This window comes from Alnus glutinosa, chromosome 7, assembly GCF_958979055.1.
Source record: "Alnus glutinosa chromosome 7, dhAlnGlut1.1, whole genome shotgun sequence".
Classification (NCBI taxonomy): domain Eukaryota; kingdom Viridiplantae; phylum Streptophyta; class Magnoliopsida; order Fagales; family Betulaceae; genus Alnus; species Alnus glutinosa.
The window spans coordinates 29068430-29139357 of record NC_084892.1 but is presented as its reverse complement, the minus strand read 5'-3'; the positions used below and the strand labels follow the sequence as shown (position 1 = coordinate 29139357).

At 34.0% G+C, this 70928-nt stretch overlaps 8 protein-coding genes and 1 long non-coding RNA gene across 9 annotated transcripts; 2 read left to right on the top strand and 7 right to left on the bottom strand.

The window, feature by feature from the left end:
• Positions 1 to 4803: 4803 nt before the first annotated feature.
• LOC133873721 (protein LURP-one-related 15-like) lies at positions 4804 to 8641 on the bottom strand. The gene is made up of 3 exons (XM_062311466.1): positions 8252 to 8641; positions 6624 to 6842; positions 4804 to 5151 (listed from the first exon to the last, which is right to left on the bottom strand). Exons 1-3 carry the CDS (start codon positions 8516 to 8518, stop codon positions 5023 to 5025), a joined length of 615 nt encoding a protein of 204 aa, XP_062167450.1. The 5' UTR covers positions 8519 to 8641; the 3' UTR covers positions 4804 to 5022.
• A 4405-nt stretch (positions 8642 to 13046) lies between these two features.
• On the bottom strand, positions 13047 to 15731 carry LOC133873154 (protein LURP-one-related 15-like). Its single transcript, XM_062310885.1, has 3 exons — positions 15431 to 15731; positions 14599 to 14826; positions 13047 to 13371 (listed from the first exon to the last, which is right to left on the bottom strand). The coding sequence occupies exons 1-3, from the start codon at positions 15692 to 15694 to the stop codon at positions 13231 to 13233; spliced, it is 633 nt and encodes a 210-aa protein (XP_062166869.1). The 5' UTR covers positions 15695 to 15731; the 3' UTR covers positions 13047 to 13230.
• Positions 15732 to 26113: 10382 nt separating this feature from the next.
• LOC133873745 (protein LURP-one-related 15-like) lies at positions 26114 to 28726 on the bottom strand. The gene is made up of 3 exons (XM_062311495.1): positions 28408 to 28726; positions 27634 to 27861; positions 26114 to 26419 (listed from the first exon to the last, which is right to left on the bottom strand). Exons 1-3 carry the CDS (start codon positions 28669 to 28671, stop codon positions 26279 to 26281), a joined length of 633 nt encoding a protein of 210 aa, XP_062167479.1. The 5' UTR covers positions 28672 to 28726; the 3' UTR covers positions 26114 to 26278.
• Positions 28727 to 32345: 3619 nt separating this feature from the next.
• On the top strand, positions 32346 to 34442 carry LOC133873445 (ethylene-responsive transcription factor 5-like). Its single transcript, XM_062311146.1, has 2 exons — positions 32346 to 32427; positions 33985 to 34442. Exons 1-2 carry the CDS (start codon positions 32346 to 32348, stop codon positions 34440 to 34442), a joined length of 540 nt encoding a protein of 179 aa, XP_062167130.1.
• A 2685-nt stretch (positions 34443 to 37127) lies between these two features.
• On the bottom strand, positions 37128 to 40071 carry LOC133873153 (protein LURP-one-related 15-like). Its single transcript, XM_062310884.1, has 3 exons — positions 39593 to 40071; positions 38734 to 38961; positions 37128 to 37495 (listed from the first exon to the last, which is right to left on the bottom strand). Exons 1-3 carry the CDS (start codon positions 39854 to 39856, stop codon positions 37355 to 37357), a joined length of 633 nt encoding a protein of 210 aa, XP_062166868.1. The 5' UTR covers positions 39857 to 40071; the 3' UTR covers positions 37128 to 37354.
• A 4088-nt stretch (positions 40072 to 44159) lies between these two features.
• Positions 44160 to 45841, bottom strand: LOC133874117 (protein LURP-one-related 15-like). Its single transcript, XM_062311953.1, has 3 exons — positions 45420 to 45841; positions 44868 to 45095; positions 44160 to 44602 (listed from the first exon to the last, which is right to left on the bottom strand). The coding sequence occupies exons 1-3, from the start codon at positions 45669 to 45671 to the stop codon at positions 44465 to 44467; spliced, it is 618 nt and encodes a 205-aa protein (XP_062167937.1). The 5' UTR covers positions 45672 to 45841; the 3' UTR covers positions 44160 to 44464.
• Positions 45842 to 50137: 4296 nt separating this feature from the next.
• LOC133874118 (protein LURP-one-related 15-like) lies at positions 50138 to 51884 on the bottom strand. Its single transcript, XM_062311954.1, has 3 exons — positions 51425 to 51884; positions 50881 to 51108; positions 50138 to 50569 (listed from the first exon to the last, which is right to left on the bottom strand). Exons 1-3 carry the CDS (start codon positions 51671 to 51673, stop codon positions 50435 to 50437), a joined length of 612 nt encoding a protein of 203 aa, XP_062167938.1. The 5' UTR covers positions 51674 to 51884; the 3' UTR covers positions 50138 to 50434.
• A 3567-nt stretch (positions 51885 to 55451) lies between these two features.
• On the top strand, positions 55452 to 57644 carry LOC133873938 (pentatricopeptide repeat-containing protein At2g38420, mitochondrial). The gene has a single exon (XM_062311742.1). It carries the CDS (start codon positions 55487 to 55489, stop codon positions 57014 to 57016), a length of 1530 nt encoding a protein of 509 aa, XP_062167726.1. The 5' UTR covers positions 55452 to 55486; the 3' UTR covers positions 57017 to 57644.
• Positions 57645 to 60634: 2990 nt separating this feature from the next.
• Positions 60635 to 63340, bottom strand: LOC133873976 (uncharacterized). Its single transcript, XR_009901189.1, has 3 exons — positions 62763 to 63340; positions 61009 to 61180; positions 60635 to 60878 (listed from the first exon to the last, which is right to left on the bottom strand). It is a non-coding gene; the product is annotated as an uncharacterized LOC133873976 (long non-coding RNA).
• Positions 63341 to 70928: the final 7588 nt, after the last annotated feature.

Below are 70928 nucleotides of genomic sequence, written 5' to 3'. Positions count from 1 at the left end.
CAAATGATAAACAGTAACACCAAGAGAAAGTTTTCGGATACAAGCCTTTAAGCTTTTACCCCGCATCTCTACAACACTCCACAATACAATCTCATCCCAATCAGTAGGCGGGCTATGTACTGAGCAATCCTGCATAATAGTTTTCCAAGTCCATCGACTAAAGTTGCAGGAAAAAAAGAGATGGACTTGGCTTTCTTGACAAGCACGACAAAAAAGACACAAGCTATCACCTATGTAGCCTCAACCGCACATCTTATCTCTTGTAATCAAAGTCCCAAGGAAAGCAAGCCAAAGCACAAAAGAGTGTTTAGGGAGGGCAACAGGAAATCAGACAAGCCTATGCCAAGCAACAGTCGGGTGTCAATTCCTAAGCCTTTCTCATGTCTCAAAACTAGTGAATGTGCCTCCTTTTGAGTCCATACCACTTGATCAATCTCCTCCAATTTAGTCTCAGGTAAACGGCTTTGGATCTCCACTAGAGCTTCTGATCTAGCACTAGGCCAGTACCAATCCCCTCTAATTATTGAGGACAGTTTAGGCCCTATAGCAGAACTTGCATCATACACCGTTCTATATTCATAAACATCAATAAGACACCCAGCTGGATGCCAATTGTCATACCAGAGGAAGATATTTTGTCCATCCCCTACTCTGTGTTTTAAGAACAGTTTAGTAATACTTCTATGTTTTAGAATCTTCTTCCAACTCCAAGAAGCATTTTGAGGGATGAAAACTTGCCAAAAACTTTCCCCTTTGAGCCAATTTGTCTGAACTCAGGCCACCCACAATGAACCTGATATGGAGAAGAGATTTCAGATATGATTCATCATGGTAACCATATTCCAATTAGCCAATCTCTTGATCCCCAGCTGTCCTTCATACATAGGAGCACACACCCGGTCCCAAGCAATCTTAGCCTTGGCCATTTCAGGTAAATCAGTAACTTTTGAACCTTAGGGAGCGATTTGATAAATGTCTATATGATGTGGGGAAAAAGAAAAAGAAAATACCAAGAATATTTGGAAATAAACCCATTTTTTTAGGCATAATTTCTTTTCAAAGAAGTTCTCGTAAATGCATCTCCAAACATTTAGTTTCTTGAACACTTTAGGAACATGAAACTATTAATATTCTTTGCCATTACAATATCATGTTGTAAACTAATTATAATCTCATACAATTAGGGCATATTTTGAGACCCAAAAATTTAGGGTGTGTCGCCCATCTGTCTGGAATACTTAGGCCCCGCTACTCATCTCTTTATGGACACTGCTTGAAATGCACTGCAATCCAATCGGAAGACAACCCCAATTGTAGGGATCTATATCGGTTTTAAACAATTATAACTCATATGGTTTCTTATTCTTTGGCCAATATCTTTGTAACTGTCGATCTGTTTCTAATGGCAATGTTAATCCAATTTCCATAGTGATGCAAACAGAGTACTCTTGGACAAATAATGACAACAAAAAATAAAGATAAATCCAATATTGATCAATAATGGAGGTTTTAGACCTTTTGGTAGAGTCTCGTCACCAATGAGAAGAGAAATTACACTACAAAAAGAGAAATAATCACTTCTCATTAGCTTAAAGCTTCAAAAACACTTTATTCATTCATTAAAATCGTAACATTACACCACCTTATATAAGGTACCAACTTATTCCAAACAGACTAGACATAGATAAAGCACAAGTAATGTTAGGGACTATATTTTTATCTTCGTAAAATTATTTAATAGTAATTCATTTCAAATTCAATGATAACATCTTCTATATATCTTATTTTCAAATCCATTATTGGATTTATGAGATTCACATTAGATCCTACAAATTTAATGGTAGATTTGAAATTTAGTTGTATGGAGATGTGTAAGAGATATATGTGTATCATTTCTTAATTTGAAAAGCTATATCAACTTTGAGAAATACTAGAGATTTTTTTAGTATATTTTTTGGGTCCTTTTATGCTGACATGACACTATATTTTTAATAAAAAAAAAAACTATAACTTAATTTTTTTATTCTGTTTTTATTTAAAAATAATAAGGTGTCATATTAACATAAAAAAAACTAAAAAAAAAAACACTAAAATAAGTTTTAACATTTCCCATCAACTTTAACAAGATAAAAAAATAGCCCACGACATTGCTCGCTAAGAGCATCTCCAGCAGATGCTTTACTTTAACCAAAAAGTCAAATTTAACTATTTTTTTGCCTTTTTTCTTCTCCAGCAGATTAGTTACTTTAACTATTTTTCCTTAACAGTAAACAGTAAATAGCCAACAATGGCTATTCACTGTTCAACACTACAAACATTTTTTATTAATATTTTATCACTCTCCCACTCTCCCTCTTCGTCCCTCCTGGTACTGATGCCCTCCTTTCCTTCGCCCCTCTCGGTCACCACTGTTGCCCTTCTTTCCTCCGTCCCAGGCAACGTCGTCGTTCTCACCCAAGACCTCGCCGATGAGCTCGTCCTTGTCGACACCAAGCCCGACAAGCTTCGCGGCGAGATGCTCGACCTCTAGGACACCGTTGCCTTCCTCCCCCAACCAAAATCCTCGCCTCCATCGACTACGCCGTTACTGTCGGATCCGATCTCTGCATCATCACTGCCGGGGCCCGCTAGATCCTCGACTCGTCCAGGTTTTGGTTCTTTGTCACCGATCATCTCGACGCTCACTGATCCTCATCGCAGATCCTTAACTTCGTCGACTACGCCGATCACTCGGCTTCGACTCTGTTGGGATTCCTTCCATTTTGCTAGGTCCGAATACTCAAAGAAATGAGACGGGTTGGGGTTGGGGAGATGGGTTGGGGTTGGGGTTGGGGGAGACCGGAGAGTGAGAGAGAGAAGTGAAAAAAAAGATAAAAAGTAACTACTAAAGGGGTGAGACTTTCTTTTATAGTACTCTGAGAGTCCGTTAGTGAAGCTTAATTTATTTATTTATTTAATTTTATTATTTTTAAGCAGAACGCAATTTGAGTGGTTACTTTATCGATCTGAATGTGATGAGTGATCGTAGTAGCAAGGAACATACATGTAATAGCTCATTTCAAATCTAAAAAAAAAAATCACAAAAAAACAGTCTACATCAATTTCTTTATATTTTTTCTAAACCACTGGGTAGCTACCAACGGGGTGAGACTTTCATTTAAATGCTCGATCTTTAAGTAGAGTGGTTACTTAAAGATCGAGCACAAGGAACATAAACTTAATAGCTCATTTCAAAATTATTTGTCTTACTATTATTATTTTTTTTTTCGTTTAAGTTGATTATATTTTTTTTGTAGAGGTTGATTTTATTCTGTAATATTTTACTTTAATTCTCTAATTGTATTTTCTATTTTAATTGGCCTTATTCAACTATAAATAGGTTCTTTTTGTAAAAAAAAATACAGAATTCTATTAATGTTTTTCATTACTTAATTAGTTTAGAATAATATTTCCTGCACAACAATTGTACCACAAAGCTGATGTGTAAATGATTTTCACTTTTTCTTTTTTTGTGAAAGTGAAAAAAAAAAATGTGTACAACTGTTGTGCAGAAAATATTACTCTTTAGTTTATATTGGAAAACCATAAACATAAGAATATAAAGTTCTATGGTGTGTGCCTCTCTTTGAGAACTCACAAAGCAGTTATCTTTTGTAAGCGTTCTACACTGTAATGTGATGCCTCCACTCACTTTCATATATATTTGTAAGAAATCAACTCAATGGTGGTGTTTTATTACAAGAACAAAACACATGCTCACAACCTAAATGTTATTTGAGAGAGAGACAAGAGAGATCATATTGTTTAACTTCCATCCAATGGACCAAGAGTCACAACTCTTGGTTATGGAAGTTACATATCCAAGAGATACAACGTACTCTTGGAAACAAGCATATGGATGAACTTCTCTGTGGGTATATTAAGGTCCATTTACTAACATCTCCAACTTACACACAATAGGCTTCTCATATCAATACATCTCTCTTTATCAAATCTTTGACATCATTCATACTAGCAAATAGGTTGTGTGACCATTGAGCACACTAACAGAAAGACCAGGACCACTACACTAAGTCTTGTTAGAGACTGACACAACATCCCTAAAAGCAAAACAAGGTCTCGTTATGCCCCAAACTCATTCTGTCACATTGGGTTAAACATCTCAGATCCCTCCACAAATTAATCTTTTAGGGCAATTAATTATATGTATTCGCGATTAAGTTGCAACAATCAAGAAGCAACATAACTTGTTGACTGTAAATACAAAATGTGAATATGTTATTAAATAGTCTTCCCTCGCCCTCATGTTAATTAGCTTAGGTCCAATCGCTTTTCCTAGTCATGTTTCTTTAGACTGCATCATTAATGGCCATAGACAACATGAAATGTTTCAGAAGAAAATATTTTCCTGAAAATTATTTTTCTAATTTAATGTCGAAACAAACGGAGCATTAATCCCCTATGTAAATGTTAATCAAAATTTCTACCGCAAACAACCAGCTTATTTCACAAAAGAAGGACAACGTACATATTATGATATTCAACTAAGTACCAACCACATTATTCAAGTAAAAATAGGTTAAGTACATTCTTTACAACTACAGCACATTATGTACGTAACAAAAAATTAGAAAATGAGAAACTTAAAAATGAAGCATTTTTTTTTTAAAAAAAAAAAAAAAAAAAAAATCTTTTAGACATTTTTTGCTGATAAAAATTTCATTTCTCAACGCATGCGCAATCTCAAACAGACAAGATTAATCAAAATTTCTTAAAATTTCCAGGGTAACACAAACAGCCTGCTTATTTCACCAAAGAAAGATAACATATATATTATGATATTCAACCAAGTACAAACCACATGATCGAAATTAAAAAAAAAAAAGTACAAACCACATTATTTAAGTAAAAATAGATTTAGTGCAATCGTGGTGAACATAGCAGAGTGGACCAAGCCAAACACATGCATCAAAACCTCCTTCTGCTTGCAATTTGAAATCATCTCATTCAACGTCGTCGTTGTTAATCCCATGCACAAAGAATCATTACAAGCGCAACTATGAACGCATGATCAACGTTAGGAGAAATCGTCACGCTGAAGTTGTCCGTTATTGCGGTCTTTTCACTTTCGACAGTTTCCTTCTTATGCATCTGCAATATAGCATTACTTTTTCCACATTAATCAACAGAATTAGTCTAAGATTCTCCCTATTTAAGACAGCTAATTAAAAAATCACTTATGGACAAGGCTACTCACATTTTCAACATTTCATGATGATGAGGGTTTAATTTTATTCTATCTTACGGTGTAAATGATGACACATTATTTAAAAATTTTAAATGACATGTCAACATATTTATTACATAACATCATTTACACCACTAGCTATAACAACATTAAATCTTAACCATGAAATAACCCATCTCCATTAAAGGACATAAAGTTTCTACAAACTAGGGTGTAGAAAAATTCTTCCAAACCAACCTCTAAAAGTGTCATGTGTCTCTTAGCATGTGAGTGTTTTTTTAATAGCACTTGCTTCTCAAGTGCTTTTTCTATAGCTTTGATAAAAAAAAAAAAAATGATTCTTACATACTTAAGGGACACATGACACTTTTAAGGATTGTGTTGAAAGAATTGGGGAGGATCCTATTCCATAAATTATCACATATTTCAAAAGGTTAAGTTAATAGGAGATGATGAATATAATCATTCAATTGATATTTTAAAACTTCCTCCTTAATAAGTGAAGCTCAACACATGTAATATTTAATTGAAATTAGAGATGAATTGCGGACAAAAAATCTGAATTCATGACCTTTGTTTTAATACTATATTAAATAATCAATTATTTCAAAAGCTCAATGACGCAGCAAGAAATTAAAACTGATAGGAAAATTAAAAATAAATCTTTTGCTAACATGAAGTTTCACCAAATTAACAATAGAGAATAACAAACCAACTTCTCACTGGCTTTGGCAACGTCTCACCACCAGAGAATAGAGGAGTCACACCTCATAAAAACAAACATAATTTTCATTCATCATAATTTGTCTATTACAATAAAACATTATGTTTAAATAGACTCAAGAACTAAACCCTAACTCTAACCCTAATGTGATTAAGGGTTAAGCCCATTATTAAATTACACATAAATTAAACTAAAATGACTGACTTTGGAAAAAGCCCATAATGAAATTCAAATAAAACTAACAATCTAATTAAAACTAAATAACTAATTTATTCTTTTCTCAATCCGCATCACTCAAGCTAATAATAAAATAATAAATTAATATTTAACAAGAGAAAGCTCAGTCATTTCAATAGAAGCAAAAACGTGCACACGTCTTGATCGATAACATTGTGGGGGTAATTGTGATGTCACATCCTAACCAGCCCTTGAACTTTTTAACAAAGACTGATCAAAGAATTAGTTAAAATTATCAAATCAACATTATAAAATAGTTGTGAGATTAAAAAAAAAAAAAAAAAAAGAAAAAGAAAAAAAGAAAAGAGATCTCTATCTTCCGTAATGTCAATTTGTACTCACATTTTACACTCATGTCCAACTAATTGAACAAAAATAAATATATAAATAAGATCGAAAGATATATAGCTTTACCTGGGCAATTATTGAGGAAGATTCTCCAGCATAAACGACACAAGATCTTTCAGACCAACTTCCTTCGACTTTGAAGTCACAAACATCTTCCTTTGTGTTATTTGCCAAGAACACGTGTAACTTGGTCCTTCCTTGGATGATTGAAGTTTGCTTAACGCTAAAAATTAGATCACTTTTCTCTCGGCTCTCACCCCTAAAAGCTTGCCATCTATCATTGCACTACACAAACCAAACAATGGTTCTGGTACATAAGCATTCTTATGGACGTGGAAACATATAACAACATTATCTTTTGCAATTAACTAATAATATTGTTAATTCACCATTTGTCTTGAAAGTTTGAACTCATGATTTCTGTTTTGATGGATTGGATCTTCAGTAATTTGGGCAACAAATTGTTAACAATTTGGACTGTAATTATGATGAAGTCCATATGAGATGCACTATCTAAATAAGTTTTGGGCTGTCCAACCATCAAGGTAGATCTCATATGAGCTATCTTTCAATTATCACCACCTGCCCAAATAAATTTTAGGATATTCACCACCTACTCGGCAGGTAGATCACATCTAGGATGTCCCATAATTATTATTGTCTAAATTTTGAGCAGTAAATTGTTGAAGAACTTAATTATGTTCTAAAGTGCCCTAGTGCAGGGACTTCATTTTCAGAAGTTTTGGAGCTTATGTTTGATCGTTACACGACTAAGGAGGTCGAACTCAATGCTGAGATTGCTCGTCGGATTTAGTTCAGAAGAAATACGGTTGTCCAAGGAGGGGAGTTCATACACCCCAACATTCTGATCCATGCAGCATCTGCCTCCATATCTGCCTACCGAACTTCAATGGCCAAGGATGCTGTGGTGGGCGCATTTGGTGCTGCACAGGCCCCACATGGGGAAGTTCCTTGGAAACCACCACGATGCGAGAGTTACAAAGTCAACTAGGACGCTGCCCTTGATGCTCAGAATGGAAAAATGGGCTTTGGCTACATTGTGAGGGATTCTACTGGCATGGTGGATGCTGCTGCTTGTCACTCTGTGGAGTCTTTGGCCGAGCTAGTCATTGCCGAATCACTAGCGGCTTTGAGAGCTGTTGAGTGGGGGTTGTGTGGGAGTTGGGTGGAGGTTGTGAGTGTATCATCTCCCTTTGTAGGAACAGGGGCTTCCACAAATTATTTTGGAAGGTGATTCCTTAATCGTGGTGAATGCTCTCAACAACAGGGGTTTGAACTGGAGCAGGTATATATGGGCAAATATTGGCTGATATACATGAGGTCCTTCCTTGTTTTCGAAGTTGGCCGGAGTATCTGTCATACGAAAAGGGGGGCCAACACCGCAGCACATAGGCTGCCAAAGGCGGGAGTTCAACAATTCACGGATCGCATTTGGTTTAATTATATTCCGGAGATTATTCAAGATGTTGTATCCATAGAGATCCCGTCTCTGGTTTCTTTAGGGCCGTTGAGGTCCTAGTTTGTATGTATGGTTTATGAAATGCAATCAGTGATATTTTCTCAAAATAAAAAATAAAAAAAATGAATAATGTAAGAGAGATAAAACAATCAAGACGTAAAAAAAAAAAAAAAAATTGGACATAGAATCATATTTATGGCAAAATTATCCAAACCTCCTGTCGAGGAGTGACAACGGGATTTCCGGCAACATCAAGTAGGACTTGACGTTGAGTCACGTGAACAATTTGTCCTCTGAATTTGAATTTGACGGTGCCGTTGACATCTGTGACAACGTACTTGCCGAAGTTGGACACGTGGACGAACTCTTGGACAAATGCAAGATCTACCGGGTAACGAGCACAATACTGAGGGCCGATGATCGGAACAGGAGAGGCAAACCGTGTGCCACTTGGGGTTGGAGTGGGAGCCGGTAGAGCCATGATTACGAGGCAGAAAATTAAAGGAATAACACACACCTATATCTTAGCTTATTGTCTTGTTGAGTCTTTGGTTAAGATCGAGGGGCTATTTATGTGTGAGGCTTTCTATTATAATGCTTTGAGAGCCCCCGTATTTGCAGTTCGAATTGATGGGCACCAATATATGTTTTGGATGGATGCATCATGCATGCTAGTTTCAAGAAGAATCCAAGTGAAAGCAACAGAGCAAGGTCTCGGATATCAGGATATGTGTGCCATGAGGCATGCGATGCCGTTGCCCAAAAAAAAGAAAGAAAGTAAAAGGTATCTCAAATACCCACAATCACGTGGCCTTGTTGTGCCACAAACTCTTGCTTTAATTTGTTGATACTTTGGACCAGTAGAATGGAATATGATTTAATGTTTTTAAATTTATTGGTGTAAATGATGTTACAAGATAAATACGGTGGGATGTTGTTAAAAAAATTTAAATAATGTAGAATTATTTACACCGTTAGATGCAACAATATCAAATATTGATCACCGCTTGAAATGAAGAGGATCATTGTCCTTATGAAATTTGCACCACATGATGCTTTATCAGGATTGTGAAATGCAGAGCTGTATAAATAAAAATTTTGTTTTGTTCTATTTAATTGTGTTATTGGTGTCATGTCATTTCAATATATTGTTACACTATTTAAAATTTTAAATGATAGGAGAATATATATATAGAAAATATTTAAATATCAACCAAATATGAAATATACGAAAATTATTATATATTTTACAAATATTCTAACACATTAATTAATTATCCTAAAAAATTAATTAAACAAAAAGAAAAGTAATCAAAGTTCTAACTCAAGAACTTTTGATATATTCTAACAAATATAACAAAATAACAAAATAACAAAATCTACAAGAAAGATAAAACAATCAACACATAAAAATCTGTTAGAGTTTCATGGGACATGTGGGCGGATTGATTGAAAGAGGGATGCTATAAGTAAGATTTTTGCCCCCTTTTATCCTCAAAATGTGATTTAGTTTTTTAAAATTACAATTTAATTTAATTAGCATGAATCACTATTACAATTTGATTCAATGATGATTTTATGTTTAAAAAAAATAATGATTTTAAGAGCCAAATTATATTAAGAAAAAAAAAATGGGGACAAAAGTCCTACTTAAATAGTATTACTGGCCTGTCTGAAATCTGTTCGAATAGATAAACTTTAGCTTTTTTCCCTTCCAATTCTTTTCACAATCTCATCCCAACCAAGGGCAGCATTGTCCCCCCAAAATAATTTTTTTATCCCATGTCAAAAAAAAATTCTTTATATTTTGATCTCTTTTTCGTTTTGAAAGACAAAAAATTTTGTTTATATTTTGACCCCTCTTTTCTCGGCTTGTTTCTATTTCAATCTGAGGGTTAAGAATTAAGAATTAGGTTAAAAAAGAGGGTAGAAGATCGAAGGAAAAAGGGAAGAAGATGACTGTTTTATTTTGTAAAAAACGCACCGTTTAACTAAATATCAAAACGCGTTGTTTTTAAAATTTGAATCAACATAACTGTCTCTTGAAAACCAATGACAAAAATGGCTTAGACAGTCGAGAAGATTACACGCTCTTCAAGTCGGTTGAGCTATAATTTGACCAAACTTTACCAATAATACTAGCAACACCCAAAATAGCCAATAAAATGAAATAATCCCAAACACTTCCTATTCCTATTGAAGGATTCAATCCTATGACCTTTTCCTATCAAGTAACCCGAATGCCAATAGACCACATGGTTGATGGTGCGGTTCAAATCGAGGTGGCACCGATATGTTTTGGATCGATGTATGCTCGCTCCAAGAAGATTATATTCCAAGGGAAAGCAACAAATTAAAGCAAGAACTCGTATATGGCATATGGGTACGATGAGATGCCATTGCAAATTCGAAAAAGAAAAAGAAGCAAAGTAAATGCTATCTTGATTCTCAACTACCCAGAGCCAGAGGGCCTTGGGCCACATGCACTTGCTTTAATTTTGTTAGAGTATATTCAGATTCGTTTTTGTTTTGGGGTGAATATATTCAGATTCTATTATGATATTAACTTTATTTGTCTCACTGTTTTTTTTTTTTTTTTTTTTTTTTTTTTTTTTTTTTTTTTTTTTTTCGTTTAAGTTGATTATAATTTGTTTGTAGACATTGATTTTATTCTGTAATATTTTCCTTTTGTTAGTGACAATTTTCGAACGATGACGTGTTAAACTTCAAGTGAATCCTCAGCTGCGGGAATGTAGTAATATTCAAAACAATAAAGACTTGTCGAAAGTCAGCTGACGATGCCTCCTTTAACGGCTAAGTCAATGAAGGTTTTTCTAAGGAAAGAGAATGTAATATAGAAAGAAATTAATTACCTCATCTGTGTGGAGATTATGGCCCCGTTTGAAAACTACTTTTTCCTCCTCTTCCCTTCCCTTCCCTTCACTTTTCTTAAAAACATATCAACTTTAAAACATTCTTAACTTTCTTAATTTTTTATATCACATCAACACATTTTTATTACTTTTTAAATAAAAAATTCACTATAATAATTTTTTTTTTTACTTTTCTATATAAATTATTTCAATTTTATATCACATCAATTTTATTTTTCAATCATTAAAAAAAAAAAAAATTTCAAGGGAAGGAAAGGGTAAGAAATTTTCAAACAGGCCTATTCCTTATATATTCTATGTACCTTCTTTGGACTTACTATTCAGCCTCAAAGATTCCCTCTATTAAGGACCTGTTTGGTAAGTTGTGGAAAATGGGATGTTTTATTTGAATAGTAGTAATAAATGATTGATGTGATATAGAATTTGAGAATGTTTTATAGAAAAGTGAAAAAGTTTTGTTTTGTAGTGAGTTTTTTTATTTGAATAGTAATAAAAAATTATTGATGTGATGTAAAAAGTGTAAAAAAGTTGAAATGTTTTTAATTTGATTTTTTTGGGAGAAGTGAAATAGAAATTGAAATGGTTTGGATCGGTTACCAAACAGCTCCTAAATAACTGAGAAATGCATGTGTGGCTTACCCATGGAAGGTGATCGGACGTTGCCGGGTCTACAAGGAACATTTATTTGATGGTGAAAACTTGTTAGATCAAAGAATCGGATTTGACCCTCGAATCTAGTACACAATTCATTAAATGCTCAAATACTAATAAATGAGAGGAATATTGTGTAATGAATGCTCCTTTATTACCCCTGCCACTTTCATAGAAATTTCCCTAATATGTCCTCGTCTCCACTAGGTTCCGAGGTTCACTTGAGTCTTCAACTTAAAGACCCCTTGTCCTTGGGAGGTTCTGAGGTCTTCCAGAGTTTTAGGGAAGCCTTGTTTATCTTTGAGGCCCACATACTCATGAAGTTGAGTCATCTCCGCGGGGGGGGGGGGGGGGGGGGGGTGTTCCGAATTCCTGTCTACTGTTAGGCGGGCCCAATTGATGAGTCAACAATATGACGTGACTTGGTCAGAGTAGCGGGCACTTTCATCCATCCGTACTAGTGAGGGATATTTCTCCAACACCTTTAATTCTCTAATTGTATTTTCTATTTTATTCTACTATAAATAGGTTCTTTTTGTACAAAAATACAGAACTCTATTCAAGTTTTACATTATTTACTTTTTGTCGGAAAAACATAATTAAACATAAGAACATAGAGTTCTATGGTATGTACCTTTCTTTGAGAATTAACAAAGCAGTATCTTTTATAAGCGTTCTACACTGTAATGTGATGCCTCTCACTTTCATATTTGTAAGAACTCAACTCAACGGTGGTGTTTTATTACAAGAACAAAACACATATGCTCACAACCTAAATGTTATTTGAGAGAGGAAGACAAGAGAGAATTGAGAGAGATAGACCAAGAGTCACAACTCTTGGTAAATTATGGAAGTTACATCCAAGAGATACAGCTCTTAGAAATATATGGATCAACTCCATTGTGGGTTTATTAAGGTCCATTTACTAACTTCTCCCACTTACACACAATAGGCTTCTCATATCAATACATCTCCCTTATCAATCTCAAACATCATTCATACTAGCAAATAAGTTGTGCGAGCATGGAGCACACCTTTAGAAAGATCAGGACCACTACAATAAGTCTTGTTAGAGACTAGCATAACAACATCCCTAAAAACAAAGCAAGGTCTCGTTATGCCCCGAACTCATTCGGTCACATCGGGTTAGACATCTCAAATCCCTCCATAAATTAATCTTTTAGGGCAATTATATGTATTCACGATTATGTCACAACAATCAAGAAGCGACATAACTTGTCGACTGTAAATACAAAATGTAAATGTGTTATTCAACAGTCTTCACTCGCCCTCATGTTAATTAATTAGCTTAAGTCCAATCGCTTTCCTAGTCATGTTTTTTTAGACCCCATCATTCATGGCAATAAACAACATGACATGTTTCGGCAGAAAATATTTTTTTGAAAATTACTTTTTTAATTTAATGTCGACACAAACAGAGCATCCGATGTAAATGTTAATCAAAATTTCTACTGCAAACAACTTGCTTATTTCACAAAAGAAGGATAACATATTATGATATTCAACCAAGTACAAACCACATTATTTAAGTAAAAATAGGTGGTTTGCAATCGTGGTGAACATAGCAGAGTAGACCAAGCCAAACACATGCATCAAAACCTCCTGCTACTCGCAATTTGAAATCATCTCATTCAACGTCGTCGTTGTTAATCCCATCAAGGATCACCACAAGGGCAACTATGAATGCATAATCAACGTTGGGATAAATAGTCACGCTGAAGTTGTCCTTTCCGATCAAAATACTTTTGACAGTTTCCTTCTTATGCATCTGCAATTTTCACGTGTGGTGACCGTAATACTATATGCAAGACTCTTATTTTTTTTTTTATCATTCAAATGTGATGTGATTTTTAAAAGTACTATTAAATTTGGAATAAATCATTATTAGATTTTGATTCAATAATAATTTCAAAAGTCACATCACTTTTTGGAATAAAAGGGTATAAAAATCTTGCATATAGCATTACTCGTTCCACATTAATCAACGGAATTAGTCTAAAATTCTCCCTATTTAAGACAGCTAATTAAAAAATCACTTATGGACAAGGCTACTTACCTTTTCAACAATTTATAATCAGGATTTAATGTTATTATATCTAACAATGTAAATGATGTCACATCATTTCAAAAATTTAAATGGCATGCCAACATATTAATCACATGGCATCATCTATACCGTTAGATATAACAATATTAAATCTTGACCATGAATAACCCATCCCATCTCCATTTCATGACAGGACATAAATTTTCTACAAACTGAGGTTTCGGAAAAATCTTCCAATCCAACCTCTAAAAATGTCATATGTCCCTTAGCATGTAAGAAACACATGTTTTTTTAATAACACGTGCTTATCAAGTGCTTTTTTAATAGCTTTAATAGAAAAGTATATGTGATTCTCACATACTCAAGGGACGCGTGACACTTTTAAGGATTGGGTTGAAAGGATTGGGGAGGATCCTATTCCATAAATTATTACATATTTCAAAAGCTTAAGTTAATAGGAGATGGTCATGAATATAATCATTCAATTGATATTTTAAAACTCCACCCTTAATAAGTGAAGCCCAACGCATATAATATTTAATTAAAATGAAAGATGAATTGCGCGCGGACAAAAAATTTGAACTCATGATCTTTGCTTTGATACTATATTAAATAATTACTTATTTCAAAAGTTCAAACTAATAAGAAAATAATAAATTCATATTTAACAAGAGAAAGCTCAATCATTTCATTGGAAGCAAAAACATGCACACGTCTTGATAAGATTGTGGGGGTAATTGTGATGTCGCATTCTAACATGCCCTTGAATTTTTTAACAAAGACTGGTCAAAGAATTAGTTAAAACTATCAAATCAACATTATAAAATAACTGTGAGATAAAAAATATATTTTCTATCTTCTATAATGTCAATTTGTATTAGCATGTTACACTCATGTCCAATTAATTGAACCAAAAATAAATAAATAAAAAAGAAAGATAGCTTTTGCCTGGGCAATTATTGAGGAAGATTCTCCAGCATAAATGACGCAAGATCTTTCAGACCAACTTCCTTCAACCTTGAAGTCACAAACATCTTCCTTTGTGTTATTTGCCAAGAACACATGTAACTTGGCCTTCAGTTGGAGGATTGAACTTCGCTTAACGCTAAAAATTAGATCACTTTCCTCCACGCTCTCACCCCTAAAAGCTTGCCATCTATCATGGGCACTCATGATCTACACAAACCAAACAATGGTTCTGGTATATAAGCATTCTTATGGACGTGGAAACAATATATAACAACATTATCTTTTCCAATTAACTAATAATAGTGTTAATTTACCACTTATCTTGAAAATTTGAACTCATGATCATTTCTGTTTTGATGGATTGAATCTTCAGCACGCAATTTGGGTAGCAAATTGATTTGGACAGTAATTATGATAAAGTCCGTATGAGACACATTTGTTTAAATAAGTTTTGGACTGTCCAGCAATCAAGGTAGAGCCCATATGAATTATCTTTCAATTATTACTACTTGCTCAAATAAATTTTGGGGTGCCCGGCCACTGCTTACTCGGTAGGTATATCACATACAAGATATCCCATAATTGTTGTCTAAATTTTGAGCAATAAATTGTTGAAGAACTTAATTAAGTTTTAATAATATATCAAATAATTATTTACAAATTTAGATAAATAAAAAGTAATAAATTTAATTATTTAATTAATATCTTAATAAAATAATGTAAAAAAAAAAAAAAAAAAAGTTTCACGACGATATAATTTCTGCCAACAAAATAGGACTTAGAATAATATTTATGGCGAAATTATACAAACCTTCTCTCGAAGAGTGACAACGGGATTTCCGGCACCATCAAGTAGGACTCGACGGTCATGAAGGGTTAGAATTTTTCCTTTGACTTTAAAAATGACAGTGCCGTTGACGTCTGTGACAACGAAGTTGCCGTCGGAAATGGTGAGGACCTTTCGGACAATTGAAAGATCTACCGGGTAAGGAGCACAATACTGAGGGCCGATGATCGGAACAGGAGAGGCAAATTGTGTGCCACTTGGGGCTGGAGTGGGAGCCGGTAGAGCCATGATTACGAGGCAGAAGAGGAATAACACACACCTATCTTAGCTTGTTGTCTTGTTGAGTCTTTGGTTAGGATCGAGGGGCTATTTATGTGTGAGGCTTTCTATTATAATGCTTTGAGGGGCCCCGTATTTGCAGTTCGAATTGATGGGCACCAATATATGTTTCGGATGGATGCATCATGCATGCTAGCTAGTTTCTAGAAGATTCCAAGTGAAAGCTGTCTCAAGTACCCACAATCGCATGCCTGGTTGTGCCACAAACTCTTGCTTTAATTTGTTGATATTTTGGACATGCAGAAGGGAGTATTTCCTATTTTACTGACAGGATTTAATATGGTTAAATTTATCGGTGTACGTAGTATTCTTTACACTGTTAGATACAACAATATCAAATATTGACCACTTGAAATGAAGAGGAATACGACGCTTTATCAGGATAGGCTTCATTTAAAGTGAAATGGAGAGCTGTATAAAACAAAAATTTTGTTTGTTCTATTTAGTTGAGTTATTGGTGTCATATTATTTAAATATATTGTCATATTATTTAAAATTTTAAATGATTGGATAACACACACACACACACACACACATATATATATATATATATATATATATATATATATATATATATATATATATATATATATATATATATATATATATATATATATATATAAATTACTTGCGTGGGCTTAAGTAATTATTTTGATTAGCGCTTGTTTTCGATTAATTGAATTATTTTGTGAAATTTTGTTCAAAAAATTCATCCATTGAATGCAAACCTTTTAAACATGAAAATTCAAAACACCTACTTCTCTTTTATAGGGATAAATACGTTTTTGTTCCAAGTGGTTTAACATCTTTATTTTTTTGCTCCCTGTGATTCATTTCGTATGGTAGATAATACCTCGTTTATGATTAAGACGGAGATGGTACTTCCGTCCACACTTCTGTCCAAAAATTGACGAAAGTCCACGTCAACACCTCTAAGATGTTAACACGTGTCCTATTTATTAAAAAAGTTCAAAAAAAAAACTGAAAATAAAAGGCTTTAAAAAAAGAAAAAAGAAAAAAGGAAAAAAAGGTGGCTCACGAGCCAAACCCCTAACCCCCCCCCCCCCCCCCCCCCCCCCCCCCCCCGCGTTTTTTTTTTTTTTTTTTTTTTTGGCTCTTTGGCCTTGTGGGGGTGATTTGACCAAAGCCCCTAAACAATTTTTATTAGTTTTTAAAGCTTTTATTTTTTTTAAGTTTTCATTATTTTCAACTTTTTATTTTCAGTTTTTTAATTTTTTTTAATGCATAAGACACATGTCAACACCTTAGAAGTGTTAACGTGAACTTTTGTCAATTTTTGTACGGAACTTCGACGGAAGTATCATCTCTGTCTTTAGCTATAAACGAGGTATTATCTATGATAGGAAATAAACTGCAAGAGGCAAAATATAAAGGCGTTAAACCATATGGGGGTGGAACGTATTTAACCGGCCTATTTTTTAAGCATTCCGATTGTTTGTTTCATGTTTTCTGTTTTTAAAATAAAAAATATTAACAACTTAAAATAAAATAAAAAACTTTCAAATGTATCTGTTTTTTTTAAGTCATAGATAAATATTTTTTTAAGCTAAAAATAAAAATATTTCTCAAAATATATTAATAAACAGATACATTTGTTTCCTTTCCCAAGACAATACTACATACAATTCAAAACAATTTTAATAAAGAAAAAAGATTTTTGTACAACATTTTGTACATAACATTTACACATTAAAACACGTTAATAGGGCTCATGCACGTGAATTTTACATACATAACCAATATGTCTTTATGTAAATATTGTGTACTAAATTGTTATGTATTAATCACATCACCATTTTTATAAAAATATGTTGAAAAGACATCGTAGAGCTTTTACAGAAGTAAAAGCTAATTTACTATGTTAGAATATATATATATATTGTGCACTAAAATGTTGTGTACCAATCGCTTCACCATTTTTATAAAAATATGTTGAATTTGAGTTTACTATGTCAGTATATATATATATTTGGGGTGATTACTTTTATATATATATATATATATATATATTTGGGGTGATTGTGTAGTGTGTCGCCACGAATTAAAATCTCCTCAAATTCTTTGTCCGAATTTGATAGAATTCGAGCAGGTAGTTGTGAGTGAGCACTTATGAGACCCACCTGACCAAATAAAAGTTGGGTTGCCCAACTGCTTATCCGATCAGGTGAATCTCATAAATGCTTTCTCACAACAACCTGCCGAATTATTGATTTTTTTTTTATCCTTTTTAAATGTTAAATTTTTGGAAACAAAAATCCCAAGTTTCAATCCTTTGTCCGAGATTTCACAATCTCGAAAGTAAAAGGAAATATCTATATCTATATAAAAAAAGAAAGTAAAAGGAATCAGCCCGTACATACAGTGGCTATATAATGATTGCTCATGGTCCACTAATTTTGCCCAACGTGGTCCACGAGGAAAAGAGAAATGATTCAAAGACACAATTATTGTCTATCGACACGATTATTAATTGTTTTTTTTTTAAAAAAAAAAAATACAAAATACAAAATTAGACTTTAAACAATTTATATGATTTTATGATTTTTTTTGTTTAATTAAAATAAAAATCAATAACTATGTCATGGAGGGGAAACATATGATATCTGGAAAAACCAATTGGAAACTTGGAAGAACCAATGGGAGGAAAGGCCAACCTTCATCCGAAACAGAGGAGCTTCTTAAAGTGACCTTGACCAAACAGAGGCTGCCACTACTTGGGATATTTTGCTGCATTTGCGCTTTAATGCTCTTGACCAAATTTAGCCATATAATACGTTTATAATTTTTTTTAAATCAAACTATTAGATATATATAAAGTGTACACATAAGAAAATAGATTCAATAATTAATTTTTTTTTAAAAAAAAAAAATTTGTAAAATTGTATAAAAATCATGTCAAGAATTATGCAACAATTATTTCGCATGTCAAAATATCCTCGATTTTGTAAGACCCAAGTGATTAATTTATTAGAGTCAAACTTATACTTCATCCTCAATAAGATACAAATGGGTTTAATATTTAGATTAAAAAACTTTTTAATAAAAAGTCGATGGAAGAGACAAATAGTATTTATTCTAATTCAGCTAGTAAGGTTTCCGCTTGTCTTATCCAGAGTAATATATAGAGTTTTTCTTGTATCATTTTAAATGTTATGTGACTTTTAAATCACCATTAAATTTAAAATGATCATTTTAATCTTTCTTACAAAATTATTAATAATTTTCATGTGTGTTATTACAAAATATATAACTACTTATATGACATTTCGAAGAAATGCTATCAAACATCGTTTTGGTGTTTATCTTATTACCTGTGTTTTCATATAATAACTACCTCTTTTTGAAAAACTTAACACAGCTGGGTTGGGAATGGTCCCTAAACTGTTAAGGATTGTGTCATAAACTTCACTTGACCTGCATGATATTTTGTGTAGCAATAAAAGTTGTTTGTTCGGTACTAATATATTTAGAGAACATGAGATATATGTGATTGTTCGTATGTGTCCTATTGATTACTTATTTTTTTTAATTCCTAAGTGGTCAAAGTATTGGAAATTATTTGGACTTAGAAATTACATCTCTATGCATAAATAATTAAAAAAACTTAGGGGACCCAAGCTTTGAACAAAAGGAGATTGGGAGGCCTGATCAGCCTCAAGACTCATGTCCCATAAAGCCCCCAGTGGCCGTGTATTACCAAGGGGAGTAGTCTCCGGCCCCTTGTTCAAACTCCAAGAGACTTGGAGTTACTTACTTTAACTAATCCTAGTTCTAAAGGTAATTGGGTTAATTCTCATACCTTTCCAAGCAACCCAAAGCCTATAAATAGGGGTCATTAGTTGAAGCAAAAATTTTAATGCCTAGACATCAAAAATTCAGCCAAGAGAGAATTTTTCTCTCTAGCTTTTGCTTTTAGCTTTCTCTGGTTCCTTAGAATGATTAAGAGCCCACACTCTCAAGGCCATATTTAGTTAAGAAAATGATACGATTTCATTTTCTTCTAATTTTTATCCATCTCATTTTTTAAATTCATCATTTAAGCTGTGGAACTCAAAACTTTATCATCTAAAAATGAGTAAAAGATAATTAAGAGATGAATATCTAACATATCACAATTAGTTATAAGAATGACTATTTCTTTTTGTGTTCTCCAAAATGTCATGTAGCTTTTTAAATTATCATCGAATTTAAGATGATCAGTATTAGATTTTAATATAATGGTGATTTTAAAGTCACATGACATTTGAGAGGACTCTATAGAATTACTCTTTGAGTTGTATAAGTACTTTTGCTTATATTTGCCAATGTGCCACTTGTAGCACTTATGTTTAATTAATTCACTAGTGTGTATTTATCATATAAAAGCCCAATGTTTATGTTTATTTAATTGAGGTTTGTACATTAGTTTTGATGTGATATTCAACTAAGCACAAACCACATTATTTAAGAAAAAATAGATTATTAGGAAAATAAAAAATAAAAATAAAAGGAAAGAAATAAAAAAAAAATAAGTAAAAAAGAAAGAAGAAAGAAGAAGTAAAAATAGATTAAGTGCAATCTTGGTGAAAAAAGCAGATTAGACAAAGCCAAATGTTGTTGAATTTTAATGTACTCGTAAGTGCACGAACCGTACCGAAGTATAGTTTAGTAAGCGCGAGGTCGAACCCACATGGACTTGTATAATCGTAGGAGAACTAATCAAATCTAAACTAAATAAATCCTAATCTAGTTCAAGAAAAATATAGTTGCTCAAAAATAAAAATAAATACAAACATGCAATTAATCAAAACAAAATAAATAATAAAAACAGTAAACTTTCAAAATAAAAAGAACTAAGGTTGTGGAATCTACCTCATTAATTCATGACAACATATATTCTTGATCATTGATTTTACCCATACTCTACATGATAATCTAGAAATCAATCTTGTTACCATGGAAAATATCATCATTAAAATCCTTAAACAAAATCTAAAGCATGTTCTTCTTCGCTTTTAAAAGAAATTAAAATCAAATCATCTATTGTATCCATCAAAAACAAATCACAACAGATATCCAATTCTAAAATCACAATATAAACCAAGCAGTCAATTAATAAAAATAATTCTAGATCATGAGAAAAATCTGATTAAACTCATATCCAAAATTTATCATCTATTAATTGATACGAAGCAAGAACAATTTTAATCATTCACTTAAACATCATTCTGGGCAAAATCAAATCTCAAAAATAATGACTAAAATTCATTAATGAGGTTTCATCCTCAACCTTAGTTGAGAATTTAACCTCTCATAATATTAAAATACATGGCAAAATATAAATAAAAATACATGAATAAGAGCAAACTTGAAATCAGAGACAAAACTCAAGCATAAAAAGCTCCTTCCTCTGCTGCTCGTCGTCACTGTGCAAGAGATTCTGGAGAAATTTCCCTCCTTTGTGCGTCCAGTCGAGAGAGAAAAGAAAGAGTCTTAAAACTAAAAAATCTGAAGCTAAAAATAAAATATATCTTGCCAAATGGAACGTGAACTCCTTTTATAGAGGAAGAGGTTTTCTTCTTTTGAAGAAAAGATTTTGCCAATTAAATGCACCGCCCACTCTACATGACCTGCAAGAGGAGCAGTTCGGCGCTGTGCTTCTTTCTGTCTTGTCTTATCTTCTGCAGATTGTTAACAAAATCTTCATATATCATTTAATGTGTCAGACTTCTCTTCTTTTTCTTATCTTTTCTGTTCCCACAGATGCTGCAGTTCGGCGCCTCTTTTCTTCTTTCTGTTCTTTTTTTTTCTTCTCTCATGTAGGTTTGTAATAAAAGTCTCCATGTATATAATAAAAGTCTTCATCATAATTCAATGCAATATCTTCCCAGACTTCTCTTCTTTCTTCAATATCTTGTAGGTCCCACGTAGTTGGTAGACAAAGGCCTTCTTTCTTTTATGTTGCTGCACCTTTTCCATTTTGTTCTTCTTTGTAGGTTGTAGCTACGAATTGGTCCCACCTTCAGGATCTCTTCTCTTCACATGGTCTTCTTGCATTTGTAACTTTACTTCTTTGTAGGTCCCACACATAGCAAGAGTCAAATTAAAGTCTTTTGTCTTTTCTTCATTTTTGATTTGCCTTTTCTCTTCTTTGGTCCACGTTCTAGCATATTTGTTCCCTTTTTCTTCATTTTCATTTCTTCTTCTTTTAACCACATGAAAATATTAAAACATTAAAAACAAGGTAAAATATTAAATTACAATGACATTAAGGATTTAATAATAACAAATTAAAGGGTTTGAATATGTAATATTCAAGACTTATCACCAAACACATCAAAACCTTATTCGACTAGCAATTTCAAATAATCTCATTCAGAGAGCGTCGTCCCATCAAGAATCACAAGCAGCGCGACTATGAATGCATAACCAACATTAGAGCAGTCCCAATGGCTTTTCTATTTTCTCAATCTAAAATAGTTAATCAAAACTCACTTTATCTAGTTTAGCTAATGAGTTTTAAAATGCATTATATATCCGATTATCTATTTTTAACTCTATATTTTTTTTATTATTATTTTTTATTGCTTTTTATTGACAAGTTCGCGCCATCCATTTTCACCAACTGTTCTATAAAGATCCAACAACTCTCCATACTACATGAAAAACTCACTATTCGGCCAATCCAAAAAACTCACCCACCGAAAATTTCCAACAATCAATCCCGCGCTGAAGATCTCGCTCCCAAGCAAAATCAAAACAGAGTGGATCCAATTCAGGAACCCAAATGCCCAACCTCAACCTTCCTTGTCCGTTTCGGAAAACCCAAGTGTGGAAGTCAAAAAGCACTACAGAGGGGGGCCGTGGGGCAAGTATGCGGTAGGAATCCGAGATCCCAACCGTCGCGGCTTGTGCGTGTGGCTTGGGACCTTCAACACGACTATAGAAGCCTCCAAGGCCTACGATTGAGCCGCGTTCAAGCTCCACAGCTTGAAAGCCATACTCAACTTCCCACTCGAAGCTAGGAAGTCGGGAACAGGAGCCACATTCGGCGAGAGAAAACGGCGTCGCGAGGAGCCATCCTCAACCCAAATCGAAAAGCCCTAACTCATAAACCTCAACCAAAAAAAGAAGAAGAAGAAGATCCTTGAGATCGACACAAAGAGGGGGGAGGGAGAACGATCATGGCGCAGATGGGTCCATCGAAGACGACGGCGAAGGCTTGGCGAACAATCTAGCAGGAGCCATTCGACGATCTGGTGAAGGAAAACATGGGCGATCTTAAGATGGACCCCACCAAGGCTCTCCAGGACGCCATCCAAACCCTAGCTAACTCTCAAGGGCGTCGATCTCTCCACTCCAATCTCTCAAAATCATGCTACCCTTCGTTTGACCGATCCGGCAGAAGAAGCTTCAATGAAGATGATGGAGAGGTAGAGGCCTGCATCGGTAGGGAAAGGAACAGGAAAAAAAAACAAGGAGAAGAGTATGAGAGAGAGAGAGAGAGAGAGATTTGATGAGACTTTTAAGCATAAAAAATGATACATTTATGAACGGTACAACGCCTCATGTGGCGTTGCACGATTGACAGATGCAAGCCATATGTATTTTAGGTTTGGAGTAGAGAATTCGATAGAGGATGGTTTTAGGAGTTTTGTTATCTACTCTAACTAAAAGTGGGTTTTATATAACCTACTGTGAATGTTCTTAGGATAAATCATCACGCTGAAGTTATCTTTTCCTATCAAAACACTTTCGACTATTTCCTTCGTACACATCTTCGCATGATCAGCAAAATTAGTCTAAGATTCTCCGTATTTAAGATAGCTAATTACTAAATCACTTTAAAGGTGCTAAATTATGGATGAGGCTACTCTCTATCTCACGATTTCATGATCAGAGCTTAAAGTACATTCAATGGTGCAAATGATGTCAAATTATTTAAATTTTTTAATAACATGAATACAAATTTATCAGATAGCATCATTTACACCGTTAGATACAATAATATTAAATCATGACCATGGAATGATGAAATGACTTATTTCTATTTCACGAAAGGACAAAAATTTCATATAAAATAGATTGTAGGAAAATTTCTCAAACTCAGTTTCTAAAAGTATCATGTGTCCCTAGCATGTGAGAAGCTCATTTTTTTTTTTTAATAGCATATACTTCTCACATACTTTTTTAATAGCATTAATAAAAAAATAAAAATAAAAAAGTGTTCCCACATGCTTAAGGGACACATGACACTTTTAAGAATTGGGTTGAAAAAACTTCTACAAATCAGTTTATAAGAAATTTATATCATTCATGAAATTGATAGAATCTTAATTATTCCATAAATTATCACATATTTCAAAAGCTTAAATTAATAGTAGATAATGAATATAGTCATTTAATTAATATTTTAACACTTCTCCTTAATAAATGAAGCTCAACAAATAAAATGTTCAATTGAAATGATAGGTGAGTTACAGACAAAAAGTTTGAATACAAGACCTTTACTTTGATATTATGTTAGATCGTCATACTAAGAAAATAATAAATTAATATTTTAACAAGAGAAAGCTCAATCATTCAGGAAGAAAAACGCGCACTCGTCTTGATAACATTGTGAGATAATTGTGATATCGGAGTCCCAATCAAACTTGGTTTTTTATTTTATTTTTTAATAATGATTAATTCAAGGGTTGGTTGTAATTGACACATCAAACATTATGGGATAAAAATGTTGTTTCTAATTTTTTTTTTTGAAATAAAAACTAATTCAACGGTTAATTGGGACTATCACATCAGCATTGTGTAATAAAAAAAAGGGTTAAACACCTTTTTAGTCCCTGAGTTTTGACAACTTTATTTTTTAGTCCCTGAGTTTCAATTCGCATCACAGATGATACATCAATTTTGGGAAATGATCAAATTAGTACCTCGGTTAACTTCTCCGTCCAAAAACTAACGATCCGTCACGTGTCAACCTCAGAAGTTAACACGTTGCACTATATAAAAAAATAAAAAATAAAAAATCTTTAAAAATCAATTAAAAAATTAAAAAAAAAATTGAAAAAACTAAAAAAAAAAGAGAGCCACCCCCATTTTGGCCAGGGAGGTGGCCGGCTTGTCTGGGGTGGCCGAACCACCCCAATGCGGTGGTTCGGCCACCCCCTGGACAGAAAGAAAAAGAAAAAAAAAATTCGGGTTTTCCGTTTTGCCCTTGGGGGGCACGGGGGTGGTTCGGCCACCTCAAGGGCAAAACGGAAAAATTCTTTTTAGGGTTTTTTTTTTTTTTTTTTTGCCCTTGGGGGTGGCCGAACCACCTCCATGCCCCTTGGGGGTGGTTCGGCCACCCCAGACAAGCCGGCCACCTCCCTAGCCAAAATGGGGGTGGGCAGCCACCCCCATGGTGGCCAAGGGGGTGGCTGAGAGCCAACCCTTTTTTTTTTTTTAGTTTTTTCAATTATTTTTTAATTTTTTAATTGACTTTTAAAGATTTTTTATTTTTTATTTTTAATTTTTTTATATAGTGCCATGTTTCAACTTCTGAGGTTGACATGTGGCGGACCGTTAGTTTTTGGACGGAGAAGTTAACCGAGGTACTAATTTGGTCATTTCCCAAAATTGATGTATCATCTGTGATGCGAATTGAAACTCAGGGACTAAAAAATAAAGTTGTCAAAACTCAGGGACTAAAAAAGTGTTTAATCCTAAAAAAAAATATAATTTTTAGCATTACTCTTACTCTTTTGTAATTGAATAATGTTAGAAATAACATTTTTATGTCATAATTATCATACAATGCATATGTGGTATAAATAGTCTCAATCAATTATTGATTTTTTTTTTTTTTTTTTTAACAACGATTGATCCAATAGTTAGTTAAGACTATCACATCAACATTGTTTTTGCACGTTCATGTCCAATTAATTAAAAAAACAAAAAGGAAAAAAAAAGAAAAGAAAAAAAAGAAAAGGAAGATAGCGTTTACCTAGGTAATTATTGAGGAAGATTCTCCAGCATAAACGACACAAGACCTTTCTAACCAACTTCCTTCAACCTTGAAGTCACAAACATCTTCATTTGTGTTATTTGCCACGAACACATGTAACTTGGTCCTTAGTTGGAGGATTGAACTTCGCTTAACGCTAAAAATGTGAATGTGTTATTGAATAGTCTTCCCTCGCCCTCATGTTAATTAGTTTAGGTTCAATCGCTTTCCTAGTCATGTTTCTTTAGACCGCATTATTCATGATCATAAACGTCGGCATAAATTTTTCTAAAAATTATTTTTTAATTTAACGTCAAAACAAACGAAACATTAGTCTCAATAGTAAATGTTAATCAAAATTTCTACAGCAAGCAACCTGCTTATTTCACAAAAGAAGGATAACATATTATGATATTCAACTAATCGAGTACCAACCACATTATTTATGTAAAAATAGGTTAAGTGCAACCGTGGTGAACATAGCAGAGTAGACCAAGCCAAACACATGCATCACAATCTCCTGCTACTTGCAATTTCAAATCACCTCATTCAACGTCGTCGTTGTTAATCCCATCAAGAATCACCACAAGGGCAACTATGAATGCATAATCAACGTTGGGATAAATCGTCACGCTGAAGTTGTCCTTTCCGATCAAAACACTTTTGGCAGTTTCCTTCTTATGCATCTGCAATTTCCACGTGGCAACCGTAATGCTATAGCAAGACTTTTATCTTTTTTTATCATTTAAATGTGATGTGATTTTTAAAATTATTATTAAATTTACGATGAATTATTATTGAATTTTGATTCAATAGTAAATTCAAAAGCTACATCACTTTTTGGGATAAAAGAGTATAAGAGTCTTGTATATAGCATTACTCATTCCACATTAATCAACGAAATTAGTCTAAAATTTTCCCTCTTTAAGACAGCCTATTGAAAAATAACTTATGGACACGGCTACTCACCTTTTCAACATTTTATGATCAGGATTTAATGTTATTATATCTAACGGTATAAATGATGACACGTCATTTAAAAATTTTAAATAGCATGTCAACATATTTATTACATGGCATCATCTATACCATTAGATATAACAATATTAAATCTTGACCATGAATAATCCATCTCCATTTCATGACAGGACATAAATTTTCTACAAATTAGGGTTTAAGAAAAATCTTCCAATCCAACCTCTAAAAATGTCATATATCCCTTAACATATGAGAAACGCATGTTTTTTTTTAATAGATGTGCTTCTTAAGTGTTTTTTTTAATAGCTTTAATAGAAAAGTATATGTGATTCTTACATACGCAAGGGACACATGACATTTTTAAAAATTGGGTTGAAAGGATTGAGAATGATCCTATTCCATAAATTATCACATATTTCAAAAGCTTAATTTAATAGGAGATGATCATGAATATAATCATTCAATTGATATTTTAAAACCCTCCTTAATAAGTGAAGTCCAACACATATAATATTTAATTAAAATGAGAGATGAATTGCAGACAAAAAATTTGAACTCATGACCTTTGCTTTGATACTATATTAAATAATCACTTATTTCAAAAGCTTAAACTAACAAGAATATAATAAATTAATATTTAACAAGAGAAAGCTCAATCATTTCACTGTTAGCAAAAACGTGCACACGTCTTGATTAGATTGTGGGGGTAATTGCAATGTTGCATCCTAACCAGGCCTTGAATTTTTTAACAAGGACTGAGCAAAGAATTAGTTAAAACTATCAAATCAATATTATAAAATAATTGTGAGATAAAATATATAATTTCTATCTTCTATAATGTCAATTTGTATTAGCATGTTACACTTTATGTCCAATTAATTGAACCAAAAATAAATAAATAAAAAAGAAAGATAGCTTTTACCTGGGCAATTATTGAGGAAGATTCTCCAGCATAAACCACACAAGATCTTTCAGACCAACTTCCTTCAACCTTGAAGTCACAAACATCTTCCTTTGTGTTATTTGCCAAGAACACATGTAACTTGGCCTTCAGTTGGAGGATTGAACTTCGCTTAACGCTAAAAATTAGATTACTTTCCTCCACGCTCTCACCCCTAAAAACTTGCCATCTATCATGGGCACTCATGATCTACACAAACCAAACAATGGTTCTGGTATATAAGCATTCTTATGGACGTGGAAACAATATATAACAACATTATCTTTTGCAATTAACTAATAATAGTGTTAATTTACCATTTATCTTGAAAATTTGAACTCATGATCATTTCTGTTTTGATGGATTGAATCTTCATTGCGGTAACAAATTGTTAACAATTTGGAGAGTAATTATGATAAAGTCCACATGAGATCCATCTGTCTAAATAACTTTTGGGCTGCCTAGCCATCAAGGTAGATCCCATATGAACTATTTTTCAATTATCACTACCTGCTTAAATAAATTTGGGGGTGCTCGGCCAAATAATTAAGTTTTAATAATTCAAATAATTATTTACCTAACAAATTTAGATAAATAAAAAGTAATAAATTTAATTATTGAATTAATATCCTAATAAAATAATGTAAGAGAGATAAAACAAAAAAGACAAAAATAAAAAATAAAAAATTCACATCGATAGAATTTCTGCCGACAAAATAGGACATAGAATAATATTTATGGCGAAATTATACAAACCTTCTCTCGAAGAGTGACAACGGGATTTCCGGCACCATCAAGTAAGACTCGACGGTCATGAAGGGTTAGAATTTTTCCTTTGACTTTGAAAATGACGGTGCCGTTGACGTCTGTGACAACGAAGTTGCCGTCGGAAATGGTGAGAACCTTTCGGACAATTGAAAGATCTACCGGGTAAGGAGCACAATACTGAGGGCCGATGATCGGAACAGGAGAGGCAAACTGTGTGCCACTTGGGGCTGGAGTGGGAGCCGGTAGAGCCATGATTACGAGGGGGAAGAGGAATAACACACCTATCTGGTTGAGTCTTTGGTCAAGATCGAGGGGCTATTTATGTGTGAGGCTTTCTATTATTATGCTTTGAGGGGCCCCGTATTTGCAGTTCGAATTGATCGGGCACCAATATATGTTTTAGATGGATGCATCATGCATCATGCATGCTAGTTTCAAGAAGATTCCAAGTGAAAGCTGTCTCAAGTACCCACAGTCGCATGGCCTTCTTGTGCCACAAACTCTTGCTTTAATTTGTTGATATTTTGGACATGCAGAATGGAATATTTTCTATTTTACTGCCAGGATTTAATATTAGTGGATTTATAGGCGTAGATAATATCACAGGATAAATATAGTGGCACGTTGTTGAAAAAATTTAAATAATGTAGATACAACAATATCAAATATTGACCACTTGAAATGAAGAGGATCATCATGCTTTATTAGGATAGGCTTCATTTAAAGTGAAATGAAGAGCTGTATAAATAAAAATTTTGCTTTTTTCTATTTAATTGAGTCATTGGTGTCATATTATTTAAAATTTTAAATGATAGGATAACATATATATATATATATATATATATATATATATATATATATATATATATATATATATATATATATATGATTTTTTGTTACCCCAAGACATAATTTTTTATTACCTTGCCTATGTGGCAAAGTAGTACCTTAGCTAGTTTTTGGGTTTTTTTTTTTTTTTTTTTTTATTTCTTAAATAAAAAATAGAAAAAAGAAAAAGAAAGTAAAAGTTAAAGTTGTTACGTAAGCAAAAGTAGTCAAAAATTGTATATTGGAGTGACAATGTGTGCATATATATATATATATATATATATATATATATTTGGCTTAAAATGAGAATGATCCTCATCAGTTCTTCAGAGTATCGAGCCCAAAATTTATACCAAATAATTACTTGCGTGGGCTAAAGTAATTATTTTGATTAACGCGCGCTTGTTTTTGATTAATTGAATTATTTTTTTGAAATTCATCCATTGAATGCAAGCCTTTTAAACATGAAAATTCAAAACACCGACTTGTATTTTATAGGGATAAATACGTTTTTTGCTCCACGTGATTTAACGTTTTAATTTTTTTTTGGCTCCGTGTGATTCATTTTGTATGATAGATCATGATACTTCGTTTATGACTAAAGACGAAAATGGTACTTCCGTCCAAAAATTGCCGGAAGTTTACGTCAACACTTCTAAGGTGTTAACACGTCTTATTTATTAAAAAAGTTAAAAAAAAAAAACAAAAGAAAAAGGAAAAAAGAAAAAAGATAGCTCAAGAGCCAAACCCCTAACCCCGCGCGCCACCCACCCCCCCCACCTTTTTTTTTGGGGGGGCGGGGGTCTTTGGCCTTGTCGGGGTGGTTCGACCAAAGCCCCTAAACATTTTTTTATTATTTTTCAAAGCTTTTATTTTTTATTTTGTTTAGCTTTTTATTTTTTATTTTTTTATTTTTTCATTTTTAAAGCTTTTTATTTTCAGTTTTTTAATTTTTTTAATGTATAGGACACGTGTCAACACCTTTAAGGTGTTGACGTAGACTTTCGTCAATTTTGGACGGAAGTTCGACGGAAATACCATCTCCGTCTTTAGTTATAAACGAAATACTATTTACGATATGAAATGAACTACAAAAAGTAAAATATAAAGGCGTTAAACCATAAGGGGGTGGAATGTATTTAACCCTATTTTATATGCACTCTAATTGTTTGTTTCTTGTTTTCTGTTTAAAATAAAAAATATTAACAAACAACTTAAAATAAAAATAAAAAAATGTATCTTTATTTTTATTTTTATGTCCCATAAATATTTTTTTAAAACTAAAACTAAAATATTTCTCAAAATATATTAATAAACAAAGACATTTGTTTCCATTCCCAAGACAATACTACAAACAACTCAAAACATTTTTTATAAAGGAAAAAGATTTTTGCACAATATTTGACTCGTGTATATAAATTTTACATGTATAAATCTCACTAATATGTTTTGGTGTATAAATTTTGTACACTATAATATTGTGTACCAATAACTTTTCCATTGTTATAAAAATATTTGGAAAGGACATCGTTTAGCCTTTACAGAAGTAAAAGCTAATTTACTATGTTAAAAAATATATATATATATATATATATATATATGGGGTGACTGTGTAGTGTGTGGCCGCCGGAGAAGGATGGTTGCTGGGTTTTTTTTTTTTTTTTTCCTTTTTAAATGTTAAATTTTTAGAAACAAAAATCCCAAAGTTTGAATACACCTTTGTCCGAGATTTCACAATCTCGAAAGTAAAAGGAAAGAGCCCATACATACAGTGGCTATATAATGATTGCTCATGGTCCACTAATTTTGCCCAACGTGGTCCACGAGGAAAAGAGAAATGATTCGAAGACACAATTATTGTCTATCGACACAATTATTAATTTTTTTTAAAAAAATAAAAATACAAAATTAGACTTTAAATATGATTTTATGATTTTGTTTGTTTAATTAAATAAAAATCAATAACTATGTCATGAAGTGGAAAGATATGATATCTGGAAAAACCAATTGTTTGGAAATTTTGAAGAACCAATGGGAGGAAAGGCCACTACTTGGGATATTTTGCTGCAATTGCACTTTAATGCTCTTGACCAAATTTAGTCATATGATTCATGCATGATGTCGATCAAGGGATATAATATGTTTATAATTTTCGTATAACACTTTTGTAACTCTAATAATTTTTTTTTTTAAAAAAAATAAATTAACCATTGAATATGTAGGGTACATATAAAAAAACGAATTTAATGGTTAGCTTGAAAAAAATTGTTAGAGTTTCACAAAAATTATGTCAAGAATTATGCAACAATTATTTTGCATGTCGAAAAACCCTCGATTTTGTGAGACCCAAGTGATTAATTTATTAGTCAAACTTATACTGTATCCTCAATAAGATCCAAATGGGTTTAATATTTAAATTAATAAAAAGTTGATGAAAGAGACAAATCGTCTTTATTCTAGTTCAGCTAATAAGGTTTCCATTCTTCTTATCCAGAGCAATATATAGAGTTTTTTTTGTATCCTTCCAAATGTCATATGGTTTTTAAATCACCATTAAATTTGAGATGATCATTCTAATCTTTCTTATAGAATTATTAGTAATTTTCATGTGTATAATTAAAATGATACATAACTATTTATATGATATTTCGAAGAAATGCTATCAAACATCGTTTCAATATTTATCTTGTTACCTGTATTTTCATATGATAACTACCTCTTTTTGAAAAACTTAACACAGCTGTGTTGGGAATGGTCTCTAAACTGTTAAGGATATATTGTGCCATAAACTTCAATTGACCTGCATGATATTTTGTGTAGCAATAAAAGTTGTTTGTTCACTAATATATTTAGAGAACATGAGATATATATGATTGTTCATATGTGTCCTATTGATTACTTATTACTTATTTTTTATCATATACATGTGAATGTCCTTAAGCTACTTATTTTTTAATTCCTAAGTGGTCAAAGTATTGGAAATTATTTGGACTTAGAAATTATATCTCTGTGCATAAATAATTAAATAAACTTTGGGAACCCAAGCTTTGAACAAAAGGAGATTGGGAGGCCTGAGCCTCAAGACTCATGTCCCATAAATGGCCGTGTATTACCAAGGGGAGAAGGTCAAACTCGAAGAGACTTGGGAGTTGATTACTTTAACTAATCCTAGCTCTAAAGGTACTTGGGTTAATTCTCATACCTTTCCAAGCAACCCAAAGCCTATAAATGGGGGTCATTAGTAGAAGCAAAAAGTTTAATGCCTAGACACCAAAAATTCAGCCAAGAGAGAGATAATTTTTCTCTCTAGCTTTTGCTTTTAGCTTTCTCTGGTTCCTGAGAATGATTAAGAGCCCACACTCTCAAGGCCATATTTAGTTAAGAAAATGATACAAATTTATTTTCTTCTAATTTTTATCCATCACATTTTTTAAATTCATCATTTAATCTGTAGAACTTAAAACTTTATTTTATGAAAATGAGTAAAAGATGATTAGGAGATGAATATCTAACATGTCCCAATCAGTTATTGTTCTCTTTTGTGCAATTAATTAATTAATTTTTTTTTTTTTTCGTGTATGATCTAGTCTATTTCTTTGAAGCCCAATGATCAACAGAACCTTATTCCACTGCGCAATAGTTGCATACAATGATCCAAACAGGCCGTTACAATAAATATGTGAAGAATACTTTTTATCAACTCAATAATTCTTATATTTATTGGGACTATGAACTCACTTATCCGCATTTGTAAATGTGGAAATCCCATAATTACATAGATATTGGGAAGTGTTGAGAAAGAGGATAAGGCCAGGACTCATATTTCTCTATAGGTCATTTCGGTTCAGGCTAACGTGTGCCCCCTTTCTCTTATAGACTACCATGTTTAATTAGATTATGAGTAATGCTATAAGGACTCTTTCTCTTTGTGTTCTCCAAAATGTCGTGTGACTTTTTAAATCATCATCGAATTTGAGATGATCAATACTAGATCTTGATACAATAGTGATTTTAAAAGTCACATGACATTTGGGAGGACTATAAAATTACTCTTTGAGTTGTATAAGTACTTTTGCTTATAGTTGCTAATGTGCCGCTTATAGCACTTATGTTTAATTAATTCACTAGCTAGTGTATTTTTCATATAAAAGCACAATGTTTATATTTATTTAATTGAAGTTTGTACATCACTTTTGATGTGTTATGCGAGTGATAACTTTTAAAAGACAAAAAATATAATGTTGCAAGATTTATTATGTCTGATGTAATGGCGTCATGTGTGAAATAAGATATTTGCACTTACACCTTGTTATTTAACTGCGGGGCATTACCCTTAGTGTCCAATGGCAATGTTATTCAAAAATTTTATGAGTAATTCTGTTCATCACTCCCATTACTCAAAGTTTATATTGCTTTGGTCCCCTGGCACAAAAGTGCAATCGTGGTGAAAAGAGCATAGTAGACCAAGCCAAACACATCAAAACCTTGTTCGACTTGCAATTTCAAATAATCTCATTCAAAGGGCGCCGTCCCATCAAGAATCATGACAAGAGTCACTACTAATGCATAATCAATGTTAGAGCAGTCTCAATGGCTTCTCTATTTTTCAATTTAAAATAGCTAACCAAAACTCATTTTATTTAATTTAACTAATGAATTTTAAAAGGCATCATACATTCGATTATCTATTTTTAACTTTATATTCTTTCGCGCCATTCATTTAACCAACTGTTCCAGAAAGATCCAACAACTCTCTATACTACAAGAAAAACACTGAAATTTCCAGAAAACTCACCATTCGGCCAATCCAAAAAACTCACCCATTGGAAATTTCCAACAATCAGCCCCGCATTGAAGATCTAGCTCCCGAGCAAAAGCAAAACAGAGTAGATCCAATTCGGGAACCCAAATGCACAACCTCAACCTTCCCTGTCCGTTCCAGAAAACCCAAGTGTAGAAGTGAAAAACACTACAGAGGGGTCCGACAACGGTCGGGGGGCAAGTACGAGGCGGAGATCCAAGATCCCATTCATCGCAGCTTATGCATGTGGCTGGGGACCTTCGACATGGCTATAGAAGCCGTCAAGGCCTACGACCGAGCCGCATTCAAGCTCCACGGCTCGAAAGCCATCCTCAAATTCCCACTCGAAGTCGAGAACATGAGCCGCATCTGGCAAGAGAAAACAATGCCGTGAGGAGCCATCCTCAACACAAAAGAAAAGTCACAACTTAGAAACCAAAAAAAAAAATTAAAAATTAAAAAAATTTAATAAAATAAAATAAAATTGAAGAAGATCCTTAAGATCGACATAGAAGGGGGGGGGGGGGGTGAACGATCGTGGTGCAAATGGCCAGATCCATCGAAGATGACAGCGAAGGCTAGGCGCACGATCTCGGGATGGACCCCACCGAGGCTCTCCAAGATGCCATCCAAACCCCAGTTAAAGAGAGATTCACATAGACTTTTAAGCATAAAATAATGATACATCTGTGAATAGTACAACGTCTTATGTTGCGTTGCACTATTTACAAATGCAAGCCATATGTATTTTAGGTTTGGAGTAGAGAATCAGATGGGGGGTGGTTTTAGGAGTTTTGTTATCTATCTTAGTTAAAACTGAATTTTACATAACCCAATGTGAGTGCTCTTAGGATAAATCATCACGCTGAAGTTATCTTTTCCGATCAAAACACTTTCGACAGTTTCCTTCGTATACATCAGCGCATGATAAGCAAAATTAGTATAAGATTCTCCATATTTAAGACAGCTAATTAATAAATCACCTTAAAGGTGCTAAATTATGGACGAGGCTACTCTCTATCTCACGATTTCTTGATCAGAGCTTAAAGTACATTCAGTGGTGCAAATGATGTCAAATTATTTAAATTTTTTAAGAACATGCATACAAATTTATCAGGTAGCACCATTCACACTGTTAGATAAAATAATATTAAATCGTGACCATGAAATGATAAAATGACTTATCTCTATTTCACAAAAGGACAAAAATTTCATACAAAATGGATTGTAGGAAAATTCCTCAAACCTAGTCTCTAAAAGTGTCATGTGTCCCTAGCATGTGAAAAAATCATGTTTTTTTAATAGCTAGCACATGCTTCTTGCATACTTTTTTAATAGTATTAATAAAAATAAAATAAAAAATGTCTTTCTCACATGCTTAAGGGACACATGACACTTTGAAGAATTGGGTTGAAGAAACTCCTACAAATCAGTTTATAAGAAATTTATATCATTCACGAAATTAAGAGGATCTTATTCCATAAATTATCACATATTTCAAAAGCTTAAATTAATATGAGATAATGAATATAATCATTTAATTAATATTTTAACACTCCTCCTTAATAAATAAAGCCCAACATATAGAATATTCAATTGAAATGATAGGTGAGTTACGGATGAAAAGTTTGAATTCAGGACTTTTACTTTGATATTACGTTAAATCGTCATAATAAGAAAATAATAAATTAATATTTTAACAAGAGAAAGCTCAATCATTGAGGAAGAAAAACGTGCACACATGTTGATAACATTGTTAGATAATTGTGATATCGGAGTCTCAACCAATTCTTTGGATTTTTATTTTTATTTTTAGTTTTTAACAATGATTAATTCAAGGGTAGGTACACTGTAGGATAAAAATGTTGTTTATATATATATATATATATATATATATATATATATATATATATATATATATATATATATATATTAAATAAATATTAATTCAAGGGTTGGTTGTAACTGTCATGTCAGCATTGTGGGATAAAAAAATATATAGTTTCTCATATTTCTCTTGCTCTTTTGTAATTGGATAATGTTAGAAAAAAAAAATTATTTTATAATTATCCTACAATGCAGATGTGGTAGTCTCAACCAATTATTATTATTATTTTTTTAACAACGATTGATCCAATAGTTAGTTAAGACTATTACATCACCATTGTATTCGCACGTTACACTCATGTCCAATTAATTAAAAAAGAAAAAGAAAAAGAATATTGGTCTCCTCGGTTGTTAGGCCCAACCCGATCAGCCGGGCCCATTGGGTCCGACCGACCAGGTCGAACTATTGAAGGAAGATAGTTGTCACACCAAGTATCAAAATCCATCAAAATTCATTTGGGCCCAACCCGATTCATCCGACCCAACCATCCCATCCGGATAGTTGGTTCAGGTGAATCAAGTAATCGGAATCCGCGAATATCTCGGGATTACCCGGCAAGCCAGAGACACACGACACATGATGCGCACCTAGATCGTGCATCCAAAAACTGCTCCAGCAACGCGTCATTCGGGGAGGGATCGTGCACCATAGATAAGTGGTACATTGACGAAAAAATTGATCGACACGTCACCTACCGAAATACTGTATATATCAACATGGGCAATATATTCTGAGATTTGATTCATACACAACACCATCACAACAACTCTTCACATGAGGGTGGGCCCCACTATGTGGGATCCACCTTCATGTGAGGGGTTGTTGTGTAATTGTTGTGATAGTGTTGTAAATTTAACATTTTCCATATATTATTGAGGAAGATTCTCCAGTATAAACGACACTGGATCTTTCTAACCAACTTCCTTCAACCTTGAAGTCACAAACATCTTCCATTGTGTTATTTGCCAATTAACACATGTATCTTGGTCCTTAGTTGGAGGATTGAACTTCGCTTAACGCTAAAAATGTGAATGTGTTATTGAATAGTCTTCTCTCGCCCTCATGTAAATTAGCTTAGATTCAATCGCTTTCCAAGTCATGTTTCTTTAGACCGTATCATTCATGATCATAAACAACATGACATGTTTCGGCAGATATCATTTTCCTGAAAATTATTTTTCTAATTTAACGTCAAAACAAGTGGAGCACTAGTCTCCAATGTAAATGTTAATCAAAATTTCTACAGCAAACCTCCTGCTTATTTCACAAAAGAAGGATAACTATATTATGATATTCAACTAAGTACCAACCACATTATTTAAGTAAAAATGGGTTAAGTGCAATGGTGGCGAACATAGCAGAGTAGACCAAGCCAAACACGCATCAAAACCTCCTGCTACTTGCAATTTCAAATCGTCTCATTCAACGTCATCGTGGTTAATCCCATCAAGAATCACCACCAGCGCAACTATGAATGCATAATCAACGCTAGGATAAATCGTCACGCTGAAGTTGTCCTTTCCGATCAAAACACTTTTGACAGTTAGCTTCTTATGCATCTGCAATCAAAACACTTTTGACAGTTAGCTTCTTATGCATCTGCAATTTTCATGGGGGTACGTAATACTATACGCAAGACTTTTATCTTTTTTATTCTTTCAAGCATTTTAAAATTATCATTAAATTTGAGATGAATTATTAGTGAATTTGATTCAACAATTTCAAAAGCCACATCACTTTTTGGGATAAAAGGGTTATAAGAGTCTTGCATATAGAATTACTTGTTCCACATTAATCAATGGAATTAGTCTAAAATTCTCCCTAGCTATTTAAGACAGCTAATTAAAAAGTCACTTATGGATGAGGCTACTCACCTTTTCAACATTTCATGATAATGGTTTAATGTTATTGTATCAAATGGTGTAAATGATGGCACATCATTTAAAATTTTTAAATGGCATACCAACATATTTATCACACGGCATTATCTACACCGTTAGATATAACAACATTAAATTTTGACTATGAAATAACCCATCTTCATTTCATTAAATGACAAAAAATTTCTAGTTTGTAGAAAATTGTTTCAATCCAATCTCTAAAAGTAGTGTCATGTGTCCCCGTGTGAAACAAATGTTTTTTTTTTTTAATAGCACGTGCTTTTTAAATAGCTTTAATAAAAAAAAAATGTGATTTTCTCATACTCAAGGGACACGTGACGCTTTTAAAGATTGCGTTGAAAGGAATATTGGGGAGGATCCTATTCCATAAATTATCATATATTTCAAAAGCTTAAGTTAATAGGAGATGGTGAATATAATCATTCAATTGATATTTTAAAACTCCTCCCTTAATAAGTGGAGCTCAATACATATAATATTTAATTGAAATGAGAGATAAATTGTAGACACAAAATTTGAATCCATGACCTTTGCTTTGATAATATATTAAATAATCACTTATTTAAAAAGTTCAAGCTAATAAGAAAATAATAAATTAATATTTAACAAGAGAAAGCTCAATCATTTCACTGAAAACAAAAACGTACACATGTCTTGATAACATTGTGGGGTAATTGTGATGTCGCAATTCTAATCGACTCTTAAATTTTTTTAACAAAGACCGATCAAAGAACCAATTACAATTATCAAATCCACATTATAAAATAATTGTGAAATAAAAAAAAAATGTGATTTCTATCTTCTATAATGTCAATTTATATTCGCATGTTACACTCATGTTTAATTAATTGAACCAAAAATAAATAAATAAAGAAAAGAAAGAAAGATAGCTTTACCTGGGCAATTATTGAGGAAGATTCTCCCGCATAAATGACACATGATCTTTCTAACCAACTTCCTTCAACCTTGAAGTCACAAACATCTTCCTTTGTGTTATTTGCCAAGAACACATGTAATTTGGCCTTCAATTGGAGGATTGAACTTCGCTTAACGGTAAAAATTAGATCACTTTCCTTGACGCTCTCACCCCTAAAAACTTGCCATCTATCATGGGCACTCATGATCTACACAAACCAAACAATGGTTCTGGTACATGAGCATTCATATGGACGTGGAAACATATATATAACAACATTATCTTTTGCAATTAACTAATAATATTGTTAATTCACCATTTATATATCTTGAAATTAAGTTTGAACTCATGATTTTTGCTTTGATGGATTAAATCTTCAGCGCGCAATTTGAGCAACAAATTGTTAACAATTTAGACAGTAATTATGAGAAAGTACATATGAGATTTACCCGTCTAAATAAAATTTTGGCTGCTCAGCCATCAAGGTAGATTCCATATAAACTATCTTTCAATTATCACCCACTACTGAAATAAATTATCACATTCAGGATGTCCATAATTATTGTCTAAATTTTGAGTAGTAAATTGTTAAAGAACTTAATTATGTTCTAATACTATATCAAATAATTATTTATCTAAAAAAATTAGATAAATAAAAAAAGTAATAAATTTAATTATTTAATTAATATCCTAATAAAATTAATAATGTAAAAGAGATAAAACAATTAATCAAGACATAAAATTATAAAATGTTGAGTTTCACGTACGTTGATAGAATTTCTTCCAACAGATTAAATAGGACATATATAGAATCATACTTATGGCGAAATTATCCAAACCTTCTGTCGAAGAGTGACAATGGGATTTCCGGCACCATCAAGTAGGACTCGACGGTCACGAATGGTTAGAATTTTTCCTTTGACTTTGAAAACGACGGTGCCGTTGACGTCTGTGACAACGAAGTTGCCGTCGGAAATGGTGAGGACCTTTCGGACAATTGCAAGATCTACCGGGTAAGGAGCACAATACTGAGGGCCGATGATAGGAACAGGAGAGGCAAACTGTGTGCCACTTGGGGACGGAGTGGGAGCCTGTAGAGCCATGACGATTTACGAGGAAGAGGAATGAATAACACACGCCTATCTTGTTGAGTCTTTGGTGAGAGGGGCTCTTTTATATTTTATATATGTGGCTCAATAATGTAGAATATGGCTCTTGATCCATATTCTACATTGACATGCTGGGTGAGTTTCCTCACATTTTCCAAACCTCTCTCGAAGACCGGATGATTTGGATGAACACGGACACGGTTTTGATTTTTCACCAACTCCTTAACTTAATTAGGTTTCTTTTACAAGTTTTAAACTCGATTTTTCTCCCATTGGACTGGGTTTGCGATCAAGTCTGTTGGAAGCACACGTTTTAAGCCAAAAACATAGCTTTTGTGACTTGGCTAGGTATCGAGATAGAACAATATATGCAGGCAACAATATTATTCAGAGCTAAAATTAAGGGTCACATTCAGGGCCAGAAACGAAAATAAAATGGTCATAGTCATAGTATAATTAATGTGACTAATAATTGACGGGCTTGATGGAAACACGTCTTGGTCTCTTATCTTGAAGATCGAGAAAGTAAACATTTGTTTATCAACAGGATCAAAGATTCGAAGTGCTTTAAAATAATTCGTCAATCTTAATATATTAAATTGACATAGATTTTATTTGGACTATATATATATATATATATATATATATATATATATATATATATATATATATATATATATATATATATATTTATCATTTATATTTTAAAAAATTCACGTAAGATTAATTGTATGTTGTATTAACAATACATGTGAAAACTAATATACTCTAAAGATTAATGTCAATTTAATAAATTAAATTAAAAAGAAAAAAAATTCGAAAACCCAATTTAGAAGATAATTTCTATTAAAAGTTAGAATACCACTAATAGCTACCACTTTACACACAACATAGGAGATAAATGTTTGACAGGAACAAGTACCCTAAATTACCGGTGACCAAGATAACAAGCGCGTGCAAAACGTGTTGACAAGGATATGTTCAAGTTTATTCCTATAAGAATTCTATAGGAATATGCAATTTAAAAGTCGATAATTATTCATAAAGAATAAAAATATGATATTAATAGTACGTAAGTCTAATTTGGCGGGCTTGGTCATCTAGAATTTGTCATTCTGGCGCTTTCATCCTGAAAATGAAAGTATATTAATATATATATATATATATATATATATATATATATATATATATATATATATATATGATCTTATCATTCTAGTTCTTTTCTTATTTGGTTAAGGAGCTAGGTTGGACGACTTTAAAAAAATTATTTGACAATTGACATAATGTTTCCAAGATTTCTTTCTTCCCCTTTGCTCGATCTCTCAATAGTCGATGCCAATGGCGTTTTAATTACACTTGGCATTTTAATGAACGGTTTTCTTTCAAGAAGATGACATATTCAAGGATTAGGCCTATCAAAATATTGATTAAGTGATTAAATTTGTTTCTTCCTATTAGTTTAAGCCTTTGAGATGAGTGGTGATATAACAAGAGCCCACACAACCAAACAAATGAATGTCATCGAAACTCTTTCTCAATTGGTTATCAGAATTGACTACAATTTAGTAGCATCTCCGTTGTGACTAAATTTCTCTTTGCAGACTGATTGCCTATTCAGAGGTTTAGGATTACGATTATGGACAAGTCGAAATTGAATTTCGCTCTGTCACTATAGGTATGTCTCAGTCGTAACCCATTCGAATGGTTGTGTAGCCGAGTTGTTCAGCCCTTCAGAATGGTGCCATCTATGGGGATTTGACTGTTAGAGAATAAATTTCTGCACCACATCCGCAAGTCATCCATTGCATCTCTACACCACATCAAGTCATCCACTGTAGACCAACATAACATCAGCAAGTCATCAGACTCAAAACCATGATCCAGCAAGCTAACCATGACATCAGAAGACACTAAGCTCATTCCTAACTCCTCTGATCTTCTGTGACAGCAACCATGCTCAGGGACAGGAACCATATTAGAAGCTGATTTCATGTCGGGAAAAGCTTGTGCACAACCACTCACATGGGTGGGTCCCATTCATGTGAGTAGGTTGTGCACAACCTGTTGTGCAAGGATCAGCCCCCTTTCTGGGATGTGCTTCCCCTTCCAGCTTACCTGTGTTCTTCTCTTCTTCATCTTGACTTCTTTGTTTTCTGTCATTCTCTTTATTTTCTAACATGGTATCAGAGCCTAAATAGGTCAAGGTCAATCTTTCGATCCTTCACGTTGCAACCTTTGTCAAACATTAAACCATCTCCCAGTTTCAGGTTTTCTATCTTCATGTCGCACGTTTTTCCTCAGCCAAACCTCTCCAAAAAACTAAACCACCCCTTCCGTACTACACCAATCCTCTCTACCGCACCATTTGGCCAATCGACAAAAGACCCAACACCAGCAGACACAGAGTTGAGATCCAGAGACCACGGCCCAAACCTCTCACCTCTATTTCCCCTTCTCTTTGCTTTCTTTCAGAACTTTTATCAAACACCTCACCTTCACATGACATCCACAGAACCAGTTCTCCCAAAATCTCTCTTATCTTCAACGAGATGCCCTGCTCCTAAACCACAACATTACTCAGACTCCACCATTACTGCACATACCCAGCAAGCTCTCCATTCACCTTCCTCTCCATCACTCAGAAACTCTTCTCTGCGTCATTTTGTCAAACACCTTAACCACACCCGCACGTCCAGCCTGTCCTCCTGCTTTGTGCTCCTTCTTCAACAGCCATGTTTGCTCTGCTTCTCATTTCCCCTGCTTCTTCCCCAACCATTATTCGAAGCAGCGCCTTCTCTTTGGCTTCCCTCCTTATGCTATCTCCCAAAAATCTGACCCATCGTTGAACACCAACTCCTATTCTCAAAACTTGTCTCACTAACTTCTCGTTGTCACCGTGGGCACCCCTGCAGCCACTCCTTCCAGCGTCAAATTCCATGCCCACCGTTCACTTCTCCTTTCTCGTCGCGCACCAAAAAAAATAAAAAAATAAAAACCTCTTCTTATTTCCAGTAGGACCAGTGCCACTGCCTTTGTTACACCCTCTAAAATCATTAGTGGTCTCCGCTATGTTATGCTTCTTCAAACCTTTCCTCCCACGTGATGCTAACGGCCGCGTTTGGCAACCCCCTCTTCTCATGGTGGGGAGAAATTTGTTTTTTCTTTTAGTAAAATGTGATTGATGTGATATAAAATTGAAAGAATTTATATAGGAAGTGAAAAAAAATTATATCGTAGTGAGTTTTTTTATTTAAATAATAATAAAAAGTGTTAATGTGATATAAAAAATAAAAAAAGTTAAAGAATATTTTGAAATTGATTTTTTTTTTAGAGAAGTGAAAAATAAAAAAAGGGGAAGTGAAGGGATTGCCATACAGCCATACAGGGCCAACTTATCTTCTACAATACTGACAGCAAGTAACATATTTGGTTTTTGTTTGGGTTTTTATTTGTTTTTTGTTCACAATCTGCCTTTGTAATGCTCAATTGTTATTGGACTATTTGTTGGCATGGTAGCTAGATTAGCCCTCTTTTTCTTTATTTAAATTGTGTATAAATGTAAAGATTGGCTCCAACGTTGTTCATGTAATGTTTGTGTGTTGTTTAGATAGTTGTTTTAAGTCAAATTTTTTTAGCTTAGGGTGTATGAGGTCTTGTACTTCTATTCTCTGTAATTGCCTTATAGCATTATTCATTAATATATGTAACTCATGTTATCTATTAAAAAAAAACACACACTTGTTGTCTTCTTTCTAGTTTCAACAAGTTGAAAAAAAAAAAGCCTTTTGGTGCATTTTCTGCCACGATTCCAAGTCTCACTCTTTATTTTTCAGATAGTACGTCTAATTTGGCCGGCTTGGTCATCTAGAATTTCTCATTCTGGCGCTTTCATCCTGAAAATGAAAGTGTATGTATGATTTTGTCATTATATATATATAGTTCTTTTCTTATTGGTTACGGAGGTTAGGACGACTTTGTTGTCTTTGACAATTGATATAATGTTTCCAAGATTTCTTTCTTCCCCTTTGCTCGATCTCTCGATAATCGATGTCAATGGCGTGTTAATTACACTTGGCGTTTTAATAAATGATTTTCTTTCAAAAAAAAAGATGACATATTCAAGGATTAGGGCTGTCAAAGTATTGATTAAGTGATTAAATTTATTTTTTCATATTAGTTTAGGCCTTTGGGATAAGTGATGATATAACAAAGGCCCACAACCCTTCAGAATGGTGCCATATATGGCGATTTGACAGCAAATTGAGATAAAATATCGGTTGGGTACGTATTGAAATGGGAGGAAAAATCATTCATTTTATATTTTCATTGTTTGCACCACAAAATAGCTAGGTGTTTGTCGTCCTACTATATATACATCAGGTTTGATATACGTACACCCCTATTTCCACAAACATATTTCTTGTCTATTTAGAAGGAAAATATATAAATGCTCAGCTGGACCACAAAACATCACGCTGAAAATTAACAACGATCATACATCAACCCAAGGAGGCCAGGTTCTTCAAATCACATCTAGGATTGCAGAAAAGTAAACCAACGAAGCTGCTCTTATCCTTCTGGTACCAATTCCAGATTGTCTCAATCCCGCGATCTGTTGACGTCGTAAAGAATCACAATAAGTGCAACTATGAATGCGTAATCAATGTTGGGATTCACTGTCACCATGAAATGGTCCTTTCCAAGGAAGACGCTTTTCAAGGACTGCTTCTTATGCATCTGCATTTCCAACAATTATCAATTGATTCAGTATAGGCATAACAAAACCAGCTTTAATTGCCTCCAATTTATGCCTACTACGGACGGAGACTCCGTGCAATATCCGCTGTCTTATTACAGCGGGAGCGGGCTCTGCCTTTTTGAACAACTATCCCAATACCTGTTCGAGCAGGTAGGGTACGTATAGGCTCTCAAATAAATTGCCTTATTGCACGGGATTTGTATATATATATATTCTAAAGGGTTGTGAAATTGTTAATCTTACTTGGGCGACTACTGTGGAAGAGTCTCCAGCATAAATGACACAAGATCGTTCTGAAAAAGTTCCCTTGACCTTGAAGTCACAAACTTCTTCTCTTGTGTTACTTGCTAAGAACACGTGTAATGTGGTCTTGAATTGGAACATTGAAGATCGCTTAGTGCTGAAGAGCAGATCGCCAGAGTTTGTGCTATCACCCCTAAAAACTTTCCATCTATCATGGTTTGAGGTTAACTGCATGAATGATGAATGAAAATGTTAATCTACTGAAAAACAGTTTAGATCCAAAGAAGCACGTACGCCTAAAAAGGGTGAATCGGTGTTTTTTTGACATACATTGAAATTCAAAATTAGAAGAAACACAAACCAAACAGTATCAATATATCACACAAAAATTGCAAGTCTAAACCAAATTTCGAAGCGGATTCAATTCTAACTCAATTACATGCAGCCAATCGACCCATGTTTTGATCATACTAATTAGATTTGCCAATTCGAAAACGTACACATAAATGAGAAAGTAAATAGAAATATGATGTTATGAAGTAGATAGCGAACCTTGGGGCTTAAAGTGACAATGTGATTTCCAGCAGCATCAAGTAAGAGAATCCTGGAACGCTGGAAGAAGAAGGTAAGGGGTTCTCTAACTTTAAAAACGATGTTGCCTTGGATGTCTTTGACATCAAAGTTTCCATGGGTTATAGTCGGATTCTTTGTGAGGATTGCCAGATCAACAGGATCAGGAGCGCAATAATTGGGGCCGATAACTGAAGCAGGATGAACTACACCCGTGGCCGTCGGCTGTGCCATACTTTTGTTCAGGGGAAATCGATAGTAATTAACAACTTTGTTATCTTTTCTTGTGGAGGCTAGACGCAGTGACTTAATTGATCAGGCTTTGCTTACTATGCATTCACGAAGTTGATGGGGCAGAAAATGTTGAGAGTTGAACACTTCTTCTACCACTTCTACGAAGATATATATAATATTCCATGACATATATACGTGGGAAGACGCGTAAGCATATATATATATATATTAGCGCGTGTTTTGAAGTTGGAGAACATAGAAAATGGCAATATGTAACGTAAGGGACTCTATTTGGTTGGAAGAATTAAATCCCTTCTTTCCTTTCCGACATTGCTTGTAGGGAGTTTTTTTTTTAATTGACTGAGAAAAGGGTTATAAGAGTAAATCTTTTCCGCTTCTAATTTCAAAAGAAGATGAAGTGGACGATCTTATTAATGAAACAGGGGTGGGCTCCCAACAGTAAACCTAAACTAAATTTAAACAGTAATGAAATATTAGCAAATAGTTGAAAATTACCGAAAATACAGTGAATGAAGGAGATGGCCGATAAAAGCTATGATGTTGGTAGAGAAAGAAAAGATAATACCTCCGTAGAGGCATGTAAGGTTAGAGTAAACTATTGCAAAATAGGGGTCTCAAAGGAGGTGATAGCAGCAGGGAAAGGTAAGGAGAAAGGAGAAAAAATTAAGAGAAATGGGGGATTAAAGTAACTCAAGATTTAAAATTGTCAATTAAGAATATTCATTTTCAATTTTTCAACCCTAGCCTCGATTAGAATTTTTCATTAATTCATGTCAACATTTTCAAAATACTCGTATTCTTTTTAAGGAAAAAAATTGCAATGATTTAGCAGCATGTTGATCCTATTGTTCCAGGCACGAGACATGCTGGGTGAGTTTCCTCGCATTTTCCAAACCTCTCGAAGACCGGATAATTTGGATGAACATGGTTTCGATTTTTCCCAAACTCCTCATCAACTTAGGTTTCTTTCTACAAGTTTTAAACTCAATTTTCCTCCCTTTGAACTCGGTTTGCGGTCAAGGCTGGAAGAAAAAATCTGTTGGAATTAAGCACACGTTTTAAGCTCGATTTCTCTGTTTCTGGCCAAGGCTGTAAGAAAATTTACGTTTTGCCTTGAAACAAACGGCGCCAGTTGCTTGCTGGGCACTACGTCGTCTTATTGCTTAACATTTTTCAGGGAAAAACTTTTAACGCCTAAACAAACAGAACTTTCGTGACTTGGCTAGCTACAGAGATAGAACAATATATGTAGGCAACATTATTCAGAGCTAAATGGGTCACAATCAGGGCCAGAAAGGAAAATAAAATGGTTATAGTCATAGTAATGTGACTAATAATTAACGGGCTTGATGGAAACAGGTCTTAGTCTCTTATCTTGCCAGAGAAAGTAAACATTTGTTTATCAACAAGATCAAAGTGCTTTAAAATCATTCTTCAATCTTAATCTATTAAATTGACATAGATTTTTGGACTATATATTTATCATTTATATTAAAAATTCAAGTAAAAATTACATGTTCTATTAACAATACATGTGAGAACTAATATGCTCTAAAACTAATGTCAATTTAATAAATTAAATTTTTTTTACAAAAAAAATCTAAAACCCAATTTTTGGAGGATAATTTCTATTATAAGTTAGAATACCTCTAATAGCTAGCACTCTACACACAACATAGGAGATAAATGTTTGACAGGAACATGTACCCTAAATTACCGGTGACCAAGATAAGAAGCAAGACGTACGTGTTGACAAGGATATATATGTTCAAGTTTAATCCTATAAGAATATAGGAATATACAATTTAAAAGTCGATAATTATTCATAAAAAAATAAGATATTAGTAGTGAGTCTAATTTGGCCGGCTTGGTCATGTAGAATTTGTCATTCTGGCGCTTTCATCCTGAAAATGAAAGTATATTACTATATATGATTTTATCATTCTAGTTCGTTTCTTATTGGTTATGGAGGTTGGACGACTATGTTGTCTTTGACAATTGACATAAGAGCACTAGCAGCAGATTCCCAACCATTTTTCCTATGTTTAGGGAACAAAACTACTTTTTGCTTCCCTATAAAAAAATACCCCACAATAGATTCCCTTACCTTTCCCTATATCAATTAAATATTATTTTTTTACTCTTATTTTATTATTTTTCTCTCTTTCCTACTTTTTCTCTCTTCCCTATATCAATTAATTATACTTCTTTTATATTAAAATAATACATAGGGAATGAATAGTAGACATGTATACATTGGGAATCACTATTCATTCCCAACCCCCTCATCTAAATATAGGGCATCTGCTGTGGGAGGTTTTTTGATGTTTTTCATGAAATTTTCCCTAAATATAGGTAAGGGAACCAATATAGGGTAACTGCTACTAGTGCTCTAATGGTTCCATGATTTCTTTCTTCTCCTTTGCTCTCTCGATGCCATTGGCGTTTTAATTTACACTTGGTAGACTTTCTTTCCCCGTATTATGTGATAGGTATATAAAAATGAAAGGTTTTCTTTCAAAAAAAGATGACATATTCAGGGATCAGAGCCCACATGCTCAAACCTCAAACATGTGAATCTCATCTCATCTATGAGAGGATTTGACAGCAAATTGAGATAAAACATTGGTTGGGTACGTATTGAAATTGCAGGAAAAATCATTCATTTTATACTTTCATTGTTTGCACTACAAAATAGGTGTTTGTTGTTCTTGATACAATTTTCGGTATGAAGGTGTGTCGTTTGGGAATGTGCTCTCTTCGCCACCTACAAGATTCTTGCAGGCAAAATATGGGAAATATAAGAGCACACGAAAAATCAGAGAGATTTGATACATGTGGTAGTGGCCTATTTATAGGCATATAGTTTTGATACATTGGGAATGTTTTGATTAGAATTCAATTTGGATTCTAATCCCAGACCATGTGGGATTAGATCTTATCTCTTGGAGAGTGTGACGGCTCATTTTCTTTTTTTATACAAAATAAAATCGCACAGTGACATAACGATAGTCACCCAGCCAATTCAAAGTATACATCCCATAATATGTACCTTTTATATTAGAGACAACAACTATGCAGTAGAAACTAATTCTCATAAACTGAAAAGTATAAATTACAACAACATAACCATATAATTGTGTATATGTTTAAGGCTTAATCACATTATTAATTAAATAAAAGAATGGCTATACAAAATACGTGTCACATACGACACAAGTCATATACAAAAATATCTATAAAAGTGGACTCTCCGAGTCCGACACATCTACGATCAAATGTAAAGAGTCTCAATCGTAATATCCTAAGTATAGCACCATAGGGTCCTCATCGACGTCTACAGTACCTGCAACAAAGTATCAGCATCTACAGGATCGTGGTAGTAGCCACGTTCACATAGGTGAAAGTATGAGTTCACAAACTCAAGAGTATATTACACACTGGTTTTTACAATAAGCTAACCATTTTATTTCTATCATATGTTTACAATAACAGCTACTATCAACATGATGCTTCTGTTTTAAAAACGTATTGTAGCTAATAAGATTAAACACAGGTACACATAAACAGGAAAAGTCTTACTACATTATACACTCATACATATATATCAAGGACTCAGTTATACTTCTATACAAGCACTCCACAACTTCTAGGAAACTCTAGGCTAGATCCGAGGCATTTATGATTGCCCGGATCTTCATGGACCTTTGACAAAATGTGACTCCTCGTTATAGGCTTGATGGACCGAATGGACCTGTGGGCCCTGTCCCAGGCTTGTATAAGCTTTTGGAATGATAAGTTTCCCAACAGCGTCCTACATCATGTTTGATATACATCCCTATGTTCACAAGAAAAATAATTGTTATACAACTCTTGACACAATTTTTAACTCTAACAATATTTTTTTTTCTTCAAATTAACTATTTGATCATTTTTCCTATATGTGGGTCCCACATCCAATAGTCGATGCCAATGGCGTGTTAATTACACTTGGCGTTTTAATGAATGGTTTTCTTTCAAAAAAAAAAAAAAAGATGACATATTCAAGGATTAGGGCCGTCAAAGTATTCATCAAGTGATTAAATTTATTTATTTCTATTAGTTTAAGCCTTTGGGATGGGTGGTGATATAACAAGGCCCATATGGCCAAACACATGAATGTCATCGAAACTCTTTCTCAATTGGTTATCAGAATTGACTACAATTTTGTAGCATCTCCGTTGTGACTGAATTCCTCTTTGCAGGCTGATTGCATATTCAAAGGTTTAGGATTACGATTACAGACAGGTTGAAATTGAATTTCGCTCGGTCGCTACGGGTATGTCTCAATCGTAATCCATTCGAACGGTTGTGTAGCCGAGTTGTTCAGCCCTTCAGAATGGTACCATATCTATGGGGATTTGACAGCAAATTGAGATAAAACATCGGTTGGGTACGTATTGAAATTGTAGGAAAAATCATTCATTTTATACTTTCATTGTTTGCACCACAAAATAGGTGTTTGTCGTCCTACTATATATACATCAGGTTTGATATACACCCCTATTTACACAAACATATTTCTTGTCTATTTAATTAGAAGGAAAATATATAAATGCTCAGCTGGACCACAAAACATCACGCTGAAAATTAACAACGATCATACATCAACCCAAGGAGGGTTCTTCAAATCACATCTAGGATTGCAGAAAAGTAAACCAATTAACCTGCTCTTATCCTTCTGGTACCAATTCCAGATTGTATCAAACCGGTCTGTTGATGTCGTAAAGAATCACAATAAGCGCAACTATGAATGCGTAATCAATGTTGGGATTCACTGTCACCATGAAATGGTCCTTTCCAAGGAAGACGCTTTTCAAGGACTGCTTCTTATGCATCTGCATTTCCAACATTAATTATCAATTGATTCAGCATAGGCATAACAAAACCAGCTTAATTGCCTCCAATTTATGCCTACTGAGGACGGTGACTCCGTGCAATAATATCCGCTGTCTTATTACAGCGGGAGCGGGCTCTACCCTTTCGAACAACTACCGATACCTGTTCAAGCAGGCAGGTAGGGTACATATAGGCTCTCAAATAGATTGCCTTATTGCACCGGATTTGGATATATATATATATATATATATATATGAGTGTGTGTGTGTGTGTGTGTGGATCTTTCTGAAGGGTTGTGAAATTGTCTTACTTGGGCGACTTCTGTAGAAGAGTCTCCAGCATAAATGACACAAGATCGTTCTGAAAAAGTTGCCTTGACCTTGAAGTCACATACATCCTCTCTTGTGTTATTTGCTAAGAACACGTGTAATGTGGTCTTGCATTGGAACATTGAAGATCGCTTAGCGCTGAAGAGCAGATCGCCAGAGTTTGTGCTATCACCCCTAAAAACTTTCCATCTATCATGGCTTGAGGTTAACTGCATGAATGATGAAGGAAAATTTTAATTTACTGAAAAACAGTTTATATCCAAAGAAGCACGAACACCTAAAAGGGGTGAAAAGATGTTTTTAGACGAACATTGAAATTCAAAATTAGAAGAAACACGAACCAAACAGTATCAATATATCACACAAAAATTGCAAGTCTAAACCAAATTTCGAAGCTGATTCAATTCTAACTCAAATACAGCCAATCGACCCATGTTTTGATCATACTAATTAAGATTTGCCAATTCCAACACACATAAATGAGAAAGTGAATAGAAAAACGATGTTAAGAAGTAGATAGCGAACCTTGGGTCTTAAAGTTACTAGGTGATTTCCAGCAGCATCAAGTAAGACACTCCGGGCACGCTGGAAGCAGGTAAAGGGTGCTCTAACTTTAAAAACGATGTTGCCTTGGATGTCTATGACATCAAAGTTTCCATCGGTTAAAGTCGGAGTCTTTGTGATGATTGCAAGATCGACAGGATGAGGAGCGCAATAACTGGGGCCGATAACTGAAGCAGGATGAGCTACACCCGTGGCCGTGGGCTGTGCCATACTATTGTTCAGGGAAAATCGATAATAATTAACAACTTCGTTATCTTTTTCGCCTAAACAAACATAGCTTTTATGACTTTGGCCAGGTATCGAGATAGAACAATATATGCAGGCAACATTATTCAGAGCTAAAAGGATCACATTCAGGGCCAGAAACGAAAATATATAAAATGGTCATAGTCATAGTAATGTGACTAGTAATTGACGGGCTTGATGGAAACAGGTCTTGGTCTCTTATCTTGCAGAGAAAGTAAACATTTGTTTATCAACACGATCAAAGTGCTTTAAAATAATTCTTCTATCTTAATCTATATATTAAATTGACATAGATTTTATTTGGACTATATATTTATCATTTATATTTTAAAAAATTCACGTAAAAATTGCATGTTGTATTAAAAATACATGTGAGAACTAATATGCTCTAAAGACTAATGACAATTTAATAAATTAAATTAAAAAAATAATAATTCTAAAACCCAATTTAGAGGATAATTTCTATTAAAAGTTAGAATATATACCTCTAATAGCCAGCAGCCTAGCTAGCACTCTACACACAAGTCACAACATAGGAGATAAATGTTGAGAAATGTTAAAGCTCCTTCTAGTTTCTTTCTGAGGTCATTCTATACAGACATGACACCATGTTTTTAATATAAAAAAAAAAAAAAAAAAATTACAGATTGATTTCTATCTCCTGTGTTTATTTTTAAAAAAAAAAATGTCATGTTAGCATAGAAAAACCCCATAAAAACATTAGAATGAGCTCTAACATTTCTCGATAAATGTTTGGCAGGAACATGTACCCTAAATTACGGGTGCAATATAAGAAGCCAGACGTGTTGAAAAGGATATGTATGTGCAAGTTTATTCCTATAAGAATATAGGAATATGCAATTTAAAAGTAGATAGTTATTCATAAATAAATAAATTTAAAAAAAAAAAAAAAAAAAAAAAAAAAAAAAAAAAGACGAAAAGAAAGAAAAGATATTAATACTAAGTCTGATTTGGCAGGCTTGGTCATCTAGAATTTCTCATTCTGGTGTTTTCATCCTGAAAATGAATGTATATATATGATTTTGTCATTATATATAGTTCTTTTCTTATTGGTTACGGAGGTTGGACGACTTTGTTGTCTTTGACAATTGATATAATGTTTCCAAGATTTCTTTCTTCCCCTTTGCTCGATCTCTCGATAATCAATGTCAATGGCGTGTTAATTACACTTGGCGTTTTAATAAATGGTTTTCTTTCAAAATAAGATGACATATTCAAGGATTAGGGCTGTCAAAATATTGATTAAGTGATTAAATTTATTTCTTCCTATTAGTTTAAGCCTTTGGGATAAGTGTTGATATAACAAGGGCCCACTTGGCCAAACACATGAAGGTCATGGAAACTCTTTCTCAATTGGTTATCAAAATTGACTACAATTTAGTAGCATCTCCGTTGTGACTGAATTTCTTTTTACAGGCTGATTGCCTATTCAGAGGTTCAAGATTATGATTTAGGACAGGTCTCTCAATCGCTACAGGTATGTCTAAGACGCAACCCGTTCGAACGGTTGTGTAGCCGAGTTGTTCAGCCCTTCAGAATGGTGCATCTATGGGGATTTGACAGCAAATTGAGATAAAACATTGGTTGCCTTAAAGGGTGCTCTAACCTTAAAAACGATGTTGCCTTGGATGTCTTTGACATCAAAGTTTCCATGGGTTGAAGTCGGAGTGTTTTTAAGGATTGCAAGATCAACAGGATGAGGAGCGCAATAACTGGGGCCGATAACTGAAGCAGGATGAGCTACACCCTTGGTCGTGGGCTGTGCCATACTATCGAAAACCAACCCCCTGGGCCCTGGCCTTAAGCAGGATGTGCTTTTAAAAAGACACGTTACATGGATAAAATTGGAATGAATTTTATTAAAAAAAAAAAAATGTGTATTTTATGTAGTGCTATTAAAAAGACACGCTACATGGATAAAATTGGAATGAATTTTATTAAAAAAAATATGTATTTTATATGCTATTAAAAAAAAAACACATGATATTTTTATAAATTAAGTTGAAAGAGGAAATCTTTGTCCAAAAATTATTTGATGTTTTTGTATTGTCCCTGAAGAAATTTTAGAGATTGATTGATATTTCTTTCAGTTAATCAATTAAAGCAACTTCAGTATATATTATTGTTTTTTTATCACTTAAAATTACAGGACCCTCCAGTAATATACATTGTCTCACTCTCAGTTCCTGCAAGTTCATAACCCTGTTCATTTAAAATGTAATCACAGAATGAGCTACACTTTCAGCATTCACACCCGGCTAGCCGGAATGAAAAATTACCATCATGCAGCTAATTATTTAAACATAAAATTTGATGAGTTGCTACTGGGCTCTCCTAATTTAGTGATCGACAACTATTTAGGAAAAATGTTTGGAGTGATATGAAAGTTTATTTGCCATTATCATATTAGTCACAATTAAATTTAATCATTTAGTGATTAATGTGATAAATATCACGTGGACTTATAAACTAACGTGAAAGGGGTCACTATCATATCTACTAAAATCAAATTTTAATTGTTTACTTGTAGTAAAAGCTATTGTAACTTTATTTTAGCTTATCTCTAATAGCAAAAAATAATGATAAAGATTGCCTTCAATAAAAAATGACTGAAATTCTTGTTCAATCTTGTAATCTTCACCATTAATTTTTGTTTCCCGTAACCCTTTTCCATTCAATTAAAAAAAATGATTAACTATTTTACAAGCAACTCTAAAATATACGAAAAATGTTAAAAAAATTTCTAACGTCTAGAGTCATTCTACACTGACATGGCATCTTGTATTTTTTAATAAAAATAGGAGAGAGAAATTAAGCTATAATTTTTTTTTATTTAAAATAAAGTGTCATGTCAGCATAGAAGGATCCCAGAAAAATATTAGAAGAAACTCTAATGGTTGGTTTGGCAACAGAGTGGAATAATTATTCCACTCGGGTTTTTTCTAAAACCCACCTACCCGCCTAAAAACCCGGATTTTGACCCGAATTTTGAGTCCACTCAAGGCTGTCTTTCAGATTAATGGTGGGACCCACGTGCAGGAAAAGTTGACTAAAAAAACGCGTGGGTCCCACATTTAAATAATAAACTATTAATAATTTAAATAAAAAAAATGAAATTAAAAAAAAAAAACAGAGGGGTGGCTGCCAGCCTGGGTCGGGCCGCGCGGCCTCCCCCGAGTACTGGGGGTGGCCGCGCGGCCACCCCCATTGTCTGGGGGTGGCTGGGCCACCCCTTGCTTCATTTTTTATTTATTTTTTAATTTTTAATTTTGATTTCAATTATTTTTTTTAAAAAAAAATTATTTATTTATTTTTAATTAAATAATCAATATATAATAAATTATTATTATTTATATTATTATTTCACACAACTTTTCAAAATACCAATTATTATACACAATTTTTACACTTCTAATCATTTCTTACCATTAAAATATAATATTTTTCAATCTCAAAATTCAACCCCTAAATACAATTTTTTACCTCGATATTTGTAAATAGAATTAGAATTCAATTCTAATTCTAAAAATTCAATACCTAAACGAACCATAACATTTCTCAAAATATATAAGCCGTGGACTATACTTTTAAGACATGTATTATCCAATGAAATACCATTTCCAAAAGAAAAAGAATGACTTGGGTCTAAGTTCTGTCACGTTAATTCGTGAAACCTATATATATATAACCTTTTTCATCCCATTTCATTATAAAACCTAAATCTGCTTGCAATTTCTACGACACCCAATTCCCCAAATGGTCAGACCCTCATCTCTAAAAGGCCCCAACAACTTCCTCAGAAAGCACAGGAAGTGGCCACTCTCACCCTACAAGACCAAATGGCACCAAACCTTCAATCAACAGCAAGCCATGCAAACCTTAAAACAAGCAGCAGCAGCGACAACAACTGTATTGGCAGCAGCACAAGAAAACCCCATCAAACACCAACAACCCCATCTCCTCTCCACTCTCGTACACTCCTTCAACACCTACAACTGTGACCCAACGCCCAGTGCCTACCACTATGTCCTTAAAACCCTGGCCAGAACCTCCCAGTTCCACCACATTCCTCTCGTTCTCGACCGCCTCGAACGCGTTGAAAAGTTCCAGACGCCCGAGTACGTTTTCACTGAACTTATAAAGATTTACAGCAATGCTGATAAGCTTCAAGAGGCTGTAGATTTGTTTTATGGGATTGACAGGTTTAGGTGTGTGCCTTCTGTGTACTCACTCAACTCGTTGCTCTCAGTTCTTTGTAGGAAAAGCGAAGGTCTTAGAATGGTTCCTCAGGTTTTGCTAAAGAGTCAGTTCATGAATATCCGGGTCGAGGAATCAACATTTCGGATATTAGTCAGTGTTCTGTGTAGAGTTAGAAGGGTTGGATATGCTATTGAGATTCTGAATTGTATGATAAATGATGGGTATGAGCTTAATGTGAGGATTTGCTCTTTGATATTGTCATCTTTGTGTGAACAAAGAGATTTGTCTAGAGTTGAGGTTATGGGTTTTGTGGAAAGAATGAGGAAACTGGGTTTTTGTCCTGGAATGTTGGATTATTCTAATGTGATTAGGTTTTTGGTCAGGGGAGGGAAGGGTTTGGATGCTTTGGAGGTTTTAAATCGGATGAAAGTAGATGGGATTAAGCCCGACATTTTTTGTTATACTATGGTTTTAAATGGGGTTATCCTAGAAGGGGATTATGGGAAGGCGGATGAGCTGTTCGATGAATTGCTTGTATTGGGTTTGGTTCCTGATGTTTATACTTATAATGTATATATATTTGGTATGTGTAAGCAGAATAATGTGGAAGCTGGAATTAAGATGATTGCTTCAATGGAGGAGTTGGGGTGCAAACCCAATGTGATTACTTATAATACAATAATGGATGCGTTGTGTAAGGTTGGGAAGTTGAGTAGGATGAGGGAGCTAGTGAAAGAGATGGGATGGAAGGGTGTTGAGTTCAACTCGCGGACATATAGGATTATGCTGGAAGGTTTTGTTGGTAAAGGTGAAATTATTGAAGCTTGTGCTTTGTCCGAGGAAATGCTGGAGAAGTGTTTCTGTCCTCGATGTGCGGCATTTGATGAGATAATATTTGGGTTGTGCCAAAAAGGCTTGGTTTGTAAAGCAGTGGAATTGATTAAGAAAATGATTGGCAAGAATGTAGTTCCCGGGCCTATGGCCTGGGAAGCACTGCTCCTTAGCGCCGGATCTAAACTTAGCTTTTCAGAGACCATCTTGACTGGTTTGGTGAATGGTGAGCCTAATGTAAACTCACCCATTTAGGCTGCTAGAACAGTAAACTTGATTTGAAAACCTAGTGAATTGTTATGTCTCTCATCGATGTTCGGAGCGCTGTTACTTAGAGTCAGTGTTGAAGAGTTTAACTACAAGTTGCTGCTTCCATGTGTTTGCTATGGGCTTCAGTTTGAGTAACAGTGAAAATACGCCTCTGTAGTGCAAGCACGGAAAAGGATATATATATATTATTTTTCTCAAGAGAAGCAATTTATCCTGGCTCAACTCTCTGTTACTTTGCCTGTCAATTGTGCTTCTCTCCATTCAAGCATGATCAGCATAACATGGTATGTTCCTCTTTACAAGCCTAGCTAGTTGACATAGCGGAAAAGCGTAAGAAACAAAACACAATCAAAAGCTTTGAAGTCTTCTGATTAAAGGGAACCAAAGAACACAAACTTGATCAGTGAAATAGCTTCTCAACTTTTCAATGCCTCAACATTACACAGGATGAAACTTAAATAATACAATTGTAGAATTCTAAAAAGCAAAATCAAACACCTAATTGGAAATTGGCTATGAAAGGTAACAATAAACTAAATTTAGAAGGCAGAAATTGAGATTGAAGCATTTTAGGATAACGATTTCAGTGTTTTAGAGTGGATTCTGTCAAGATTGTCTTTCCTTGACCGTTTCAGTTGCTCCAAATATGTCTCGGTCACAGCCTGTTCGAACAGGTTGCAACCAAATTCCTCAATTACTCCAGAGACTCCCTCTCGCACCCCGTTCGAACTGGTTGCGACCGAGATGCTCGGATTTGACCCCCAAGAGGCTTGGCTGCACCCCTTTCACATGGACGTGCGGCCGAGTTGTTCGGCCCTTCAACCCGAGGGCTTTGATCCCAAACCCGTTTGAAGGGGGTTCAACCGTGCCTCTCTGCTTTGTTTTTGGACCGTTCTACATCAATATCTTTCCCTTACATGATACTGGTGTTCTGTCATCCCTCTTGTGATTCCTTTTTCCAAACCTGCTTGCTTGATTGGTTGAGTTGAACATGTTTGTTGTTCAGCTACTGTCAACGCAAAATTACTGCTTCCTTTGCTGCTTTGTCATCATTCATATAAATGCTTCTTTTATGGGTTTTTCTTGTTTGTACTCTAATATTTTATTTGGACAAATGCCTTACTTCTGGGCCTTAGATGTCTTGCTTGAGATCTGCCAAGCATTGGTATGTCTGTGGATGTGTCCAGCGCCTGTTGTCATGATGCAGAAGTCAAATGCCCTCCATTACTCTCAGATTGTCTGATCATATGTTGGAGTGAGTTTGCTGCAGAAACAAACTTGCTCCAGGGTTTTGTTATGACTAGAAATTGGCATTGCCTAGGCTGCACATAAGGTGGAACATTAACCTATATAGTATGATAATCCTTTTTTCTTTTGGTAATTTACTTTGTCGTCTACTTATGATTTTGTTCAAATTTTATTTGTCAATGTGGTTTAAAAAGTTGCACTTTATTCACATGAAAATCATATTCTTTATTTTTTTTCCAACCCCAAATAGTTAACATTCGCAAATCACATGCTTTAAAAAAAAAAAAAAAAAAAGTTTAAAAAACATAATAGCAACCTCATTACAATCTGAATATAAACTCATAAAGCAAGAGGTTATATGATTAGATCTCATGTAGGTAAAATATAACTTTTTGAATCACAAGTTAACAAATCAAACTTGAAGCAAACCATATTTGGGTGAATTGTAGTTAACCCTTTTTGGTTTGATCATGTTCTCAGGATATCTCTTTTTTCCTGTCTTCAGTTATAGCTGGCTTGCACTATGGTGCAAAAAGCAGTATATGAGAAGCTGAGTTTTATGCTTTGTTAGCAGTCGTTTTGATTGTAAATAGTTAATGGATTGAACGATCAGTTGGATTTAGATACAGTGGTTTAACAACCAAACGGGCTGAATTGTAATCAAAGGGATTGGACTATTACAAATAGGTCCAATTCTCAATTGTTGGGCATTAAAGAAAATATCATATTGTAGTCACTACTTGGAGGCCCAGGCCTATTGTAATTCTTCTATTCAATTCAGTTTCTCAGTTCCATACTTCATATTCTACCATTTCCATTGCCTCTCAGTTTATATTCCAAATATACAAATCAAAAATAGAAAATACATAATACTGTACAGAATACAAGTTGAGTGAATGCAAAAAATAGGGCAGCCGCTGGTTGCCCCTGCTTCTCTCTCTGTTCTTTGCTTGCTTTTGGTTTTGTGCAAAGTTATCAGCTGAAAATTCTTTATCCCCGGCAGATCGTGTGTGTTTGGAAAAGCTCTTTTTTTTTATTATTATTATTGAATTGTAAATAAAAATTGATTGATGTAATATAAAGATGAAATGAGTGTCGAATTTTCTTGTGAAAGAAAAGTGAAGAATGTTTGGTAATGTGAAGAAACTTTTTGGGGAGAAATGGAAAAGTAGAGGGATAAATCGGTTTTTCTCTCCCGTCTTTGTGTTGTCCTTGGCTGCTAGTAGCCTGCCACTATAAAAATAAGTTTTGAAGTGCGTTGGAGGTGAGCAAGATAATTTAGATTAACATTTGAAGTCTAATCTAGTTCAGGGTACGGTGCTGCCACGGGCAAAACTCTCCAGATTTGGATCTCGTTAGAAGGGACCAGTTTTTCTGATTAGTGCTTTTAGGTTGCCTGGGACAGAATGCTTTTAGGTTGTCCTGGACAGAATTGTTTGTCTTCTTCTATGTGTATGGCTCGTTTCATGACTTCTATCTTCTTCCTCTTTTTGTGGTTTCAGTCGCCATTGCCAAAAAAGAAGAAAAAAAACACTTAAAACTGAATCCTGCCATCGTAATACAAAACTAATAGGACAAAGTTTTCCTTGAAATTAGGCCTTGTTTGATAGAATACAAAACAATACAACACTGTTCATGCGTTTTTTTTTTTTTTTTTCATTGTTTTATATTTTTCACCACCAATCAACATCAAAACTTTTTCACTTTTTATATCACATTAATAATTTTTTATTCACTACAATCCAAAACTTTTTCACTTTTCTATACATTTTTTTAAATTTTTATATCTCATCATCATTTTTTACTAATTTTAAAATTAACAACCCACTATTCTGTTATGTTCTGTATAAATCTTTACCAAACAAGCCCTAGCGTATTTCATGTTGTCCAATTTAAGATGATGGTTCTACAGTTCTACTGACAATCACAAAGTAAAACTGCTTTAATTATGTGCTCACTTTGTCAACTTGTGCTGGAGAAGTAATTATTATTAACCGGAAAAGGGTTGGTTCCCTTTTTTAACGCATTCTTTTTTCTTTTCTTTTCTTTTCTTTTTTTTTTTTAAAAAAAAAAAAGAAAAAAGAAAAAGAAAAAGAGAAGAAGTAATCAAACAAAACGAAAAATCACTCACTCTTCGCTTTCCACTGAAATAAATTAAGCGCAGCATCCTGAAAGCATTGGATGTTGCATTTTCTTCTCACCCATTTTCTAGAAAAGTTTGTCCGTGCTAAAAAATGATCTTTTTGCAGTGTGAAATTTTTGTAGGAGACTAGGGAAAATTATATAAGTTATAAAAATTATAGGAAAAATAGCATATTAAAGGTAAAGGATATATTAAGAATTTCAATGAATCAGTTCTGATAATTAAAATTATTTAAAAAAAAAAAAAAAAAATTAGGGACGAATAGCCCATGACCCATGTGATCACATCAGTAAAATAAGATAAAACGTAAGAAGACCAGCTTTTTCTAGAAGTCATGACTAGCTATGGCTTTATTAGCTAAACTCCAATGTCATTTGGGTAATATCATACTGGGGTTGCGTGCCGCCATTGGAACCATTCATTATCCATGAGATGTTTGGACGAGCCATCGACCTCCTGTCGAGAATGAAAGATAAAGCAGAAGAAAAAAAATTAATTGCAGACATTTATAATATAACCGCTGAAGTTGCTTCTAGTAAAATCAAATCAGGAACCTTAATTTGTGTGGATAAATGAGAGAAATTACACGCGGATTAGAAAGCGAGGTGTCTGTGCCATTGTGGCCTGTGGCTTTATCGTTGTCACTGGAACGTGGACGGCGAAAAGGATGGAATAGAGACATATGAGGGTAATATCTCTTGTCTCCTCGGTGGTGGTACCCAATTTGCCTATGTCTGTTCATCATCCGTCACTTTTCCCTGAAAAACATGCTCACTTTTCCAGGAATGATGGCAACAATCTTGCAGGCTAAAAGAGAGGAAAAAGAAAAGAGTTTGGCTTGTTTCACGGGAGATCGATCTCTTGTTAGAAAAATAAGCGTACGGTGGAGATGGGAAGATCGGGTGATCGAGAACCCTATTTTAGTACTTTTTCACTGGACTGGAATTCAAACCAAACTTAATTCACTGAAACTTTTTAATGTGATACCACTGCCGTTTCAATGAAGAGGCTATCTAGCTAGGAAAGCTTCTTTTTTTTTTAACTATTTTTCAATGAAATAAACATCTACGGGTTGAAGAATAAGATCGAGACAATGTACGTTGAAGTAAAATAAACTCAGAAATGTTAATTAATATAGGAAAAAATTTAGTTGATACATAATATGCAATATTAATGAAAACTGTGATTGAGATGGTAATAATAATAATAATAATAATAATAATTTAAAAAAAAAAAAAAAAATCTTAGCCAAGAATCATAGAGAAATTCGCAAAATTCATCTCAGTACTGAGTTCATTTAGAATTCTGCTAGGACTCAATATAATCATTTTCTTGCTCTCATATTTTTATTAATTTCATACAACTAAAAGAAGAAAAATTATCAAATATATAGTCAATAACAAAGTAACTTAAACATTAATCTAGATTCCTCCTTCAACCTGTCTGCTGGCTCCGTCGACCTTCCTCCTGTTTCCTTCTTTAGCCTACTTTGATATCATTGTCACATTGACATCAGTTGCTCAAATACCATAAGCATTTCATGTAAAAGTGATACTTAAGCTATACCGGCGATGGTGAGATATTACCAGTATCATTAATTAATCTCTCTCCTTTCATGATCATTGTGAGGCCAAAATCGAAAAACTATTAGAGGGGGGAAATGGAAATGCATGGTTCTTAGTTCTTACACATTAGGACTGCTGTTTTCTTTCAATTCTTCTTTGAATTTATGCAGAAATAAAAAATAATAAATAAATAAATAAAACTGAAGAGAGAGAAAAGAGAACATGGGTATATATGAGAATATATATCATATTTCTTGAATATATTTACGCAATAGGCAAGTAATATTATGATTCAGACAACCAAAACACAAATCTAATGATATGCATAATTGGTAGGAAACGTATAATACAAATACTGAGTGGCTGCAAACAGCATTCTTTATGCTTTTGTTTGTTTATTTCATCAAGAGAGAGAGAGAGAGAGAGAGAGAGAGAGAGAGGTTATCAAATCAAACTTTACAGCTAAATGGTCAACTAATTAACCCTTCATCGTTCTCAAAAGTTACGGGTCTAATTTTTTGATGATGAAACTAATCTTATTTGTATTCAGTCAATGCTTATCCACGGTGACCTTGTTGAAGAATTACATATATTCACTCCGTGCTTGACATCTTTTCTTCTTCTGCCTCCTTATAATTATAGTATATATATATTTTATGTTCATAGTATTTTCTAACTGCTTTACCCAAAAAAAAAAAAAAGAAAGTTCTTGAAATGAATATATGACTAGAGCTATGACACTCTACTAAAACTTTATCAAATGATCATAACTCACCCGGAACTTGGAGCTTCGATTCAGCAATTCTCGGAGAATAATTTCTGGGATATATAGTCATGAGCTTCTGGGTGGCCTTCACTCCAACGAAACAAATATATAAGATGCAGTGGTCATGATGGGGAAGAGGGGCACATGAAGAACTAACTCACCGCAACCTAGCAAAACCTTCTTAAGCTTAATTGTAGGTAATTAGAGTAGTCATATTAACTACAGCAAGAAATATGTAGATGCTAGTGTGCGTGCTTGGCATCAGTTAGTAATGCACGTGCCCTGCTTCTCCATCTTGCTCAACACACACCTTCCTCGTACCGCAACTAGGAGCCAGTTCCCCCACAAAGAGAAGATAGAGAGAGAAGCGCAGTGAGAGAGGGGAGGTCTTAAAATGGTGGTTTTGAGACACCCATCTGCAAATTCATGTCCTCTTTGCCCACCCATTTATAACCAAAGAGGCAAATGAGATGTGTTTCAAGGTGGGTATGGTGCAACAAATGAAGGGCTTAGTTGGGTGTGGACCCCATGAGTTTGCAACCCAAACAGCTTGTCACAACTCACAACTACTAGCGATAGGACATAAGGTCCACACCTCCATCACTTTGCCCACAAAATTACAAGTATACCCTATCCTTCAAATTAGGGAGGAAAATTATGTTTTTTTTTTAATATATATATATATATATATAATTTTTTTTTTAAAAAAAAAATCCAAGCCAAACCAAAGGATGGGGGTGGGTGGTATTTCCCACTATTAATGAGTAGGGGAAGGCGTAGTTGAAGGGAGGTGAGAATGCTACCAACCATCCAACATGGCTTATGGAGGCGGCCCATTTTGCCAGTGTGTTGACGTAAAAGTCAGCACTTCTATAAATTTTTTCGAGCTTGCTAACAAGAGAACTTTGGAATGGAGAGGATGGCATTTGAGATGATTGGGACCAATTAGAGATTAAATCCGGGGAGGAGAGAGCAAGGATAACAAAGGAATCTCATTCTAAAATGAAAGATTTTAGGTTAAGAGAAACCGTAAGTTGTACGTGCTGATAGAAGAGCAGTTAGGGCTTCTCCCAAGTTGGGGTCACAAGCAGGGCTGAGGCTTGAACAAGCTTGAAGGAATTAAGAAAGCTCTGAATTCAACAAGGGGTTTGGAATCCAGAATCCCTTTCCAAATCCAAATCCAAGAGCTATTTCTAGGGGTTGAGGCTTGGAGGAAATCTCAATTGAGAAGATATTTGGATTTAAGGTGGAAAACCCAAAATTTGTTTTAGTTTGAGAAAATTTTCCATCCCAATTTAGCCACAAGAGATCTATTCATTGATTTCACACTTCTCAGGCCAAGACCGCCTAAAGGAATAGGGAGGCGAATGGAGCTCCAAGATTTTAAAGTAAGATTTTTGGACTTTCCTTTGGGAAAGTCCCACCAAAAGTCTTTAAAGATCGATCTTGTCAATGTTGTGACAAAAGCTTGAGAGCATCATATCATGAAAGCACTCATAGCATAAGAGAGGATGGTTGAAGACACTGACCTGATAAAAGCGGATCTCCCTGCTTGGGAGAGGGTTTTAGACCTCCAACCAGTAATTTTATCTTGGATCTTGGAGATGTTCTCTCCAAAGGAAGGCTTCTTTGATCTATCAATCAGAATTGGAAGGCCGAAATATTTTGAATTGGGAGGAGATCTTTTAAAGGAAAGGTTAAAAAGGAAGAAAACTAGAAACAACAGCTATTAAGGTAGCACTAGAATTTGTACTGAAGAAGATAGAAGACTTTGAGAGATTTACGACTTGGGCGCGGACCATGCATTATAAGAGTCTAATGCTCTCTTCTCTAATGAGGAGCCTTGAGAGGATCTAAGAACCAAGGATGAAAAGGAAATGGGACAAAGGTACGTTATCCTTGCCAGAGGCCTCGAGCTAGAGGACCCGTTAATAAGGACGGAGAAGGAATTCATTGCCATTGATCAGCCTCCTCTCCCCTTTTTATGTTTTAGGGTATGTAAGTGTAACAGCTCGTGAGCTAGAATAGAGTTATCGTGGATGGTTCTCCTCGAGATAAAAGCATTGGTTTGCAGTAATAATCATGTGAAGGATGGATTTGAGGCTGTTGGCAAGGATCTTCGTGATGGTTGTATAAACCACATTGCATAGACTGGTTGGTCTAAAATGGTGAACAAAGAAAGGGTCTGCTTAATTTGGAACCAGAGCTAGATCGAAATGTGTGATTCTGCTCTTTAAGTTGACACCACCTCACGAGCAACACTTTCTAGTGCATCCATAGCTTTGATGCTTGTTAATTTGCATGAAAGGATTTATGTTAGTACGCTCCAATATTGAAGTCTATTATTTATTAGCATTCAATAAATACCTACAAAAAAAAATAAAAGGAAGAAGAGGAAAATTAATTAAGTAGAAGATATATAGTGGATTGAAAAAATTAAATGTATTAGAATATTAGTTAAATGGTTAAAATCATTTAAATTTTCGAGGTAAGTGATGATTTGAGTTCAAATCTTGGTTTGACAGCTTAAATATTATTTTTAATTAAAATATTTTATGTATTTTTTAGTCTCACTGATTAGGACTACAAGTATTAAATATTAATTAAATTATTAAATTTGCTTTTATAAAGCTTTTATGAGAAGCTATATAACTTAACAAGATGATTTATAAACCAAAAATACTTAAAAATAAGATGCTTCAGAATTTATTGCCTCAAATATAATAACAATAATTCTTCGATCGAGGTCAAAGAGGTCCTCACAAGCTTATAAAGGGAGTTAATTAAGAGGCCGGGGGTGGGGTGACTTTTCAGATCATCCCATTTATTCGTTAAGTACTGATCGGGTGAAAAAAGAAGAGGATCGAAAAAAGGCAATAGTATATCCCACCATCTTCTTGACTATATGGTATTTTCATTCATGCATCAGGCGTAAAATATTAATTAATACTGTAGACCCATCAATTCTTGACTTCTAGCTCTCACACTCGTTTTTGTTAAAGAAACTTAATAGCATGCTCATTTGGAACCTTTCTGGAACTCAAGGGGCTCTTGTTCATACTTCAATGCGAGAAAATTAGAGGAAAAAGTACTTGTCATTAATGTCATCATGCATTGTGGTACATAAAAAAAAGCATGTCGATCCTAGTATAAGATCTAAGTAATTATGTCTCCATTAATCGCTATAGCTGCCATATTTATATTGAGCTGATCAGCACCGTTCCTTAATTAATGCCATGGAGGCCAGTATGGGGCCAAGTCTCTTTTACAATTAATTAATAAAACAATATTGGCAAGATTTCTGTGTATGTGTCATGGGCATCTTGCTTAAATTCGATCTTATATATATATATATAGTTCTCTCAAGCAAACTGATTTGATTTCCAAGAGATCGACATGTGTAATATCTATTAGATTTGTTATTGAAAGTGATCATAAAGGAACAACTGATCGAGGGAAAAACTTTTCTTGATTAGCAGCACAACCACTGAGAAATGGACAGGTTGCATGTATCCTACGACTATATGGGCCTGTCCTTGACAGGAGATTGTCTTGTCCATGTTCATGGATGGCTGCTCGCCACAGATCATGCATGTACGTTAACGTGTCTTAATCAGAGAAATGTTAAGTACTTCCTCTCTGAAGTTTTACGACAAATCCATATCTAACGCATACGCTAGCTGAAATATTTAGAAGATGATGAAGATCGATGAAGATGAAGATGAAGAGGCCAGGAGGAAGAAGTACATTGATCCATATATAGGAAGCTCTACATACGTACCAACCATGTTGTACGTGTAGTTCGGAGGTCCTGTAAAAGACGGATCGGACTGTATTGAAATGCTTTTTCAATTTTTTGTCCTTTTTGATCAAGAAAAACAAGGAAGAAATAAATATTTAGAAAATCGGAAAAAGTTAAGGCAAAGTGAAATCAGTCTACAATCTCCATACTCATAAAATCATTGATGAGACCAATTAATTCGATGCTATCCATAATTATTAATTATTTTAAAAGTTTAAGATGAAAGGAAATAATTGATTTAATTAATATTTTAGCGCTATTTTTTGACGTATGGATTCAAACTCTCTCTTATATAATAAGTGATCAGGCCTAACATGCACGTTGAACATTAATTGAAATGAGAGGGAAGTAACGGAAAGTCGGAGACAAAGTTTAAACTCAAAACTTTTAGAGCATTTATATCCGGCCGGCTCAATATATTTACTCTCCATTTTAGCTAAAAAAAAAAAAATCATATTTCACTCTATTTTAACTGCCCATTTTTCAAAGTACCTATTTTAGCTATCATCTTTCACTATTCAATTTAAATATTCATTTTCAAAAAAAAAATTATTCTTTAATTTCTTTGATAGGAGAGATAATGTTTGAGAACTTCTTAATAATTTTTTCACATTTCGTGAGAGGACAATGCTCACTAAGTTTGGTGATCATTATACGTACGTAGCATCACCAAATATTTCAGCATTTTGCTGAGTTGGTCGGATGTAGTCCATGTTGATCCTATTTTAGCATTTTTTTTTTACTAGCCAAAATAACATTTGAATCATTTTAACTAGCCGGATAAGAATGCACTTCCGGTAATTTCACGCTAAATCCCTGGTTATTCTAAAAAAACATGATTTTTTTTTCTTGTTCAGATAGCACTAAATAAAGTTGGAGTAATTTTACTGCTTTATGACCCAGCCATTTTAAATCAGTCTATGTAACTTGTTACACCCTTACACTCAATGTCTAGTCAATGGAAAATGGTGTTCTTTCAATCGATTTCCAACAGCTGTTAGAGTTGGTTGGATTGGAATTGGATGATTCATATTTGTGAAGCAAAGCCCCTCGGGGACCAGTGGGGTGCCTGGCCTGGGGGTTTTTATAGCTCATGCAACTTTTTTCTGTAGCTTTTGATTCTTTCCCTTTCTTGTTGTCCAAGAGGGTGAATGTGTATGGTTCAAGAATTCCATCATGATTGTACTGATTGTCGTTTTTACTGGACCCACTTCCTCTGGATTGACTCCCCAGTCTCTTTCCAAGTCCACTTCCCTTTGTGGAGGTCATAGATGCTTCTCATGTCTTAAGAAACAAAACACAGAGAGGGCAAAAGAATCTTTTTCTTTTATCATCCCTTCACTCAAAAATTTTGTTTTTTCTAACAAAAACAAGAAGGGAATACTCTAGAGTATGACACCCATATATAATGAAAGCTAACTTATTGTTCGTTTTTCCGTTTGATTTAACATGCTCGGTTAACGAAAGAGCTCTTTTTTTCATTTTTGCCAAAGATTGAACGTTGAAAAGAATCACGCGTCACTAGTGATAGTTCTTAAGGATAATTTGTCGTAAATGGGTGGTAGTTTGTGAAGGTAAGTATAGTGAGTGACAAAATGCTTCGATCGAAAGATCAGTTGACCGATGTGCAATGAACTCATTCAATTCGAAAACGGTTATATATAGGATGTGTCCGAGCAGTCCTGTGACAAAATGTCAGCTATATATGGTTTATTTCCATGCACTTTTGCTTATTTTTAAGGGTTAAATACCCCAGAGGTACTTGAGTTTTACGTGTTTTTAAATTTAGTACCTCAGTTTCATTTCGTATCACAGGTAGTACCTGAATTTGAAAGAAAAAAGCTCTAGGTAGTACCTGTCAGATTTCTCGTCCAAATTTCAACTTCTCGCCACGTGTCAACCGCTGAGGTTGACACGTGGCACCAAAAAAAAATTAAAAATTAAAAATTAAAAAAATTAAAAAAATAATGATTAAAATTAAAAAATTTAAAAAAAAAAAAAAAAAAAAAAAGAGGGGTGGCTGAGCCACCCCCCTTGGCCACCATGGGGGTGGCCGGCCACCCCACAGTTGAAAAAAAAATAATAATAAAAAAAAAAAAAAAATTGAAGGGTTTTGGCCCTAGGGGGTGGTTCAAAATTTTTTTTTTTTTTTTTTTTCAACTGTGGGGTGGCCGAACCACCCCCTATGGGGTGGTTCGGCCACCCCAGACCGGCCAAGGGGGTGGCGGATTTTTTTTCATTTTTTTCATTTTTTTTCATTTTTTTTATTTTTTTTTATGTGGTGCCACGTGTCAACTTCAGCGGTTGACACGTGGCGAGAAGTTGAAATTCCCACGAGAAATCTGACAGGTACTACCTAGGGTTTTTTTCTTCCAAATTCAGGTGCTACCTGTGATACGAAATGAAACTGAGGTACTAAATTTAAAAACACGTAAAACTCAGGTACCTCTGGGGTATTTAACCCTATTTTTAAATATACTTTTGCCTTATTCTGTTATTAGAGTAGACTTTCATGATCTAAATGTATTTTTTATTTTGTTTAGAGGTGATGAGAGAATTAAATTACTTTGAATATAAGTTTAGCCTTTGTCTTTCAAGAAAGTATTTCTTTCTTACAATCTCACTTGTTCCGTATATATCTCTATGCAATTTTCTTTGAATGATGAGCATATCAAGTTTGTATTTCTTTGGTGGTGAGTTTTGGTTTTGACGTGCTCTTGTTTGTAATTTTACTAACAAAATGTATGGGTTTAAATGATAGCTCTAAAGCATTAAAATTTACTACTCTTGCACACGCATTTTATTTAGATTTTCATGGATATGACCTATTTCTCTTATTTGATCTATCTCGATTGCAAGTAAAACTAAGAAAATCTAGATTATATATATATATATATATATATATATATATATATATATATAGAGAGAGAGAGAGAGAGAGAGAGAGAGAGAGAGAGAGAGAGAGAGAGAGTTTCACTCTCATTTCTCTAGGTAAAATTTTAATGTTAATTAGAGAATAATGATAAAAGGACAAAAAATAAAACCTTTAATATTCGTTGTACTTCTTATGTCTATTCAGGAATAAAAAGATAATTACATGCATATTAGATCATTAAAAAAAAAATCATAATTTCACTCTTTTTATATAGTTAATGGCCTATTACTATCTCGGCCTAATTAAATCAGTTTACAAATTTACCTTGGTGACTTTTTTTTCTTTTTTCTTTTTTTTTTTAATTTAGCTTGGTGATTTTATGATGAGTCTCAACCCAACACCCCATTTATATTGAGTCCCAACAGTTTACTTGTCTTTCTATTTCGATGTGTAGAAAGCAATAATCTATGTGTCGGCATTGGTTAGACTGGTGAGGTGGAAATTGATAATTGAAAAGTGTTTCTAAAAGAAAAAGGTTAGACTGGTGAGGTGGAAATTGGTTGCAATCATGTCTGCAAATTTCTTTCGATATAATTGACAAGTGTTTCTAAAAGAAAAAAAAAAAAAAAAAAGTGTTTTTGTTTAATTTTTTAAATATATATATATATATATATAAAAATAAAATAAAAAATAAATAAAGTGAGGGCCTGTCAAAGACTTGCTTCCACGCTGTCCACGAGTGGCAGCGCTACCCCTTCACCATAGGGGAGAGATGGGTCTTGCTCTTCCCCCTTAAGGCCTCCCTCTATATATAAAGGGGAAATGCTTGATGGGGGACACTCATCCGTCCCCCATCATCCATTTATAATAAAAAAAATAATTTTTTATTAAAAAAGGCTCACAGGGGACACTCCCCTGTGTAACAAGCCTCATATATAAAGATATAAGACCAACATCTACACCTTCACGTGGGAGTTGGCACAGACTCCAACGGAGTCAAAAATGCCCCATCCAGCTTCTGTCTTTGTCGAAATTATAAATGTTAAAAAACATTTTATGCCACCTTCAAAGTCGGAGGTAATTTTGAGTCAATTCCAACTCCAAAAAAAAAAAAAAAAATGGTTGGAATTGGGTCACGCTTTATAGTATTAGAATATTAATTAAATAATTAAATTTATTTTCCTTTCTTGTTAACTTAAATTTTTAAAATAAGTGGTGATTTAATATGGTATCAAAGCTATAGGTCATGTGTTTCCTGACTCCAAAATTCACTCCTTATTTCAATTAAATATTTTACGTGTTGGGTCTCAATTGTTGAAAGTGAGTTTGAATTCACACATGAGGAGAGTGTTAAAATATTAATTAAATGATTAAATTCACATCTTCTTATTAGCTTAAATTTTTAGGATAAGTGCTTATTTAACCGATGGTGAACCAGAAAAGAGAAACTAGGGCGCAAAGAAAAAAAGTGAGAGACGTGGGTTTTGGTAAAAGAAAA

Bases quoted from the DNA above. Each gene is read 5' to 3' on its own strand.
- LOC133873445 (XM_062311146.1), top strand. From the start codon at position 32,346: ATGGCCGTGTATTACCAAGGGGAGAAGGTCAAACTCGAAGAGACTTGG. The intron at 32,428-33,984 runs GTACTTGGGTTA...CAACTGTTCCAG, and splicing joins AACTAATCCTAGCTCTAAAG to AAAGATCCAACAACTCTCTA.
- LOC133873938 (XM_062311742.1), top strand. From the start codon at position 55,487: ATGGTCAGACCCTCATCTCTAAAAGGCCCCAACAACTTCCTCAGAAAG.
- LOC133874117 (XM_062311953.1), bottom strand. From the start codon at position 45,671: ATGGCACAGCCGACGGCCACGGGTGTAGTTCATCCTGCTTCAGTTATC. The intron at 45,096-45,419 runs GTTCGCTATCTA...TCATTCATGCAG, and splicing joins TTGTCACTTTAAGCCCCAAG to TTAACCTCAAACCATGATAG. The intron at 44,603-44,867 runs GTAAGATTAACA...TTGGAAATGCAG, and splicing joins CTTCCACAGTAGTCGCCCAA to ATGCATAAGAAGCAGTCCTT.
- LOC133873153 (XM_062310884.1), bottom strand. From the start codon at position 39,856: ATGGCTCTACAGGCTCCCACTCCGTCCCCAAGTGGCACACAGTTTGCC. The intron at 38,962-39,592 runs GTTTGGATAATT...TGGTTTGTGTAG, and splicing joins TTGTCACTCTTCGACAGAAG to ATCATGAGTGCCCATGATAG. The intron at 37,496-38,733 runs GTAAAGCTATCT...TTTTGATTGCAG, and splicing joins CTTCCTCAATAATTGCCCAG to ATGCATAAGAAGCTAACTGT.
- LOC133873721 (XM_062311466.1), bottom strand. From the start codon at position 8,518: ATGGCTCTACCGGCTCCCACTCCAACCCCAAGTGGCACACGGTTTGCC. The intron at 6,843-8,251 runs GTTTGGATAATT...TGGTTTGTGTAG, and splicing joins TTGTCACTCCTCGACAGGAG to TGCAATGATAGATGGCAAGC. The intron at 5,152-6,623 runs GTAAAGCTATAT...GCTATATTGCAG, and splicing joins CTTCCTCAATAATTGCCCAG to ATGCATAAGAAGGAAACTGT.
- LOC133873745 (XM_062311495.1), bottom strand. From the start codon at position 28,671: ATGGCTCTACCGGCTCCCACTCCAGCCCCAAGTGGCACACAGTTTGCC. The intron at 27,862-28,407 runs GTTTGTATAATT...TGGTTTGTGTAG, and splicing joins TTGTCACTCTTCGAGAGAAG to ATCATGAGTGCCCATGATAG. The intron at 26,420-27,633 runs GTAAAAGCTATC...TGGAAATTGCAG, and splicing joins CTTCCTCAATAATTGCCCAG to ATGCATAAGAAGGAAACTGC.
- LOC133874118 (XM_062311954.1), bottom strand. From the start codon at position 51,673: ATGGCACAGCCCACGGCCACGGGTGTAGCTCATCCTGCTTCAGTTATC. The intron at 51,109-51,424 runs GTTCGCTATCTA...TCATTCATGCAG, and splicing joins TAGTAACTTTAAGACCCAAG to TTAACCTCAAGCCATGATAG. The intron at 50,570-50,880 runs GTAAGACAATTT...TTGGAAATGCAG, and splicing joins CTTCTACAGAAGTCGCCCAA to ATGCATAAGAAGCAGTCCTT.
- LOC133873154 (XM_062310885.1), bottom strand. From the start codon at position 15,694: ATGGCTCTACCGGCTCCCACTCCAGCCCCAAGTGGCACACAATTTGCC. The intron at 14,827-15,430 runs GTTTGTATAATT...TGGTTTGTGTAG, and splicing joins TTGTCACTCTTCGAGAGAAG to ATCATGAGTGCCCATGATAG. The intron at 13,372-14,598 runs GCAAAAGCTATC...TGAAAATTGCAG, and splicing joins CTTCCTCAATAATTGCCCAG to ATGCATAAGAAGGAAACTGT.